The 72089-nt window shown below is 39.8% G+C and overlaps 1 long non-coding RNA gene across 1 annotated transcript; it reads left to right on the forward strand.

Moving 5' to 3' along the window:
- The first annotated feature begins 25001 nt into the window (after positions 1-25001).
- Positions 25002-57888, forward strand: LOC134731531 (uncharacterized). The gene is made up of 3 exons (XR_010113879.1): positions 25002-25101; positions 42138-42255; positions 57830-57888. It is a non-coding gene; the product is annotated as an uncharacterized lncRNA (long non-coding RNA).
- The last annotated feature ends 14201 nt before the right edge of the window (positions 57889-72089 follow it).

Consider the following 72089-nt stretch of genomic DNA (forward strand, 5'->3'; position numbering starts at 1 on the left):
CAATGTTTGGGAACATTCTGGTTTATATAGCGTTTTCAGGGGCTCTAAAAGTTGAGTCATGTTTTCTCTTTTGCTCAGGGCTCATTTGGGACTCTTGTTAATGGAATTACAATGAGTTTAAACAGAAAGGAAAACGTTTTGGCTTTCTGGCAGATTTTTAGTTCTTTGGTGGGGATCAGGAAACAAATGTCTGAGTCCTAATAATGGAAAACTAAGTGTGCTCCTAATGCAACATTAGGACACAGTTTGTGGGAAAATAACCTGTATTTTTATATGCTGTTTATCCACATACACATGCATATGTGAACATGCTGACAAATGCACAGATACATGCTCAAATAATGCCACAGTATTTTTAACAGAAACATATGGATATATATTCCTTCTCTTTTTTTTGAAATGTGAATTGCATCTGCAAAAGTTGCATAATCTTCTCCTAGAGAGAAGTGCTTGCATGGAGCACAGATTCTGGAGTAACTCTCTCTCCTCTCCTTGTTCAAAGCACAAGCTAGTGATTGTCATTAGCACTGAGCAGCGGCATCTGTGCCAAAGGGTGACAGAATAGAAAAGTAATCCCCCATGTCAGCTGCTGGGTGTGATACCACAGAGATGTACATCCTCTGTGTCTGCCAGGCCTGTCTCTCTCTGCTCTGGAAAGTGTAAGCCAATGATAAATGTCAATACACTTGTGTTGCCACATGGAAGTGAGCTGTAGCTGTCTGGATCACACACAGAAGCAGCAGATCTCAAGATGTGGGTGCCAGATGGCACTTAGGGGCTGGGCACGTGGAACGGCTGCTAGGGGAATTTTATTAGCTGAGACAAGTGGCCTGGCACTGCTGGGTGCCCTCACCCCCTCTGGGGGCTCCCTCTGGAGTGCATTATCCGATTTTGCTTTTAGAGACCCATTAGGCACACAGCCTTTCCCCATCCCCTTTTAATGGACTTACTGGGATGTGCTTGAGGTCTTGGCTCAGGGGTGCCACCAAAATCTGTAAAAGAAAAGAAGGTGAGATGGAAGCAAACTTTATTTGCAGAGAAGCCACTGTAAAGCAAAAAAGATTTTTTTAAAATGAGTGATGACATTTTTTTTCAAAGTGTAACCAGGCTTGAATAAAAAGTGAGATGGTACCTGAGTTAACATCCCACTTCACTGAAAGAAAATCTCTGGGAAAGTGTTTGTCAGTCCCACAGCAGTCAGCACAGAAAATAGTTTCACTTTCCATTTTCCATCAATGGGGGACAAAGAAATATCTTTACACCGTTAAACCTATACGTGCGTTTTTAGCTTTACAGTTTATAAAGCACTTTCATATACCTCATTTTTCGTCCCAACCACACTGCTGTCATTGCTTATTTCACTGATGCAGAAGCAGAGACTTAGAGAGGTAGTGACCCTGCTTCCAATCACATAGTTAGCCAGAAGCCACACTCCTAGCACCTGAAGAAGTCTAGCCCAGATCTGACCCTTCATTAAGTACCACTTAGAGGCCTACTGTGCACCATATGTTTTACACTTATTTTGACCTTTTCAGCAAGTCGGTAGACTAGGCATTCACAGATGACAAAACCAAGGCTTAGAGGGGTCAAATCCCCTGATCAGTCTTGTATAGTTGTTATGTGGTTAAGCTAAGATTCGAACCCATGTCTGTCTTGACCCTAAAACCTAACTCTAACAATTACAATAGCTAACAGCTGATGAAATAGCTTACTATTTTACAGACACCATTCTAGGTGCTTTATCTATATTAAGTCATTTAATTTTTATAACAAGACAATGAGGTAGATATTGTTAACATCCCCATTTTACAGATGGAGAAATTGAGGCATAAAGAAATTAAATGGCTTGCCAAACACAACACTGCTGGGGATGGGTGGAATCAGGATTTGAATCTGCTCAATTTACCCCCAGAAGTCACATTTCTTGATCACCACCATGTACTTCTCTAGCTATGCCAGCTTGCATACCTCAGGCCATAGGTACAGCTTAAGAAGGCTTTTAGGGGCCAGGCTTGGTGGCTCATGCCTGTAATTCCAACATTTTGAGAGGCCAAGGCAGGAGGATCACTTGAGCCCAGGAGTTCGAGACCAGCCTGGCCAACATGATTAAACCCTGTCTCTACCAAAAAATACAAAAATTTGGCCAGGTGTGGTGGCACGCACCTGTAGTCCCAGCTACTCCCAGCTACTTGGGAGGCTGGGGCATGAGAATCACTTGAACCTGGGAGGTGGAGGTTGAAGTGAGCCAAGATCACACCACTGCACTCCAGCCTGGGTGACAGAGTGAGACCCTGTCTCAAAATAAATAAATAAATAAATAAGCTGGGTGTGGTGGTTGCATAGTCCTAGCCACTCAGGAGGGTGAGGTGGCAGGATTGCTTGAGTCCAGGAGTTCTAGGCTGCAGTGAGCCTGATTGCACCATTGCACTCTAGCCTGAGCAACAGAGCAAGACCCTATCTCAAAAAAGCAAAAAACAAAATTAAAAAAACAAAAACAAAAACAAAAGAAGGCTTGTAGAAAAACTCATTTCTTCGTGAGTTTTGGAGCCATCCTAACTCTTTCTAGAGTCAATACCAACTCCTGTATTAGTTTTAAAACTACCCAAACCTTCAGGTCCTATTTTGGATAAGAAATTAGTAGAGTCTTGCTACTGAAAATGTAATTGCTGATTAGCAGCCTCAGCATCTGCCTGGGAGCTTCTTAGAAATGCAGAATCTCAGCACCAAAGCTGCTGAAGCAGAGTCCTTACCATTAGCAAGATCCCCAGGTGGCTCATATGCACGTGAAAGTTTTAGAAACATTGGTCTAAAGTGTGACCTAGAGCCTTTAAGGGTGTAGTTCTGAATCTCAACCACACGTTGGAATCTCCAGAAAACTTTAAGAAGCACTGATGCCTGGATCCCACACCGAGAGATTCTGATTTACTTGCAGCCTGGACATCAGAAATTTTAAGGGCTCCCCAGATTATAGTAAAGAGCAGTCAAAGTTGAGAACTATTAAACTGGGGATACTCTGCAGCCCTCAGCAATTTCTCAGGGTTCACCCACGTCCCCATACCCAGACATGTGAATCTGCCTCTGGGTTTGGGTGGGTAGAGAATCCTCAAAATGCTGTTCAAAAATGCTGGAACTAGCATTGTGCAGACTGGACCAGCCTGGGAATCTCTCCTTGATTTCACTCTAATGATTTCTCTTTCTTTGCTTAGGTCATACATGAAATAAGCCCTTGCTCACCCTGAATAAAGGAGAGGAGGCTTTTGATGTGATGCTAATTACCCTGACCCTGTGTGTTTGGAAGCCTCACCATCCAACTGTAAGGCCAAGTGTTGTCCCACTGCTCAGACAGGCGGGGCCTTACAGTTGTGTGGCAAAGTATTTGACAGTGAAGAGGGATGAAGTTTGAAGTAGATGCCCATCGTGTCCTTGATCAGCTATGTTCCCCATGCTGGGCAAGATCTTCTTATTGCCCATGAACCTAACCTTGCAGTAGAGCCATAAGTCGTAATAAAAAGGTAGCAAATAGTCATCTAGGGCAGGAAATTTGTGCATGACCTTATTTTTACACAAGAAAGTAAGTTCCAAGATGGCAGAGACTTTGTTACACTCTCCATGGAATCCCCTGTGCCTGAAACTGTACACAACACATAGTAGGTGCTTTGTAAGCATTTGCTGAAAGGATAATGGGAGGGAGCTGTCACATGTGATGACAATCATTGAGGTCATTTATTGAGTGCTCTCTGTGTGCCTGGCCCTTTATAAACATTATTTTGTTTAATCTTTATGACAACCTTAAGAGGTAGATTCTCGTTTACTTATTTGCTTTTAATTGTTCAGTGGAGTTAAATAATTCATCCAATGATGGTAACTTTCCAGTTAGTTCCACAGTCTGAATTCATTCATTCAACATGTACTTATTGAGTGCTGGACACTATTCTAGGTGTTTGGAATATATCAGTGAAAGAACAGAAAAGATTCCTTATTTTCATAAATTCAAGGAAGAATGATAAAGTAATTAACATAACACATAAGTAAATTATAGTATATGTTAGAAGATATTAAGTGCTGTGGCAAAAAGTAAATAAAGGTCAAGGTAGGGGAATAGGAGTGCCAGGGAGGGGTGGGGTGTTGGTCAGCAGTTGTAATGGTTAGTTTTGTGTCCATTTGGATACACTATAGCATCAGTTATTTAACCAAACACTAATTTAGGTATTCCTGTGAAGGCATTTTGTGGTTAAAATCTACTATGGTTGACTTTAAGTAAAGATTACCCTTGATAATGTAGGTGGACCTCACCCGATCAGTTCAAAGCCTTAAGAGCCTTCAAAACCAAGGTTTCCAGAAAAGAAGAAATTGTGCCTCAAGAACACAGACTTAATTCCTGCGTGAGTTTCTAGCCTGTGGGCTTGCTCTACAAATTTTGTACTTAAGACAAGACAGTAACATTAACTTCTGCATGAGCTTCCAGCTTACTAGCCTGCTCTATGGATTTTGGATATGCAAGCTTCCCAATTCCTTAAAACAAATCTCTGGAGAACCTTGACCAATACAGATTTTGGTACCAAGAGTGGGGTGCTGCTATAATAAATGCCTAAAAATGTGAAAGTGGCTTTGAAATTGGGTAATGATAGAGGTTGGAAGAATTTTGAGGTGCATGATGGAAAAAGCCTAGATTGCCTTGAAGATATTGTTGGCAGAAATACGAATGAAGGTAATTCTGGTGAGGACTCAAAAAGAAGTAAGGAGAATTGTAGAGAAAACTTCTATTATCTTACAGAAATTATACATATTCTAATTAACAGAATGCTGCTACAGATATTAAAGTTAAAAGTGCTTCAATTATGTCCAGATGGAAATGAGAAACATGTTACTGTACACTGAAGGAAAAGTGTTCCTTGTTATAAAGTGGCAGAAAACTTGACTCATTTGTGGTCAGCTTTTGAGTAGAAAGTAAAACTTGTAAGTGATGAACTTGGATATTTAGCTGAGGACATTCCCAAGCAAAGCATGGAAAGTACAGCCTGGCTTCTCTTTGCTACTTATAGTAAATTGTGAGAAGAAAAATATAAGTTGAGGAATAAACTGTTAGGCAAAAAAGAACCAGCACTTGATTATTTGAGAAATTCTACATCTATCTGGAAACAGGGCTAAGGGTGTGGTTGAACAACTGTTTGCTAAGGAGATTAGGTGTGTGACTCATGGATCCAATCAACCATCTCAGCAGAAACCAACAATAGAGATTGAGTTATCTAGAAAGGATTTGTAAAAAACCCTTGTGTCTAATGGCATAGATCCCCTTGACATCCAGGGAAGACTGATAATGAGTTTTGAGAGTAGAAGAAGCACTGCTGGTCTTGAATGAAATAGAGATGAGATGAAACGAAGAAAGAATGACTTTGAGGGCAGAGTCAGGTGCCCAAAGGGCAGGACTGCCACAAAGAACCCAAAGGGTGGGGCTGCCCCAGCAGGCCTAGAGGCAGAGCAATAAGCCGAAGAGAATTAGTCTCAGGCCTGGAAACCTAGTGGAATTTGCCCTGCTTGGTTGCAAATGTGCCTTAGATCACTAACCCCTTTATTTCTTCTATTTTGTCCCTTTTAGAAATGGGAATATCTATCCTATTTATGCCTCGCTATTGTGTTTTGTAAGCAAGTAACTTGTTTTTTAGGTTTTGCAGGCTCACAAATGGGGAGAATTTTTTTCCCAGGACGATCCATACACAGGGTCTCGCCCGTACGTGATTTAAATGATTTAGTAGATGAGATGTGGAACTTTTTGAATTGACTGTATCTAGATGAGATTTGGGGCTTATCCCTAATGCTACAATGGGTTAAGAATTTGGGAGATGTTGGATTTGGTGAATGCATTTTTCACATGAGATAGAGATGAATTTTTGGAAGCCAGAGGGAAGGCTTCATGTTCATCCCCAAATTCATGTTAACCCAGAACCTCAAAATTTGACCTTATTTGTAAATGAAGTCTGCAGATATAATGATTTAATTTAAAGTCATAATGGATTGGGACTCTAAGCCAATGAATGGTGTCCTTCTAGGAAGAGAAAATAGACAAACAGGGAGAATGGCACATGCAGACAGAGACAGAGATTGGAGTGATGTATCTACAAGCCAAGGAATGCCAAGGATTGACAGCAACCACCCAAATCTAGGAAGAGTCAAGTAAGGAGGGTCCCTTGGAGCCTTCAGAGAGAGCACGGTCCTGCTTCCATCTTGGTTTTAAACTTCCAGCCCTTAGAAGTGTAATAGAGTAAATTTCTGTTGTTTTAATCCACCAAGTTTGTGATACTTTGTTTCAGCAGCTCTAGGAAACTAATTCAGCTGTTTAGATTGAGCAGGAGAGATTTGAATAAAGACTTTAAAGAGGTGGGGAAATTGGCCAAGGAGGTATTAGTGGGGGAGGATTCTAGGCAGAGAAAACAGCTAAAGCAAGGCCTTTTCAATAGGATTCATTGTCTGCCACCAGAATCTGTGCCTTTAAACAGTTCTTCCTAAGTGGAAAGAGCTGGGATTTACTGATCTGTGACTACATGATGTTTTAGTCCATTCTTGCACTGCTATAAAGAAATACCTGAGACTGCATAATTTATAAAGAAAAGATGTTTAATTGGCTCACATTTCTGCAGGCTGTATAGGAAGCCTGGTGACTTCTGCTTCTGGAGAGGCCTCAAGAAATTTACAATCACGGTGGAAGGTGAAGGGGAAGCAGGTATGTCTTACATGGCTGGAGCAGGAACAAGAGAGAGGGAGGAGGTTCCACACACTTTTAAACAATCAGATCTCACAAGAATTCCCTATCATGATGACAGCACCAAGGGGGATAGTGTTAAACCATGAGAAACCATCCCCATGATCCAATCACCTTCCATCAGGCCCCACATCCAGCATTGGGAATTACAATTTGATATGAGATTTGGGCCGGGACACAGTTCCAAATCATATCACATGGGAAGCACTAGGCTAAATAAAAATTGGTGATCTATGCGTGTGTGTGTGTATGTGTGTGTGTGTGTGTGTGTTTAAGAGAGAGAAAAGAAAGAAAGAAAGAAAGAGAAAGAAAGAGAGAGAGAGAGAGAGATGGAAAGAGAGATAGAGAGAGAAACATAGTACTTGCCTTCCTCTGTCCATTCCCTTTTAGTCCCCAAATCATGTGGGTCCAGTCCAGGCCTTTCCTCTAAGCAGGAGCACCCCAGAGCTCCTTAAGCCTCAAAGAAATGTGATGTGATGACAAAGTCCTCGAGTATCCTTGAAACACCTAAAACTCTGCCTCAGGAACTGGGTCTTTATGTAACGCAACACTTGAGAGTCAACCCTGAATCTAATTCTCAAGGCTTTGTTTAAGAGTGTGCCAGCCAGTAAGTCTCACTTTCTGAGCACTCACCAGGCATGCAGACTACAGCTGGGGAATGTGAACTAAGAGAAGAGAAGGTGGCTTCAGGCACTGGATTTCACTGTCACTAATGCACCAGTAACAGACACAGTGATGTTTGAATATATCCAAAAGCCCTACAGATTTCTCAATTAAAATTCCAGACACCCCTAGGGATACTGGGCCAGAATATTGTTTTCATGTGAATTAGAATTGCCTGCAAGCTGAAGCCTATGAGTTCTGTATAACTGATGCGTTTGTTGCTATAATTAATAATTCATGAACAAAGTGGAGAAGGGAGGCAGACTGAGATAGTGGTTACGTACTGTGATGCTGAATTTTATGTATTAACTTGATTGGGCCACAGGTGGCCCTGATATTTGGTAATACATAATTGTGGGTGTTTCTGTGAGGCAGTTTTTGGATAAGGTTAACATTTAAATCAGTGGATAGAATAAAGCAGATTGCTCTCCCTCATGAGGGTGGGTCGCATTTGATCAGCTGAAGGCCTGAAGAGAACAAAAAGGCCGACCGTCTTCCAAGTAAGAGAGAATTCTTCCTGCTTGACTACCTTCAAACTGGGATAGCAACTTTTTTCCGACTTTCAGACTCAAATTGAAACATTAGCTCTTGGGCCTTGAGCCTGCTGGCCTTCAAACTAGAACTAACTCATTGGCTCTCCTGGGTCTCCAGTTTGCTAACTTATGCTCTTTACCTTAGGACTTGCTCTCCTCCATAATCACTAGAGCAAATTCCTTATAATAAATCTCTCAGCCAGGCACAGAGACTCATGCCTGTAATCCCAGCACTTTGGGAGGCCGAGGTGGGTGGATCACTTGAGGTCAGGAGTTCGAAACCAGCCTGGCCAACACAGTGAAACCCCATCTCTACAAAAATTAGCCAGGCGTGGTGGTGGGGCATGTAATCCCAGCTACTTGGGAGGCTGAGGCACAAGAATCACTTGAACCCAGGAGGCAGAGGTTGCAGTGAGCTGAGATCATGCCACTGCATTCCAACCTGGGCCACAGAACAAGATTCTGTTATAAAATAAATAAATAAATAAACCAACAAACTCTTAGATAGATAGATAGATAGATAGATAGATAGATAGATAGATAGATACATAGATAGATAGATACATAGATACATAGATAGACAGACGGACAGATAGATAGAGAGATAGATAGACAGACAAATATATGTCCTATTGGTCCTGTTTCTCTGGAGAACCCTGACTAATACAAGCATGTTTTCTTTAATTGTGGTTAAACTTGGGTTCAAATTTCATCTTCACCACCCAGTCATGGAAACTTGTGAAAGGTATTAACCTCTCTAAACCTCAGGTGTCTCAACTGTAAAATGAAGGCATTGACAGCATCAACTTCATAGGAATGGGGGTGACTACAAGACAATCCCTGTAAAACACTGTACCTGGCTCAAATCAAATGTTCAGTAAATGTTTAAAAGTTTCTTAGGATTAATATGGTCTGTTGGAAACAGTTTGGGAGATATAAGTCTCAATTCTCTCTCTCCTATGAACCAGATTTGTCACCTCAGGTATATTATTTGTCTAGGCTTCAGTTTACTCTGCTGATTGCCTGCAAAATGGCAATAACTTAGAGCAGCACTACTCAGTGTGATCTATAGTCTGCTGCCCATCTGTGACCTGATATTGGTCAATGATGAGGAATCTAGAGACATAGACTGCATGCATTAAAAGACTTCTATAGCAATTTGATAGCATAATTATGTGTTGTCTGAATCTACTAATAAAAAGTTTGACTTTGTATTTTGTAGATCTCTTTTTTCATTATTCTCGTAATTCATTTTTATTATATTTTCTAAGGTATCAGTGCATGACAGACTGGGGGTGGGGCAACCAAAAAAAAACAAAACAAAATGAAGAAAAAAAAAACAACAACAACAACTGCTTCTTCATCCCGGATAGTTTGAGAACTCTTTTAGACCAAGCAGGTCTGGGAGCAACTCAGAGTCTGCATTTCTGACAAGCTCCTGGGTATGCTGATGTTGCTGGTCTGTAGGCCACTTTGAGTGGCAAGGCCTTAGATAACTTCCATGACCACGTGTTGATTAATTTATACCCTACTTTTTTCCAAAGTGGAATTACTGGAGCATGAGGAAATTAAGGTGACCTTTGAGGACTTCTAAACCTATCATTTCTTTGGGACTTTTATATACTTTGTTCAATTTGATTTTTAAAGCTTTAGCATGGTCATCTAGGGATGGTCACTATGTTGTTTTCCACTTTAATGAGGCTAGATAACTTTACTGGGATTACTAAGTCTTCTGCATTGTGATTTTATGAATGCGTGCTTATATAGTTAGATGCAGGCCAATGGCTTTTTAGAAACACAAATTCTCTAGACCACATGAGCCATCACTCCAGTCAGGCATCTGTCCTTTGGGCTGCAGGGGTCTTGTTTAGCCATCAGAGAGGCCTTATGCTAGACTCTCAATACAGCTAGACGACTTGACCTTAAAGAGGACGATATAAGGATCTAGAGGGAAGTATAGATGAAAGGTGACCAAGAAAATGCCTTAAAGTGTATGAATGTTGTGGGTAGGAGTGGAAGGGGTTGGCCCTCCTTCTCGCAGTTTCCAGTTATGGAATTTGCAATATAAAAGACCGTGACCTATCTTGAAGAAACAAGAGACAGGAATAGCACCACTGGAGCTTGAGTAGTGGAAGAGAGGTTGCCTGACAGGAGCTCAATCCACAGCATCTGGCCACTGCCAGGGTCAGAGCAGGGGCGGGGTTGGGTGTGGGAGAGCATAAATACCCTGGTTCCTCTCTGATCTTCCAGTCTTTATACGGGTGCCTCCCATTGCCTGAACCCACTTGCAGCCAGAAGGTAAGGAATTCTGGTTTTACCATCGATGGAAGTCAGCCTCCTGGGGCACAGAACAAGGCAGGGAATGATGGAGAACAGATTTAGAGAGAAACCCAGAGGGTAACTAGCCCAGAACCCATATTCTCCCACCTCACCCCTCTCCCGCACCTCAATCTCAGGCTTCCCAAAACGTTTTATACACACATTCACATTTGAAACCACCACCAGGCATTTACATACCACATTGTGTTGGGACCAAATAATATAGGACATACTGTACAACAGAGGAGTTTGTTAGGGCTGAGTTGGTTTAATCTAAGATGCCTTTCTGCAGAGTGGCTTTGAGGTGGGCTCTTAAGGAGCTGAGAGACAGGGATTGGGGGAAAAGAGAAAGTTCCTTGAGATAGAGAGTGGTATGAGTAACTTTGTACGTGGGAAAAGGGATGGTAGGAGCTGAATGCAAACAAGCCTCAGGTCTGAGTTGAACAAAATAGAGGGATCAATGGCTCTTGAATATGGGAATGACATGATGGAGACACAGAAGGTTAATAATGATAATAATAGCTCTGCATTGGGTAAATTGGGGATAAAGCCATAATGAATTACATCTTCTATAGTAATTTTTTATATACACCATGTCTTTTGCCTAATGTGGGAGACTGTGTTATTGTGGACAAATGTTTTCTGTCACTCCCTGTGGAACTTCTTTTTATCAGCTTCTCTCTACCAGACAACTTTCTGATTATCCTTGTTCATTTGACATCAAGCTTGGCTATATGACTTGCCTTGGCCAATAAAATTTGAGTAAAATCATGTTTGCCACATTTCCAAGCAGAAGCCTTAAGATCCATTGCATGATTCCTCCATTGATCTTTTCCTTTTAGATGGAGGCAATAAAATGTGAGTAAAATCATGTTTGCCACATTTCCAAGCAGAAGCTCTAAGATTCATTGCGTGATTCCTCCGTTGATCTTTTCCTTCTAGATGGAGGCTATCCTTTCTGCCTGGATCTTAGAGTGAGAAGGACCTGAACAGATCAGTAGCCAATAATCCATAGTGGACGCATAATGAGAGCAAGAAATAAGCCTCTGATATCACGAGCTGTTGGTATGTGGGGTCATTTGTTAACACAACATAATCTATTTATCTCAACTGGTAAACCAAAGATACTCATTTCTTCCCCGTTGTTGAATTCAGAATACTTTTTAGTTTTTATTGTAGTTGACTTTCCTTTCATGTTTAATACTGGATCAGTCCTTTCTTCATGAGATATTTTCCTTTGTAGCTCCTGGTTTTCCTTCTGCTCTGTGCCTCTTGCTTCTTGCATCTTCTGTGGGTGCCTAAACCACTGTTCCTTTCTTCAGTGTTAGTGTTCACAAAGTTCTGTCCTTGGACCATTTTACCTAACACATGTGCTCGGGCAATTACATTCATGCCACTGGCTTCATCAGTTAATGAAGTGAGTCCTATAGAGATTGTAGTGGGATGTGGGAGCATCTCTTTCTTATAGCTCTAATACCAGAGCCAGAGGGGAATATCAGATCACGTGTAAAGGAAACAGTGAGAACAAGCTCAAGGGCATTTGAATGGGTCATCAGAAGAAAGAAGCTTATGGTGAACCGAGCTGAGCTGTGGAACCAAGTTAGGTTGGAGGATTGAAAAAGCTGAGATTGAACCTGCCCTTGATACGTCTCCTCAGCATGTCAGATGTAATGGTGGACCACAGCTCTTCTTAGCCCTGGACAACTTCTGGAATGTTGGTATTGTCAGAATGTGGAGAAGGAAGTAGTAAGAAGGAAAATTGTAATTGCTTAAAAAATATGTTTTGATGGGAGAAGGTGAGTTCTGTGGTGGCTGGGCAGGTGGGCCAATCATGTGGTCTGTAGGTGAGGGCAGTACCAGTGTCCCTAGAGTAGGAAGTTGACATCTCCACTTGCCTATGTCTGGCTGGTAATAAGTAGGGAAAGGTGATGGTACATACTGGATGCTCCACAGATATGGAAGGCTTTGATTAGAACTGCAAATTCAACATGCCCTAAACTGGTTTAATTTCTCCTCCCCAAATCCAATCCATTCTTCCTTCTGTATTCTGGCTCTCAAGAGGTATTTGGAAATGTGCGTGTTGGGGGTGTGGGGGTATAGGAGGGGACTTTTTTGTTGTTGCAACGACCAGGCAATACTATTGGCATTTAAGTGGATTGTAGCCAAGGATGTCAAACATTAAAAAATGCACAAGAGAGTCCCATACACCAAGAATTGTCCTGTCAAAAATGCTACTGGCACTTCTGTTAAGAAACACTGTACGGATGTCATCACTGGATACCTAATTGCCCAAATTAGACACCTGGATGTCATCCAAGATCTCTGCCTGTCCCTTCTCCCCTTACCCAGCTAAGCTGTCACTGAGTCCTATTAATTCTGCCTTCGAAATATTTCTCAAATCAATATTCTTCTCTTCATTCACACTGCCTTATATTGGCCTCCAAGTCTTCCTCTTGTCTCTAAACTTGACTGCACGCTCTGGTTGGCAGAAACCCTGCCTGCCAAATGTGTGCCAGGCACACAGAAGATGCCACTAAATATTTGTTAAATGAATGCATTTTAACTCCCTTTACTGCTTTCTGTTCCTTAGAGTGAGCATTCTAAAATACATAACTGATCAGGCTACTTCTGTTTTTAAATCTTTCATTTGCTCCCCACGATCTGTGGGGTAAAAATCAAACGCCCTGTTGTAGAACACAGGCTGCTTACCTCGCATTCCAACATCATCTCCGACCATTCTTCCATATGAACTCTTTGCGCCAGATTTTTCAAACCGACACTGAGCCCCCTGACATTTCTTGACTTTGCATATTTTGTGCTGTGTGCCAGATAATTCCTTTCTCCTCTTCTCCAAATGGCTAATTCATAACCCTAGACCTAGCTGTTGTGTCATTTCCTCTGGAAAGCCTTCCCTGACTGCTGCCCCTTCCACCAACAGCTGGACTCAGACCCTTCACTGTGCATCCATGACATCTCTATCACATGCCTCCACCACACTATACAGCAATTGTTGTTTCTGTGCGTTCTCCACTAGGCTGTGGGATCTTTGCAGCTTGTGGGAAGGCAGTTTGTCTTTCATTTCTCCATCTCCGGTGTCTCGCACAGTCCTTGACCTGTAACCACTCAATTAGTGCTTGCTCACACGTGTAAGGAAGCTGGCCCCAGACCACATAATCAAGAAGTGGCAAAGCTGATCTTGATCAGACCTTCAGGCTCCAGTGCACCCCATTGTCTCTCATGAAGCTTGGCAATAAGAAAAACAGTTGATGGATTGATGCACAAATTCTAGAATGAGGGAATATCAGTGAAACTGGAAAAGAATGGATAGAGTTCGTTCAACTTTCGAATCTATCTATTGAGCATATACTATGTCCAGGAACAGAGATAAATGTTTTGGTGGAAAGTGCAGCAGGTCTAAAGAATGGATTTTGGTTGGCTATGGCAGATAAAGGGGCATGACCAGGGGAATCCTGGAGTCACGTAGTTACCATCCTAAGACTGGGTGCTCAGGGAGGAGGTGGCCTGGCCTCAGAAACTTTCTAAGTTGGGTAACATTAGAGTAACTGTTGGCCACTATCAGAAATAGCCCCAGGGACTCCTGCACAACCAGTTTCTGTCACTCTGTGGGGGTTGGAGATGAGCTACCAAAGGAAAAATGTCTCGAAGCCACAGCCAAGTTTCCTCCCATGTCGATCAGCAGCCAGAATAAATGGGGTCTGAATTCCCAGGAGGAAATCTGGTATTAGAACTTGTTGTTTATCAACAGCACCACCTGGCACATCTTTAACCACTGGTTTCTTTTAAAAGTGGGAAAGGGAGCTATAAATAAACAGCAGCTTGTCATTTCAAACACAAGGCTAGCAGGGGTGGAGGTGGGGAGTCGGCAAGTGAGGGACCCAGAGGTCATCAAAAATCCAAGAACTGGAGTCTTCGTAGTGTGTGAGTTGTGGAAACGGCATCCTCCAGCCCATGGTCCCACCAGGACGCCTTCAAGGGCAGGCAGGCAGGAAGCAGGAGTACAGAAGCCAAGGTGCAGAGGATACTCTAATCTGAAAGCATCATGGGGCCTTCCTGCCTTCCTGGATCACCACAAGTGACCTTCGTGCTTTACAAGCCCATCGCAGGGTTTTGACAGGTGCTGGGAAATAGCAGTATGATGACAAACCGGTGTGAGTGTGAAGCTGCGTCCTGGCTATAAACGGGTTTTAGAAAAAGGGATGAATGGTTTTGCAGGCAGTGGCCAATATTGGCTAACAGAACCCTGTGGAAATGTGCAAATCAAGAGTTAATAAGAGCCAGCTAGATCACAAAATGTCATATCCCTATTTTAACATTCATGTTGATTTCCTCACTAAAGTTTTACTAGGACAATGGGACACACAATAAAACGAATTTCAGTAGTGGAAATAAACTTCGTTCATTACTAAATATGTTGCTTTTGGAAAGTTTGTGTTTATATGATCTTTTTTTCCTAAAAGTTTAATGATCTTAGCTCAGCTTGGTTTCTCAAATATGGACATATAAACAGTATTTCAATTTTTTTGTGCAAGACAAGCTTAGAAAAAACAGCTAACTTTCCTAGGCTTTTAAAGTCATGAAAAATATTTTAAAATTAATTTATGGCTTCTCATTTGTCCTGGATGTTTAAAAACATTTTTTCCCCTATGGAATTAGTTGGAACTTACAACTGATGCCTAGGTTTGGCTTAGCATGACCATTGGACTTTGACTTCCACAGACTTTATGTCTGTGCATTCCTCTTAGAAAGGGCTAAACTCCTCTGGGAGTCAAAACTAAGTCCTAAGCAAATCATTGTAAAGACCTTTTCTAGGGTCTGAAAAAATCCTTAATAGAAAAGTACAAGAGGAAGGAGTGGTTACTAAAGTGAGCCTTGAGTTGGTTCTTCAAAAATCAGAAAAAAAAAGAGGATCCCGCACCATTTTATGGCCAAGTTTCATGGTGTTGTCTGTAGTAAACAAATAGAGTCTTAAGTATCCTTAAGTGGAAGCTCAATTAAAAAGACAAACCTTGGAAAAGGCTTTGTGGAAGGCCAAGAGATTTCGATTCTGCAGTTGCCAGTCCAGGAAGGAAGAGGATTCTAAAGATAAAGAGCATCCATAGAAAACATCTTGTTTGCAACTCCTAGGAGTTGGCCGCCAGGAAATGAACAGGAATTGCTGCTTCACTTCTGTGAATCAAAAAGAGAGAGAGAATCTCAAAGGTAGCCCAACCCCCTAGCTTGTTGGTTATGCCCATTCCTTACCATCCAAGTGTTTTGGTTACCAACACCTCCAGAGAAACTCCCTGTTCTCCGAATGGTAAATACATTAAAGGGTTGAGTAGCTAATACTGTATTTCCGTTGCACTTTGTTTCGCAATTCTCTCTCCCCAATTTCAATTTAAGGCTAAACTTAACTGAATTATTTGTTTCAGACTCTGCCATACATGACTATTCCTGCTGTATATGCCAGAAAATTTAATTGCTAGGGAAATGCAGATTCTTAGGTTAAGGGTTATGCGATACGAAGCTGTCTGTTTCTTGGTACAACAATTATATTTGAGCAGGTTTGATGAGGTGCTCTGAGGAGCGCCTGGCAGTTAGCATGACTAAGTCCTGGCTATTGCAGGACTAACCTTCACCCTGAGGGGAGACAAACAGACTCCTGTGTCTGGACTTGCCTTGAGGGTAACTGTGTGTGGTACCCGGGAGGTGGGAAGTTGGGTTGCTTGAATGATTGAAATGGTTTATTCAAGAGCCACATAACCATGCAGTAGCAGCAATGATGATGATGGTGGTGGTAGAAAGCCTTCACTGGAGAGCCAGTAACAGGGGAAATATGTCTGCAACAAACCATAGCACGAACAGAGGTGGATGTCTCTCCTGTACAGCCTGTTGGGTACAGGTGCCTGCTCTGCACCCTGAGAGACTGGGTATATTAATTGTGTGGTAATGGGCAAGTTACTTAGCTTTTTTACTCTTGGTTCTTTTTAACTCTAAAATGGAAAGAATTAACAGTGCCTACCTTGTTGGGCTAACTAAAAATTACTAAGTTCATCTGCAGATAGCCATGAACACCTAATATTATACCTTCACCATGCTGTATTATCACCCCTGCTCCTCCTGGAATTGTTGTGCCACTTTCTAGTTGTGCGATCTCAGGCAAGTTGTTTAACTTTCCTGTGCCTAGTTTTGTTCTTCTGTAAAATGTTATAGGTTTGTTGTGAGGATGAAATGAGTTAGTATTTGTGAAATGCTTAGAAAAAAAGTAGCTGGTACCTAGAAGGCACTGTCTGAGTGCTTGTTAAATGAACAAAACTCTGCCTGGAACATCTGAGAGTTTAATACATGTTAGTTCTGATTATAAGTGTGTCCACCTTCAGGGAGAACTTAGCTCTGTTCTGAGCTCTGGACTAGAATGAGAACTTATGAAGCTGGCCAGGGAACAGTGGTAAGAGAAAGTGCCTGTGTGGGTATGGTGGAGAGGGGGTGGGGGAATGCTAAAACATCGCTTTGAAGATTATCCATTACTATGCATAATAATCCCCTTCTCAGTATGGTAGAAGAATTAAATGTAGGCCCAAGGCAAATTAATTAATATTACTTATAGCCATGTCTTCATCATGATTAAACAATTACTTTTTCTAGAACTATTGTAAAGAATCGAGGACTCACAATGTAGAACTACTGGACCTTTGAATATGATGGTGGCATTTCTGTAATGTTTCATCTTCTTTGATCCTTAAAATGAGTTTCTTTTTATTTGGTTTTAATGGAGTTCCTGCTGCTGATCAGGAAGCATTTAATATGAAGTTTGCCTTGGACAAAATTGAGTCACTGAAGCATGTCTTTTGAAACACAAAGCTTTTTTTTTAAGTGATGAAGAAACCATTGGCCTATATACCAAAGGTAGAATGGCAGTAGAAATGGCTTTCTTTTCTTTGACTTCGCGCCAAGATCTGGAAGGCTGTGAGTCAGGGAAATGAATTTAGAAGGAGAAGAGGGGCCAGCACTAGGATTTTTCCCCCATCAGTCGGTAGCCTGAGACTTTAATTCCTGGTTTCCATTACTGGGTTTTAGTGCTTCCGATTTCGTGTTCTAAAAGTGTCCCAGGATTCGGTTTTCCTGCTCCAGTGTGGCCAAACATGTCTGTCTCATGGAGTCGGAAGCAGCTCTTACCAACCACAGCACAGTCTCCAAGAGGATTATGAAGCCTGTCCAGACTCTGGAGGGCAGAATGCTGTGATCAATTAGCAATGCCTTTCACCAGCAGAGGTGATGATGCGAGAGGTGTGGTCTTTACATTTTATTTTGACATCCCTGCTCTAATTTCTCTGTTTAACTGGGAGAGAGGCTTGCAGAGAGCTCCCAGCTGTGAGAGTTTAAGTTATATTACTCAAACTCTCAAAGTCTCAATCCTCATTTTTAAAATGGAGAAACAACAATAACAACAGTAATTAATCCTTGCCAAGCCTGTTTCTAAGGGCTTTACATATATTAACTTCTTTAATCCTCACAACAACTTTTGAGGTAGGGCTATTGTTATCCCTTTCCCCAAAGGAAACTGAGGCTCAGAACAATTAATCGTCCCAGCTAGGAAGCACCTCAGCTCTTCTCCTTTCGGAATGTAACCTCTTCCATGTGCATGTGGAAACCACTCAGTATATGTTCACAATTTACTTTTATTTCCAGATTACAAGAACTTCTGGGAAGAACAGGAATCTGTAGAAGCAGCAAACAGGAAATGGGTTAGTGGATTCTGCTACAGTCTTCAGCTGTCATGTGCTGTTGAATTCTCATGCCACTCTGAAAAAAGGATATTAACACTTAGATGGAGTCTATAGGCAAAACTCTTCAAGCCACATTTCCTGTCTACATAGCCCCAGACAGTTTGCAAAGCACCTATGCGTTGTTATCACTGTCCATCCTCACAACTGTGTGATATTGGCAGGGACCTTAGTTTTTATTAGAGATCTTTGTTTTGTTAGAAAACTTTGGGTTTTTTTTTTTTTTTTTTGGAAGATGGCACAGCCGGCATGACAACCCACGCCTTTCAACTTCTCACTGAAGACTCTTTCTACCATCCTATGCATCTCAAGCCCAGTGGTTTTCAAAGAATGGTCCCTGGATCCCAGCATGAGCAGTGCATGGGAACTTGTTTGATATGAAAATTCTTCAGTCCTGCCACAGATCTCCTGAATCAGAAACTCTGAGGATGGGGTCCGGGAATCCATGCTGTAACAAGCCCTCTGGATGATTCCGATGCATGCTCGAATTTAAGGGCCATTGCACTATTTTAACCTTGTATAAGAGGAAAAGTGGAAGGAAATTGAGATAATTGACTGAGAAATATGTGATGTCTGTCATGAAAGGTTTGAAAGATGTGTATGTAGAAGATGGAACAGTTTTGTTCTGTGCTGTTACAGAAGCTTTTTAATAAACTTAAGAACATTCTAAGAAACAGCCATTGTGATTTGAACATTTTAGGAGGCATTTCCAATCACTAGAGAGAGTCAAACAGAGACCTAGGGCCCATCCATACGCACAGAGTGGGGCGGGAGAAATTCTTATACTGGGCAATTACAGTTGGAGTTTTAGGGAGCCACAAAATAGATTTCTTTCTTTCCTGAGTTTGTAACCAATTGAGAAATAAGAAAGGGAATTTAAAAGGAGGTCCATCTTCATTACTAGTAAAGCCTAGGGTGTAGAGCATGTATGTTCCAGATGTTTTTCTTTCTTTCTCCTTCTTCTTGCCGTGTAATAAGCCACCCAAAACAGTGACATGAAGTAATCATTTATTTCCTTGTGATATGAAAGTTGGCCAGGCTTATCAGGGTAAGTTTCACTCAGGTCTCTCTTGTGTTTGTACTTAAATAGTGGCTGGAAACGGGAGTATGCATGCATACGTCTAGAAACTGAGCTGGAAAGACTCCATCAGCTGGGGCTGGAATGACATTACTCCCCTACGCCCATCCATACGGTGACCTCAGGGCACCTGGACTTCTTTCACAGAGACTGAAGGGTCCCAAAGTGAGAGTCCCAAGAGAAACCAACAGAAGCTGCATGGTTTTCTAACAGCCCCAGGAATCAAGCTGAACCACGACCACAGCATTCTGTTTATTAAGACAGTCACAAAGTCCCACCCAGGTTCAAGGGGAGGGATCATAGAATACACATCTTGATGGGAAGAATGTCAAGGAATTTGCAGACATGTTTTAAAACCACGATGTCAGTCTTTAAAACCTTCTCTCCTTGGACTGAACTTAGCCTCAAGCAGTAAACTTACCTCTTCTATGCCAAAGATTGATATAAGAAGCTTACTAACTGCCCTCTCTGCAGGCAGGCAGGGCTCCAGGACAAAAAATGCTTCGTTTCTTTTTCAAATTCACCAATCAGATAAGTTGTTCCTGAGTTGGGGACAGCGGCCTATGACAGGCCAGGAAGGTTACACTGGAAGCAGTATTCACATGGAAACTTGAGCCCCAGAGAATGTGGATTACCTCATCACATGCAGTTAGATTGGCTGGAACTCCGTTTATTTTTAAGCTTTCAAGAAATTATGAATTTTAATTCCTAAATATTATTTGTCTATTTAGTTCCAGAATAACTTAATATCTCTGGCAATTCTTGTCCTCAAAGAGAATATGGACATTTTATCATAAATATGTGTCAATTGTATTTATTTGTTTATTCATTTATTTCCGTTCCTATCAAACTGCCTTAATTTTTTTTTAAACATCTTTTTCTGAGAGATAAATCATATAGCACACGTTTCATCCATTTAAAGTACCCAACTCAATTGTTTGGGGTATATTCACGGTTATAAGCAACTATCACAACACCCAATTTTTGTCGCTTTTTGTCACTTTTTGAAAAAACCCTGTGCCCTTTAGCTATCATCTCCCTGTCCTTGCATTCCCCCCCAGCCCTAAGCAACAACTACTTTTTTTTTTGTCTTTATAGATTTGGACATTTAATCTAGATAGAATCATGTATATGTGGTCTTTTGTGTTAGGCTTCTTTCACTTAGTGCACTGTTTTCAAGGTTAATTCATGTTGTAGCATATATCAATACCTCATCCATTTTCATTGTCAAATAATATTCCACTGTTTAGATATACTACATTTTGTTTATGCACTTATCAAGTGATGGACATTTGGGTTGTTCCCACCTTTTGGTTTTAAACATCTGTGTACAAGTTTATGTGTGGACATGTTTTCATTTCTCTTGTGTATATATCTAACAGTGCAATTGCTGGGTCATAGGGAATATTTGAAGACATGTCAAAATATTTTCCAAAGTGGCTACACCTTTATATTGCCACTAGCCATGGATGAAGGTTCTTGTTTTTCCAGTTCTTCAACACTTGTTATCATCTGACTTTTTAATTCTAGCCATCCTAGTGGATGTAAAGTAATATTTCATTGTAGATTTGATTTGCAGTTCCCTGATGACTAATGAGGTTGAGCATCTTATGTGCTTATTGGCCATTTGTATATTGTCTTTGGAAGAATGTTAATTCAGATCATTTTCTAATTTTTAAATTGTGTTGTCTTTTAATTACTGAGTTGTACACATTCTTTATGTATTCTAGATACATCAGTTATTAGATATTTGATTTGCAAATTTATTCTCTCATTCTGTGTCTTTTCACTTTCTTGGTAGTGATCCTTGAATCACAAAAGTTTTTAATTTTAATGAAGTGCAATTTATCTATTTTTCTTTTGTTGCTCATGCTTTTGATATCGTATCTAAGAACTTATTGACAAATCTGAAGTCATGCTTTACACCAATATTCTAAGAGTTTTAAAATTTAGCTCTTGTGTTTAGGTCTTTGATCCATTTTGAATTAATTTCTGTTAATGATGTGAAATAAGAGTCCAACTTCATTTTGTAATGTGGATATCCAGTAGTCCCAGCACCATTTGTTGAAAATATTATTCTTTCTCTAGTTGATGGTCTTGGGACCATTGTCAAAACTCAGTTGGCCATAGACACATGGTTTATTTTGGGGCTTACAATTCTATACCACTGATCTACATGCCAGTACCACACTGTCTTGATCACCATTGTAGTAAGTTTTGAAATCAGCAAGTTTGAGACCCCTGTCTTTGTTTTTTTTCATAATTGTTTTGGTTATTTTGGTATCTTGCAATTCCATATGAATTTTAAAATCAGCTTGTTGATTTCCACAAATAAATCAGCTGGGATTCAGATAGGGATTGCACTGAATATGTAGATAAGTTTGGAAATATTACCATTTTAACAATCTTACATTTTTAAATCCATGAACATGGCTTGTTTTTGCATTTATTTAGATCTTTAACTTCTTTCAACAACATTTTGTGGTTTTTAGAGTGTAAGTTTTACACTTATTTTGTTAAACCAACCTTGCCTGCCTGTAATATATCTCACTTGTTTATGGTGTATAATTCTATATATTTCTGGATTCAGTTTGCTAGTATTTTGTTGAGGATATCTGCTTCCACATTTAAAAGAGATATTGGTCTATAGTTTCTTTTCTTCTGATGGTTTTGTCTGGTTTTGATTTCAGAGTCATACTGATCTTATAGTGGTGTAGTTTGTCTCTTTTCTATTTCTTGGTAGAGTTTGTGAAAAAGTTGGTACTAATTCTTCTTTAAATGTTTGGTAGAATTCAGCAGTGAAGACATCTGGACCTATAATTTTCTTTGGGGGCAGATTACTAATTCAATTTCTTTACTTGTCACAGGTCTATTCATATTGTCTACTTTTTTTGGAGTCAGCTTCAGTAGTTTGGATCTTTCTAATAATTTGTCCATTTCATTCATCTAATTTACTGTCAGGCAATTGTCCATATTATTAATTTATGATCCTTTATATCCTGTAAGGTTGATAGTAATGTCTCCTTTTTCATTTCTGACTCTAGTGACTTGAGTCTTCTCTCTTTTTTTCTTGGTCAATCTAGCTAATGGTTTGCCAGTTTTCTTTACCTTTTCAAAGAATCAGCTTTTGGTTATACTGATTTTTCTCTATTGTTTTTCTATTGTCTAGTTCATTAACTTTCACTGTAATATTTATTATTTCCTTCCTTCTGCTTGATTTGAATGTAGTTTACTCTTCTTTATCCAGTATCAGAAAGTGAAATGGTAGGTTATTAGTTTAAGATCTTTCTTCATTTTTAAGAGAGGTATTTCTATCTATGAATTTTATTTTGAGTACTGCTTTAGTTATATTGCATAAGTTTGGCATGCTGTGCCTTCATTTTCATTCATCTCAAAGTATTTTCTAATTTCATTTTTGATCCACATGTTATTTAGAACTGTCTGCATATTTGTATATTTCCCAAATTTCTTTCGATATTAATTTCTAATTTCATTTCTTCACAGTAGGATGACATACTTCATATTATTTTCATTCATTAAAATTTATTGAGTTTGTTTTATGGCCTAGCTTGTAGTCTATCCTGGAGAATATTCCATGTGCATTTGAGAAAAGCATGTTCTGCTGTTGTTGGGTGGAATGTTCTAAAGGTGCCTGTAAGGTCTAGTTGGTTTGTCAATTTTACTTTACAGTTAATTTTCCTGACATCCCAGTGAGATTTATAATTATTATTTCCACTTAAAAAAATAAGACTTAGTGTTATGGTGAGTCTAGTGGACATCCATTGTTTATGTGGCCTGGGCTCTGTTCCCCCATTCTCCTAGTAACATTGCCCTGGTCAATCACTCTTACTTTCAGGCATGTGCTTCAGATGAAGTTGACTCCATTCTTTGCTTCAGGAGTAGACATGTGACCAGTCCTGCGCCATTAGAGCATGGTATTCTCCAGGACAGTCATTGGATCAGCAAAGGGCACGTGACACAAGTCTAGCCAATCAGGTCCAATCTAGTTAATTTTGCCCTGTTTTGTGAGCGACAGAGAAAGGAGTGTTTTCTCTTCCTAAAGGATTGGCACTGTGAGGACATAAGCCTGATGTTCTCAGCAGCCATCAGGAGAATGGAATCCAGCCAAAGGGAAATTGAAACTAGAGATAAAAAAGGTTGGGGCCTAATGACATCCTTTGAAACCCCGAACCAAGCTGGATCTGAAAACAACATTATTTCTAGACCTTTAAATTATGTAAGCCACGAAATCTTATTTTTGCTTATGCTTATGCTATTGAGTTAGTTTTCTATCCCTTGTAACCAGAGCTCTAAGTAACAAAGCATGACTATGTTGAAAGAATAGGTGAGTGGTCAAATATGAAAGTAAATTAGGATTGAGAGGAGAGTTTTAAATACGTATTTTAAAATAATTAAGTAACTCTTTTTCTGGCTCTTATTGCCATCTTTCCAAAGGAACACTGGTAATCCACATTCATACTGAAGTCGCAAGAAAATAATTTTTATCACAATATTATCTTTCCTCCACTCCTGTTTACCCTCCTATACTATTCATTTTGTTATGGCATCACAATTACTCAAGCTAGAAACTCAAGCCTTTTTAAATTCTTTACTCTTCTTATGCCTCACATTCAATTGATCATTAAATCCTACCAAGCTACTTCAGAATTTTCTCTCAAACCCATATACTCCTTTCTGCTTCCACCATTTTCCCACTACCAGGCATTTCCCACACTGTTACCTGATAATGTACATCTCAGTCCTACTCCTAACATTTGTGGGGCCCAAAGAAGAGTTAAAATGGAGGTTTCTAGTCCATTGCCCAACTCCTTCTTTTCCCACCCAATCACTGTCCTACTGCAAAGGGCTTCACATAGGGGGACAGTTCAGCCTACATATCCAAGCTCTTTCCCAAATCCCACCAAAAAACAGCCACCTCTTGGCATAAAGGACGGACCTGTGGAGGAATGCACAATTTACAAACCCTAAAAGCAGGCTTATGATTTTCTCACCAGAAAATGTCAGTTCTTAAGAAAGCAGACTGTGATCTAGAGTATAGGCTCTGGATAGGAATATCTTGTTGGCCCTATAGACTCCTCACCTTGTGGAAATTGATGTGGTATAAGAGAGTCAGAGCTGGGTCTCCTAAAGGCTATGTTCCAGTGAAGATCGCTCTTGTCTCAGTCTAAAGACAATAGTATGCCACTATGCCACTCAGTCTGTGTAAAGTTCTGAAGTCTCACTCTGTAGCCCACTGAATGGTATCTAAACTTCTCACCTCTGTACCCAAGGACTAGCACAACTCAATTTCAGCATATTTCCCATCTTTTCTCATTTTCTCATAAACTTTACAACTCAAAAATTACCTCCTCTTTATAGTTTTACTGAAACTTTTAGGCTGAATTAATTTATTTCTCATATTTTTATAACCCTCAGCCTAACTCTTGAATGTACTTCCATTGAAGCATGTATAACATTGCATTATTATTACTTTTTTGCATATCTGTTTTCCCTATAAAAGTGTAAGTTACTAGAGGTAGATTTGTGGTTTTTTCTCTGCCCAGCAGCCATTCTTTATTCAGGGAGTAGCACCCCACCTCTTCTTTTTAGGAAAGTTCCTCCTTCTCTCACTCCTTGCCAAAACTCTTTGTTCCAATATGAGATTTGAACAATAGCTGTCTCTGCCTCTTCAGCCATAGTGATTGTTAGCAGGTGACCCATGTTGGGGCAATCAAGTTCTTCCCCACTAGTTTTTAGCCTGCAAATATGTAGAGGAGACTTTTCCTGTTGGGTGGTGAATCTGGAAAGGTGGAACCTGGAGTTCCTGGTGTCAACTAGGTGGTTATGATGTCACCTTCAAGGGGAGGATTGCCAGAACAGAGAGCAAGCTGAGATAACAGATGGGAAGAAAACATCTGGAAAATACTCGAGGCTCCAGTTCATGTCACCACTTCTGCAGTTGAACTTGTTAGTCAATACTTTTTTTTTGCCTCAGCTAATTTAAGTTTTGCTTTTATAATTTGCAACTTAAGAATCCTGTAAGGTTCTCCTCCAGTGAAGAGGTCAGGAATTTTTCATTTTTGTATCACAAAGACTACTATAGATCTTCACACAGAGTAGGGACTCAAGGTATTTATTGCTTTGAAGAAAAATATAAATTAGTAGAATTAAATTTATTGAGGACTGTGCTTGAAATTAAAAATGAAAAAAAATCCAGTGTTACTTAGGTGTATTGAGAGAACAAGAACTTGATGGTTTGTACAATTCAATGTGAGACAAAATAGTGAAAAGCAAAACAGTTCTGGAAAAAGAATTAATCTGTTGCCAACTTGGCAAAGTGAACTATAGAAAGCTAGAAATATTCCTTTTCTTTCCTTCTTATCCAATTGCCATTACCTACCTTTAACAAAATGATATAATTGTGATTTTGATTATTAAGTATGAAAACTGGGGAGTTTAACTCCCTTCCCTGAGCCTTGTTGTAGTTCACCATCCTAGTTTGGGCTTTGGAAGGCAGGGGAAGAAGATAAAATGAGGTGGAGAATGTAATGGTCTGCACCAACTCACAAGCAGGATGACTCATTCCTAAACAAGAGGGAAAGCTTTGTACCAATGCTCAGCCATTCAGTAAAATGAGAGCTGGTTATAATAATATTTGAAAAATGCAACCACATCTTCACCAAACTGGTCTGGCTGGTTTAGAGCTGCGTGTTTTGCCAACTGTAGTGATTGTACCAATAATAAGATCATGAAGAGTCCATCAGTTGTGAAAACCAAGTGTCATTTAGTCCCAGAACTGGATGGAACCTTAGAGGTAGCCTGGTTCAACTACTACCTGCTGCCTGATCATCTCCATAACTGCCCTTAAATTCATTTGCAGGTCCTTCCTGAACCCATCCATGAAGAGAGGTCTAGGTCTCCAGACACCCCATTCCCCCTAGGGACTGTTAGACAAATTTTTTTATACTAGGGCGAAAGCTGTTTTAGGAAACTTCCTGTCAGTGATTCAAATGCCCTCACTTAAATTCTTGTAAAATAGATTTAATCCTTCTTCCAAGTAAATCTAATCCCTTTTCCAAGTCAATCTAATCCCTTTTCCAAGTCCTTCAGATACTTGAAGCAGCTATGGCATATTTCCAGGCAAAGCACCTCAAGGTTCTTCAGCAGTCCTTCATGGGACATTAGTGTTTAATCCCCATTAGGGCAAAGACTGGGTCAGGTAGTTACTTAGTGCAAAGGACATGCAGCCAGATAGAGCCAAGCCCCAGTCCCTGCTCCTCAGTGCACCCGAAGGCAGCCGTGCTTCATTTACATCACCTAACCATACTCAATTTCAGGCTTATCATGGCTAAAAGAAAAATATAATCTCTCTGAACTTCAGTTATTTTATTTGGAAAATGGAGACAAGAATAGCCACACTGGCCGGGCGCGGTGGCTCACGCTTGTAATCCCAGCACTTTGGGAGGCCGAGGCGGGCGGATCACGAGGTCAGGAGATCGAGACCACGGTGAAACCCAGTCTCTACTAAAAATACAAAAAATTAGCCGGGCGTGGTGGCGGGTGCCTGTAGTCCCAGCTACTCGGAGAGGCTGAGGCAGGAGAATGGCGTGAACCCGGGAGGCGGAGCTTGCAGTGAGCCGAGATTGCGCCACTGCACTCCAGCCTGGGCAACAGAGCGAGACTCCGTCTCGAAAAAAAAAAAAAAAAAGAATAGCCACATTAAAGGCTGTCTTGAAGATGAAGTAAGGTAATCCATATAAAATGGCTATCACAGTGCCTGGAACACACAAAGTGGATTATTATTATAGTTATATTTTATCTTAATATTATGTATAATATCTTAGTCAGTTTGGGCTGCTATAACAAAATAGCATAGATTGAGTGGTTTAAACAACAGAATATATTTCTTATAGTTCTGGAGGCTAAAAGTTCAAAATCAAGGTGCCAGCAATGTAGGTTTCATTTTCAGGACTCCTGCCTTGGTTTGTGGGCAGCCACCATCTCACTATGTGCTCAAGGATCTGTGTATATGTGACAAAAGAGAGAGGTGGGGTGGGGAGAGAGACGGTGTGTGTGCTGGTTGGGCTCTCTGGTATCTCTTTTAATAAGGACGGTAATCCTGTTGAATGAGGGCCCCACCCTTATGGCCACTCCTAAAGTCCCTGTCTCCAAATATAGCCACACTGGGGGGTTAGGGTTTTAGCATACACTTTTTTGGAGAGAGACACAATTTAATTCACAGCATGTACTATCTCAAGAATTTAAAAGAAGAACACATATCCAGCAAAGAAGTCAGCATCTACCATGGCTCCCAGGTGAGCACTAAATAGACCCCAGTGTGGTGGAAGCAGACAGCACAGGGGATGGATTACGCTTGAGAAATGAGCAGGATAGGACTGCAATGGGACAGGCAGTTCATATTAAGGAGTCTGCATTTTTCTCTCAGAAGCGTAATGGGAAGACTTTGAAGAATTGGAAGTAGCAGAAGGACCTGATATGACTTGTGTGTTACTAGATTCATTCTATCTGTAGTGCAGAGAATGGGTCGGAGGGGATTTAATTGCATGAGAAAGCTTACCATGCAAATATTAAAAGGCTGTCCTAAGAGTAACGGGAAGAGGATAAAGGTGTTCAGAATCCAGGCACAAACCCCAAAGGATGGAATTTGAACTCAAACCTTAATGGTTATTATTGAGCCTTTCTAGTAACTAGTAGCACCCCACCACCTCCCTCTTCCCACAGCCTTTCTATAATCTCCGATTTTCTCTGATTATTGTGGAAGAGTGAATTTTGGGTGCTGTTACTAATTAGCATAGTGTAAGATAAGCAGCAATTTGGTTGGAACATTTTAATAATAGTTATTTTCTCTTTTGCCTGTATTTAAAAGTTCTAATTTAATGAATAAATTATCTTTAGAGATCTTAGTTATTTCTAGTTTTGTTTTTCCATCTGATATGTTAATTTCGTCAACAGATTTATTTCAATAATGGAAAAAAAAGTTAAAAAAAAACCCTTTCCACCTTGAAGTCTAAACCAACTTGTATGTTAATACCTTAAGGAAGTCTGGTGAATTAAAGAAATTTTTGCACAGAAGGGCATGGATGATGAACTTTCACAGAACTTTTTTCATACCTAAAGATGGGGCATTCCTGAATCAGTCACCTGAACTTATTTTAAACAATTTAAAAAAACTACTCAAAATAAGATTAATTTTCATTTAAATGAACAGCAAGAAGGTGTAGCAGAAATAGCAGTGGTCTAGAAACTACAGGACCATGCCCTCACTTTGGCTCCATTCTTAACTGGCTATGTGTGTTGCATCACAAACCAATAGCTTCTCTGGATCTCAATTATTCTTGGAAAACAAGGGAGCAGGAATAGATAATTCCTAAGGCCTTCCAAGCACGTGCTTATTATGTTCAGGCTGTGCTCTAGGGGTGAGGGAATGAATAAAACACATTGATCATTCACTCTTATGAGGGAACATGATTTATAAAACTGCCACTGACAAACAAATAGGATACATTCAGACAGGGTAAGAGTATAAAGAAAATGAAATGGAAGAAAGGCATATAAAGAGACGTGAGTTTGTTGGGAGTAAACATTTATATTTGCAAATAAAATATTTATATACAGTGATAGGAAAACTCTGATGAGTTTCCTTCTTTGCTGAGATTGAGTGATGAGAAATAGTTATCCATACAAAATTTAGGCTAGGAGTGTTTACCTAGAGCAAGGTCCCAAATACTGAAGGAGGTTGGCGTTTTCCAGGAATAAGAAGCTCAGCATGGCCGAAGCGTAGTGAGAGAGAAAGTGACATGAAGTGAGGGCTAACAGGTGGGCAGTGGCTAGATCCTGTGAGTCTGGTTGGCTATGGAGAGGGGTTTGGATTTTATTCTCATATTCATGAGCAATTTTGGACCATTGGACAGTTTTAGGCAAGCAGGGATGGGGTCTCTTTTTGTCTTATTTTATTTTTTAAGGTTACTCTTGGAGACGGGCTGTTGTAGTAGGGGTGAAAATGAAGCAGGCACTAGGTAAGAGCCTGCTGCAGTAATCCAGGTGAGAGATGATAGTAGCCATGGAGGTGGTGGGAAAAAGAGTTGGGATGTGTTACAGAGCTGTTGTTGTGGGTGCTTGCTGAGGAGTGGATGTTTATGAGACTGAGCTATTGGCCTCTAAGATTCCATTGTTCTATGCTTCTATCTGAATTTGCCTCTCTCCCTTCCCACATCTAAGCAGTGGCTGATTGGGGTGAGAAAGGTGGTTTGTGGTTAATAAGACTAATGCAAGCTAGCCTACAGGGAGATCAGAGAGAGACCTTGCATCTGTTAGCTTGTTGCCTCATCTCAATGAGCCAATGGAATGTTCAATGTGAGAGATAATCTCTGGAGAGAAAATAAAAGTGGGGAGTAGTGGTGGCATTTAGGCAAACCTGAACCCTCTGACAAAGCAAATTTCTGCTTCCTTTCCCTTTCAAATTTGTTTCCAAGAACTTGGTACATTCAGTTTGGCTGTAGTGGAGACAGCTGTTTCAAACAGAATTGAATCCAATTTCCATGACATTTTGCACACATGCAGATCTTGGCATTCAAATGATTCGTGAGTGCAATTAATAAATGGCAGCATTATTTTGGAACACTTAGTGCATTATGTTTTCAGGAAATGCAGTCTACCTAACCTTTAACAATTTATACTCTGCTTTCATTTTTATTTAGTCATTTCACTGTAGTTTTTGGACACTTGTTCCTAAAACATAATTATCTTCCTATTGAGATAAACAGTAGAATATAATTTTCTCTTGCCATGACTCAAATTATGTGGTGTGTCCATTTTAAAGGACTAACATGATGAAACTGACATTCTAAAAATGCCATGTTCATTCTAAACCTATGAAGAATATTCTTTGTGTCTTTGGGATCTTGGCTTTATCTGGTTTGGTCAACAATTTTGTTGCATCAACAGCTCTGCCTAGGACAGCTGGGAGGTCTAGATCCTGGATGTACTCATTCAGCAGAGATTTGAGCCTCTTACCCCACGCAAGGCTCTGTGCTGGACATTTGGGAGGATCTCAAAACACAAGACTACCTCTGCCTTCCATCTAGATAACTATCCACTTGGGAAGGTTGCACAGAAAAGGCTAAAGAATGCAAGAATTTTAGAAATGTATAATAATATCAGAGATCTTACAACAGAAGGACGTGATTAGGTGATGAGCAATGGTTTATAACTGTGCTTCTCAAACTGTCAAATACACATGAATCTCTTAGGCAGCTTGTTAAACTGCACATTCTGATTCAGCAAGTCTATGGGAGTGGAAACAAGCTGAGAGTCAGTTCCCCATTGATGCCAATGTCGTTGGCCCATGAGTAGCAAGGGATTAGATTTGAGATCCCTAAATTGTATGCTGAGGTATCCCAGGTGCTGTACTAAATTCACAAGGGCACCACATGATATTTTAAAATTTAAAATAAAACAAAACACAGTGATGCTCATCCTCTGCCATGTAAACTACTAGTTTGAGGTAATGTATAGTTTTACCGTTAGATCAAACTACGTTCCTTTCAATCTTATCACATCCTTGCAATGTTGGATTCTTGGCAGTTGCTGTGATAAAAATGCAAGTAATATGCAAAAATCAATATGGAACAGGCAATGAGGGCTGTGGTGTCCAATCTGAGCTCAAAGTCTGAGAAGCTGTGCTGTGGCCTGACAGGCACACACATCCCATAGTAAGCAAATGTGGTTATATAAGAATAACAATTTTCTTTATTTTTATAAATTTTAGGAGCACAAGTGCAGTTTTGTTACATGGATATATTGCATAGCGGTGAAGTCTAAGATTTTAGTGTAACCATCATTCAAATAGTGTACGTTGTACCCATCAAGTTATTTTTTCATCCCTCACCTCACTCTCACCCTTCCATCCTTTGGAGACACCAGTATCTATTATTTCACACTCTATGTCTATGTGTGCCAATTATTGGGCTCCCATTTATGAGTAAGAACATGCAGTATTTGACTTTCTATTTCTGAGTTGTTTCAGTTAAGATAATGTCCTCTAGTTCCACCCACATTGCTGCAAAATACATAATTTCATTCTTTTTAATAGATGAATAGTATTTCATTGTGTATATATACACATGCGTGCGTGCGCACACACACACACACACACACACACACACACATATATACAGCTATATCCCATTTTCTTTATCCAATCATCCATCGATGGACACTTACATTGATTCCATATCTTTGCTCTTATGAATAGTGCTGTGCTAAACATATGAGGGTAAGTATCTTTTTAATATAATGATTTTTTTTCCATTTGGGTAGATATCCAACAGTGGGGTTGCTGGATGCAGTAGAAGTTTCTATTTTTAGTTCTTTGAAAAATCTCCATACTGTTTTCCATAGAGATGATATTAATTTACATTCCCACCAACAGTGTACAAGCATTCTCTTTTCTCTACATCCTTGCCAACATCCGTAATTTGTTTGAGTTTTTAAATAGTTGCCATTTTGACTGATGTGAGATGATATCTCACTGTGGTTTTAATTTGCATTTCTCTGATGAGTACTGTCAGTGAGCATTCTTTCATATTTTTGTTGGCCATTTGTAAGTCTTCTTTTGAAAAATGTCTATTCATGTCCTTTGCCCACTTTTAAATGGGGTTATTTGTATTTTTTATTGTTGAGTTGTTAGAGTTTCTTGTAAATTCTGAATATTAGTCCCCCATTGGAAGCATACTTGTTAAATATTTTCTCCCATTCTGTAGGCTGTTCACTCTGTTGATGTATACATTTTGCTGTGCAGAAGTTTTTAGTTTAATTAAGTCCTGTTTGTCTATTTTTGGTTTTGTTGCTTGTTCTTTTGAGGTCTTAGTCAGGAATTATTTGCCTAGACCAATGTCCAGAAGAGTTTTCCCTTGGTTTTCTTTTAGTATTTTTATAGTTTCAGGTCCTACATTTAAGTCTTTAATCAATTTTGAGTGATTTTTGTATTCGGTATAAGAAAGGGGCCCAATTTCATTATTCCGCATATGGCAATCTGATTTTCCCAGCACCATTTATTGAAAAGAGCTTCTTTCCCCAGTGCATATTTTTGTTGACTTTGTCAAAGATCAGTTGGCTGTAGACATGTGACTTTATTTCTGGGTTCTCTATTCTGTTCCATGGACTTACGTGTCTATTTTTAGTACCATGCTGCTTTGGTTACTATACCCTCGCAGTATCATTTGAAGTAAGCTAACGTAATGCCTCCAGCTTCGTCTTTTTGCTTAGAATTGCTTTGGCTGTTTGGGCTCTTTTTTGGTTTCATGTGAATTTTAGAATTGTAATCCCAGCACTTTGGGAGGCCAAGGTGGATGGATCACCTGAGGTCAGGAATTTGAGACCAGCCTGGCCAACATGGCAAAACCCCGTCTCTACTAAAAAATACAAAAATTAGCTGGATGTGGTGGCAGGCGCCTATAATCCCAGCTACTCAGGAGGCTGAAGCATGAGAATCGCTTGAACCCGGGAGGCAGAGGTTGCAGTGAGCTGAGATTGCAGCATTGCACTTCAGCCTAGGAGACAGAGCAAGACTCTGGCTCAAAAAAAAAAAAAAAAAAAAAAAAGATTTCTTCTAATTCTGTGAAAAAATATGTTTGTATCTTGATAGGGATTGCACTGACTCTGTAGATTGCTTTGGGCAATAGAATCACTTTAATGTTATCGATTTTTCTGATCTATGAGCAGTGGATGTTTTTCCATTTATTTGTGTCATCTTTAACTTCTTTAAACAGTATTTTATAGTTTTCCTTGTAGACATCTTTCATCTCCTTAGTTAATATAATATATCCTTAGGTATTTTATTCTTTTGATAGGTATTGTAAATGGGAATGCCTTCTTGATCTGGTTCTCAGCTTGATCATTAGTGGTATAGAGAAATGCTCCTGATTTTTGTATGCTGATTTTGTATGCTGAAACTTACTGAATTCATTTATCAAATCTAAGAGTTTTTTTGGTGGAGTCTTTAGGGTTTTCCAGCTATAAGATCATATACTTTCTTTCCATTTACATGCACTTTTTTTTTTTAAACAGCTGCTAAGTTTTTAGAACATGATTACCTATTAAGTTGTTTGGGCATAACTACTTAGTAATGAAACTATTAGGTATTTCTTTTGGTCCATAGACCCCATGGAGGAAAGGGAGAGATACTTAGGACCCTGTGAATAGAGGAAGTTTGGGAAAACTCTGGGTTATGTAATAAGTACTATGAATTCAGAGAGGCCTGGAGAGGTCAGTTAAGGTCATGTGAAGGACGTGGAACCTGAGACAGGTCCGCAGGGAAACGATGTGGCTGCACACCCAAGATTTTCTAAAATGCATGAAGAATATATGTTTAGATTGACATGTCTTTTCAAAACTTCCACTTCTCTGTTCTCTTTGGTTGTTCTTTGAATTCGCACAGCTTCTGCTGAGGACTGCTTTTGTGCCAGGCAGGACCCACATTGTGGAGCCAGCAGCCACAGAGCAGAGTAGCCTCCAGAATCTCAAAACACATGCTCTAATCTGGAGAGTGGTTTGGTGCACTGGTGTATGCCTTTGGTGTCAGTGTTGTCCTTCCTTGGTGAATATTACCAATGCCAGCTGGCATTCATCATGGCAAACCACAAAATGCTTCTGTCATTTAAATTTCTCCAAAACCCTAAATTCTGTTTTCATTGTCTGAGTGACATTAGTTGTTGTTAAGCAAACTGATTTTTAAATTGTCTCAGCCGGGCACGGTGTCTCACGCCTGTAATCCTAGCACTTTGGGAGGCCGAGGCAGGTGGATCACGAGGTCAGGAGATCGAGAGCATCCTGGCTAACACGGTGAAACCCCGTCTCTACTAAAAATATAAAAAAAAGTTAGCCGGGCGGGGTGGAGGGCCCCTGTAGTCCCAGCTACCGGGGAGGCTGAGGCGGGAGAATGGGGTGAATCCGGGAAGCGGAGCTGAGATCGCGCCACTGCACTCTAGCCTGGGCGACAGAGCAAGACTCCGTCTGAAAATAAAAAATTGTCCTTCTCTCATATTTTTTGGGAGAACAAGGCTATATCTTCTCCACAGAACACACATCAATTTCCAGAGAGTGCTTGAACATGAACATGTTAATAAAGTTTCTGGTCAATTTTGTTAATCATTTTCCTCCCCAACCCAATTGGTAATAGTATTGAGTTTGGAGGAATGGGCAATGGAAAAGGAACTGGGGTTCAAGCGGCAGGCAGTGGGGTTCAAGCGGCAGGCAGTGGGGAACTTCTTGGTACAGAGCAGTGGTGAGGTAGGAAAGCAAGTGGCATTTTAGGAAGATTATTTTTATAGTGTTATTCAGGATGGATTGGAGGGAAGCTATTAGAAGAAGTTCTAGTGTGTGGTGACAGTGGCAGCGGAAACGAGAATGAAAGGAAAGAGATCCAGCAAAAGATACACGGGACTGTAGCCAAGAAGAGATGCCGCAAAAGATACAAGGGACTCCAGCCACTGTTTGCTTATGACATGAGGCAGTCGGAGGAGGCAGAAAACATGCTGAGGATCGCAGAGGGCTGGGATGCAGGGGCAATGATGGGGAAACAAAGGAAAGCCAAGAGGGAAGGCCCCATTTTGCAAGTCTTCAAGAGGTAAGTTTGGTTTTTGATGCATTGAATTTCAGTCATGGTGGAAATATGCCCTTGCAGTGAGAACTAGAGGTAAAAAGACCAGGGGCAGAGGTATGGTCCGTGCTGAGGTAAGAGGTGAAGGACTGGTGATGAGGACATACTCTGAGGGAAAGCATGGGTGTGAAAGTCCAGCTACACGGTGAACCGTGGGGAGCACCTAATCTGGTGGGGCAGCAGGATAAGGCAAATCCAATGAATTAAATAAAGAAGGAACAGTCAGAAAGCTTGGAAGAGGACAGTATATTATAAGGTGGACTGAAGGAGGCTGGAGAATTTCATTGATCTAGTGCCTCATAGGGGTAGAGTATGGTCTTAGGTATTTTTTACATGTCAGTACATGGATTATCCACAACACACTTTGAGCAAGATAGCTTCTTCCTTGTTTTACAGGTGAGGAAATTGATGGTCAGAGATACTAAGTAACTTGGCCAAGGTCATTCAGATATCAAGTGGAAGAATTTGAACCCAGGTGCTAAGTTTTAATCCAAAGTGTTTGCTCTTCCCCTAAACCTTTCAAGAGTGGAAATGAAGATGGTTAAAAGATTCTTGTGGCCATTTAGAGCAAAGGGTCTTAACTTTGGTTCTTAAGGGCTCTCTGGATAAACTTCAGGAAGCTTTTTAATCCCTACAATTATGTGCAAAATTTTGTATGCAAAAAAAGTTTACATCCTCCTGCCCACCCACAGTGAGATGATCTATAACATCCACCAGATTCCCAAAGGGATTTTGAATCCTCCCCAGAATTTAGGAACAGCTATTCCAGATGGCTGTTTTAGTGGAGCAGTGAAGGTTAGGGAGTTATGGATTAAATAGGTAGTGAGGAAGACAAAAGTAGTCTGTGACATAATCAAGAAATTCAGCTCTGAAAGAAAAAAAGAATAGTATGGTAGCTCTTAAAGAAAAAAAGAATAATATGCTAGACAAGTGAAGCTTTTATTTGTTTTTTTTTTTAAGGCAAGGAGATGTGGTCAGGCACAGTGACTCATGCCTGTAATTCCAGCTCTTTGGAAGGCCTGGCTTGAGCCCAGGAGTTCAAGATCAGCCTGGGCAACATAGTGAGACCCCATATCTACACAAAGTACACAAATTAGCTGTGCATAGTGGCCTGCTCCTGTAGTCCCAGCTACTTAAGAGGTTGAGGCAGGAGGATCACCTGAGCCTAGGAGGCAGAGGTTGCAGTGAGTCAAGATCACATCACTGTACTCCAGCCTGAGTGACAGAGTGAAACCCTGTCTCAAAAGAAAAAAAAAAAAACAAAGATAGACAGATATAAGATATGAGACTGCTTGGCAGCAGAGAGGAAGGATCTAGTGAAGAAAGAGGTATTGATGACCTAAGGGTAGGAGGGGGAGTGGGTGCTGTCTAAGGAAGTTCACCAGAGACAGGAGAAAGGTTGGCAGTCTCTCCTGGGGATGTCAGTCTCCACTAATCATTGCTGGTGTTCTGTTAGCTGGCTCAGTGAGATTCTAGGAAATTTCTTTCTCAGAAATATAGTCCAAAATATATATAAAAAAGATAGGAAGGAAGAGAGAGAGGGAAGGAGGGAAGAGAGAGAGGGAAGGAGGGAGGAAAGGAGAGAGGAAGAAAGAAAGAAAGAAAGGGAGGGAGGGAGGGAGAGAGGGAGGGAGGGAGGGATGGAAAACAAGCCCCATAATGTTTCTCTAAGAGAGAGGCAAGGAGAAGGAAGGTGAGAGAAACCAAACCTCCTAAGTGGTCAAAGCCAATTCTGTGACAACCTCTTTCTTCTTAGGAGTCAAAGCTAATTCTGTGACAACATCTACTTTGTGCATTAAGAGGAGGTAGAGGCTCTCAGAGTCAAAATCCGCACTCAGAGCCTTCAGGGATACGCTAAAAGAAAAGCTCCTTCTGTCTTCTAAATACCAGCATTTTAAAAGTTAGAGGGAGAGGGAGGGGATCTGGCTAGGCCATTTTTATTACAAAACTCTTCATCTGTTTTTATCTCCTGAGTTTCAGATGCATTTAATTATTCTTTCTAAATGCCATATTCTGCTTTTAATGAATTTTTTTAAAAGAAAACCTCTTCTTCATGCAGATGCAAATTAAATTTGGTGTTTTGTTTACATGAAGGAAAATACAAGGATTACCTTGTTTGCTTCTCCGTGGACTGTGGACATTGTATTTTGGAGCTTGTTTTTAAACAAAAATAGAATTTTATTATTATTATTAAAAGATGCCCATGGAATATCAAAAAAGAAATTCAGTTCAAGTGTATAACCTCTGGGCATGATTAGCTCACAATTCACTAAGGTATGCATAAGTACAGAAGTTTTTAATTAAAAAATACATATATACATACACACACGTATTTTACCTAAATTAAAATTTTGATTAGCATGAAATGTATGTTCAGATTCTACTTTGTGCCGGGCATTGTGCTGTCCTTAAGTTCAAGGAGCTCAGAATCAAATCAGCAAACAGAAAGATAAGTAAATTAAGAATTTTAATAAAAATAATGACTGACATTTATTGAGCACTAAGTCTGTGCCAGGCACTGTTCTAAGTGCTTTACAACTATTAATTCACTGAATCCTCATGATAAAGCTATGTCACAGGCACTAGTATTATCCTCTTTTTGTAAAATTTTATTTATTTATTTATTTTTTTGAGACAGAGTCTTGCTCTGTGGCCCAGGCTGGAGTGCAGTGGAGCAATCTCCGATCACTCCAAGCTCCGCCTCCCGGGTTCACACCATTCTCCCGCATCAGCCTCCCGAGTAGCCGGGACTACAGGTGCCCGCCACCAAGCCTGGCTAATTTTTTGTATTTTTAGTAGAGACAGGGTTTCACCATGTTAGCCAGGATGGTCTCGATCTCCTGACCTCGTGATCCGCCCTCCTCGGCCTCCCAAAGTGCTGAGATTACAGGCAGGAGCCACCGTGCCCGGTATTATCCTCATTTTGTAAGCAAGGAGTTGAAGGATAGAATAGTTAAGTAACTTGCCCAAGGTCACACAGCCAGTAAGTGGTGGCTCTAAACATCCCGCATTCTGACCCATAAGTGCAGTTATGGAAACAGAAAACCCAGGACGGCAGGGGCTAGGAGAAAGGATTGATGGAGGTAGAGGATGCTTCCCCATGCAGGTGACCTTGGAGTTGAGTTCCTGAGGATGAAGTGGGTGGTAAATTATAGGAAGAGAAGTCTGAAACAGCAGGGTGAGTTCTGGAACTCTAGCAGTTTGGTGTTGCTGGAGTGTGTTGTAGGAGGAGTAAGTATTGGGTGGGAAATGAGATTGGAGAGATACCCAGATCATACAGGCCTTGAATGCTGTACCCAGCAGCTTAGACTTTGTCCTAAGTCTTGTGAAAGAGTTAAATGAAGGAGAGATACAGCCGCATCTCAGAACAAAACAGCGAACGTGATTATATAAGTGTCTTATTCTCTGAACTCTTCTAGATTCTTAGTTTTTTAAAAATATATATACTAAAAAAAAGAAAAAAAGAATCCAAGAAACTACAAAGGTTTATTAAAATGACATAAGTTATGGAAAATTTTAACTTACTGCTGACTTAGTTCCTTGATTAGTAAATAACACATCTGATTTGTATCTCATTAGTAAGAGATTAATAAGATTAATTGTAATTCATACTATTAATAATTAATAATAATAAATAAAAGAGGATGTAGTAAAAACCTGATTGTCTTCCATGCTTTGGGAAAGACCACATTTCTTGAGTGTTAATAGAATAATTTGCTTTATGCCTGCAGTTTAGATTCTGTCCCCAGACTCAATTCTAAGCTTTATTCCGGGGCTAAATTGCAGTCCTGTATGCACTGTGTAATCCATGTATGTCCTGCCCATATGTTCCAGGCTCTTCACCTTTCTAGAGACAGGCTTTTTTTTCACATACACATTAAATAGCATGAGGCCCCCTCTCCTGTGTCATGAAAAGGTCACACCTTCCCAAGATTGCCAATACTTCTCAGGGGCGACACATTATCAGGGTCACCTCCTGCTTTGAATTCCAGCTCCCATTAAAATTTTCTTCTCTTTCATAATCATATCTGCTTAGTCTCCCTCCGTCCTTGAACAAAACAGCTGCTTTCTTCGTAATAATTTTTGCTTTTCTTCTGAGTCAACTAGTGTAAACTGCAAACAGCTTTTAAAGTAACAATGTTTTCTTTACTATTACAATAATACCTTACATTGCTACATGTATTATAATTGCCCAGTACATTACAGTTTTCAAAACATTTTCACAATAGAGCAGGTATTATTGTTCTCATTTGAGAGGGGAATGGAGGGAAAACTAACATTTGTAGACTGCATTTTATGAGCCAGCCATGGTGCTCCCTTCTTCATATATTTGAGTTCATTAGTATATGGAATCTAATTAAACCCAGTTTCCCTATCATTCTTCACAAAACTTTTGCAAAAGCATATGTATTAGTTATCTATTGCCATATAACAAATTACACAAATTTAGCAGCTTAAAACAACAAATATTCATTACCTCACAATTTTTGTGGGTCAGGGATCTGGTTGTGGCTTAGCTCGGTACCTCTGGGTCAAGGTCTCTCAGGAGGTTGCAGTCCTGCTGTTGGTCTGTGCTGTGGTCTCATCTAAAGGCTTGACTAGGGGAAAATTATCTTCAAAGCTCATAACATAGCTGTGAGAAGACCACAGATCTTAACCTAGCTGAGGTCTCCCTCAGTTTATTCCCACGTGGGTTCCTCTGTAAGGCAGCTCACAGTATGGTAGCTGGCTTCCCTCATAGTGAGTGAGCAAGAAAGTGAAGTGAGCTCTTAAGTTGGGAGGCACAGTCTCTTTGTACTCTAATCTTAGAAGTGATATCTCATTACTTTCACCATATTGTATTTGGTAGAAATGAATCACTGGATCCAACCCCCAGTCCAGGGAGTGGATTATACCTGAATAACAGAAAGAAGGACTTTTGGGGGCCAGTTTAGGACTTGCCTACCATAGCATTATCATCCCCACTTTATAGTGGAAGACAAAGGGAGGTTAAAGAGAGTAAGCAAATTGATCAAGACCTCAAAACTAGCAAATTAAAAAACTGGCAGTAAACTCTGATTTGATGTTCTAAGGAGAAAATGCTCCAAAAAGATCTCTTTTTAATCAATAAAAAGAGCTAAATCAAGGATATTAGCAATTTTTATTAAAAACAAAGCAAAACAGAAGGCCCTTCTAGTGACTTCCTTGGATTCAGTACAGATTCAGCCACATCCCTTATCCAGTGGTTCCCAAATGCTGTTCAATGCCTAGGAAATAGTTTTGGCCAGTCTGCAGCAAACTAAGACATATAAGAACTATGTGGAAGTTTTTCATAATGATAACATTCAATGAAAATGTCTTTTCTTTATTCTTACTTTTATTCTTTTCATTTTGAGTTGTTAAAACAGTCTTTTATAATGTGTTAGCAATAATAGAATGGTAGTCTTTCTAAGAAAGTATTAGTCTTATTTGACACAATGAATAATGTGAAACACTCTGATAGATTCCTAGTTTTTTTCTGAACTTTCACTGATTTTTGAAATTTGAGAGTTTAGAGGCCCCTGCTTCATATCACAGTTACACAATCCTGTAAAGTATCCCTTAATAGAACGTTGTTTCTGAGCTTTAGATAAGATCCTCAAATGTTAAAGAAAGCCTCAAGAATGTTTAAAACATTTAGTAAGGCAGGAGAGTGGGGTTTTATTTAAAGGAAGTAAATAAAATCATTTTTCCTCAAACTTTTTAAAAATAAACATTTATATTTTATAATAGTTTTAGATTTACAGAATGCAAAGATAGAGAGTTCTTGTATTCCCTCTTCTAGTTTCCTCTACTGTTAACATCTTACTTTACTATGAGACATTTGTCACAGCTAAGGAACCAACATTGACACATTATTATTAACTATGCTCTACAATGTATTCAGATTTCACTAGTTTTCCCCTGATGTCCTTTTCCTGTTCCAAGATCTTACTCAAAATACCACATTACTTTAGCAGTTATGTCTTCTCAGCCTCGTAGAGTCTCTAACAGTTTTCTCTGCCTTTTCTTGTTTCTGATGACCTTGATGGTTTTGAGGGGTATTTGTCAGGCATTTCGTTGAATATCTCTCAATTTGGGTTTTTCTGCTGTTTTTCTATAAAGATTCAGAACTCTAAGAAGACAAAATAATCTACACTGAAACCAAACACAATTTATGAAAGATATAAGAAACCTGAGTTCTAGGCCAGGCGTGGTGGGTCATGCCTGTAATCCCAGCACTTTGGGAGGCTGAGGCTGGCGGATCACAAAGTCAGGAGTTTGAGACCAGCCTGGCCAACATGGTGAAACCCCATCTCTACTGAAAATAGAAAAATTAGCCAGGCGTGGTGGTGGGCACCTGTAGTCCCAGCTACTTGGGAGGCTGAGGCAGGAGAATCGCTTGAACCTGGGAGGTAGAGGTTGCAGTGAGCCGAGATCGCACCACCGCACTCCAGCCTGGGTGACAGAGTGAGACTCTGTCTCAAAAAAAAAAAAAAAATCTGAGTATCTGAGTTCTAGATCCTTGGGATATAGCTCTACAAATTCCAGAGTTCTGCAACAGTGATCTTTCTAAAGCACAAAACTTGTTGTGCCTTCATTCTCACAACCTAATATGTCAGTAGCTCCCAAAGATTGTAAGATTAACACCATTTATTCAACAATTACCTGCCAAGATCCAGGTACTATGCTATTACTGGTGAGTCAAAAAGATATACAACATTGTGGTGAATATCAAGAGGCTTTCAGATCCCACTTTCATCCTCCCTTTGACCTCTGAATATATTATTTTCCTCTATAGTGGTTAATTCCATTGCTAATGTAAATCAATTTAGCACCTACCTTAGATTTTGTCTGTTTTTCAGCTCTACCTGTTATCCTGATCTGCACATAAAGGATCACAACACAAACACAGATACCTTTCGAGGTGGCTGGAGTCGGATAAGGAGCAGGGGAAAGAGGAAGAGGAAAGCTCCTGTTGCTGACACTTGAATGTTTTTTGATGCTTGAATATTTTTTTTTTTTTTTTTTTTTTGAGACGGAGTCTCGCTCTGTCGCCCAGGCTGGAGTGCAGTGGCGCAATCTCGGCTCACTGCAAGCTCCGCCTCCCGGGTTCACGCCATTCTCCTGCCTCAGGCTCTCCAAGTAGCTGGGACTACAGGCGCCCGCCACCACGCCCGGCTAATTTTTTGTCTTTTTTAGTAGAGACGGGGTTTCACCGTGGTCTCGATCTCTGACCTCGTGATCCGCCCGCCTCGGCCTCCCAAAGTGCTGGGATTACAAGCGTGAGCCACCGCGCCCGGCCGATGCTTGAATATTTTGACAGGGACAAAGAGAGTTATAGGATACAGGCAACAGAAAGTTGAACAGAGGCTCAGAAAAAGCATAAAAAAGGAGTGAAGAATTCTACCTGGGAGGACAGAATCAGATGCATCGTCTCGAAGGTACCATTAAACTGAAGTTTAAAAGCAATCCAGATGGATGGTGGTTTGAGTTATATTGGGCCTCCTCAAAATATATATTCCTCTTAACCCCCCTGTGAATGTGACCTTAGTTGGAAATAGAGTCTTCAGATTAAATCAAGTTAAGATGAAGTCACACTGGATTAGGGTAGGCCCCAACCCAATGACTGGTATCTTTAAAAGAAGAGAGAGATTTGGACACAGAGACACGTGGGGAGAACACCACATGGTGGCAGAGGCAGAGATTGGGGTGATGCATCTACAAGTCAAAAAAATGCCAAGGATTGTCAGCAAACACTGGAAACTAGGAGTGAGGCATGCAACATATTCTTCCTCTAGACCCCAGAAAGAATCAAACCTGCTGGCACCTTGACATTGGACTTTTAACCTCTAGAACTGCAAGATAATACATTTCTGCTGTTTTAAACCATCCAAGTTTGTGGTAATTTGTTATGGCAGCTCTAGGAAACTAATATAGATGGCACATGGAAGTAAATAGTAGACAGAAGACTCAGCACAGTGAAGGCCTGGGCTGTGAAGTAGCCTAGGCATCTGCTTATAAGATCCTCAGGAACAATTTGTAGGTGGGGTTTTAGAACCCTGACCCTACTATTAATAGGCTATTACCACTGTATGTTAGTCTCAGGCAAATGACAGCTTAGACTTTCTAAAATATTACCTGCTTATCTACAATAAGGGAGAACATTTAAAATCTGTAAACACACTATTACACATACTTGTTTGTTTTATGCATTTCTTTAAAATTTAAAAAGAATCTGTTATTTTCTATTCCAAATATGGTAAAAGAAAGTTGTAATTGCATATCTGTTCCATGAAACATGAGAAAAGAAACCCTTTTCCCTGCTCCCCTTGCTGGAACATTATGCTTACTTGGCTGTAGGCTGGTGGTAAATTCCTCTGTGTCTCTCCCTTGCCAAGGAACTCTCATAGCCCTGAGACGGAGGGTAATTGAGTTGAGTGAGAGAGGTTTACAATCTTCTTCCCAGGGAGAAGTTCAAGTAATGCTGGAGGATGATAAGCTACCTTCTGAGAAGAGTGGGCTGATCAGTGGCTGAGCATTTGCTTTGATGAGTGAGATGTATACAGGAGGGAAGCACCCAGCTAACTCACAGCCCACGCAGGGCTCAACACTCTTCAAAATGAATATTGAACATTTAAAGACTATTGGTTTTGAAGTGGCATCAGGTTGTTCAGCTTTACTGGGGAAAAGTTGGGGGCAGGCAGGCACTTATATGTCTCCTTTGGTCCTCTGTGGAGCCCTACCTGGTATAGTTATAATAGCTGACATAAAATGAACTCTATGTGCGAGGCACTGGGCTAGTTTATGAACAAGATCAGCATTGATCATCAAACCAATCCTATAAGGAAGGTAGTGTTATGACTCCATATTACAGATACAGAAGCTGAGGCTTCAAGGGGCGAAGAAATGTACCCAAAGTCACATGACTAGGTAAGTGATGCAGCTGAAATTGATAGCCATGTCTAACTTCAAAGCACCAGTAGCATTTGAAAGGTAACTTAGGGGAATGAGGGTGAAGGACAATGCAGGAATGGAGGCTGATATCAGATCTTAGACATCCTTGGCTGCCTCACTAAAGACTTTGGACTTTGTAAATATGCAACAAGCACCACTGAACGATTTTAAGCAAGGAAGTCAGAGCATCCTGTTTTTGCTAGGTCTTCAGTCAATATCTGTTGAATGGACATCAACAACCTGTGGTTTATAAGCTACAAAAAATGCACTGGAGGAGGGCAGGGCCAGAGGAAAGGAGACCAGTTAGGAAGTTGGAGAATAGACCAAGAAAAAGAGTTGAAATGTCTTAGCATGCCACACAGGGTTCTGCTACACTCTCTCTGTTCTTCTATTTAAGAACATCGGGCAAATTTAATCAAAGGTGTCCATGAAATAACCCTATCCCTCTTGAATTTCACCCAACTTGTCCTACAACACTTCAAATCCATCTTTCCAGCATCAGTGACATGAAATCTGAAGGGAACCAATTAATTATGCAAAATTTAGAGTCCACCTTGGAGCCAATCGGAGACTTGAGATCAGAAAAGTCTTTGCCTGATCTGATGTGATTCCTTCTTTTCACCCTATATGCAGCCCCTTCTGTTGGGAAACTGGCTGAACTCACACCTGAGTATTATGCCTTGTCTTTGCCAGGCATATTGAGCCCTGCATGGACTATGAGATACCTGAATGCTACCCTCCTGTGTGCAACTCACTCATCAAATAGAGTAGTAAGCTCACTTTACTTCAAACTGGTATTTGGTATTCTTTATTTCCTTCCAACTCTTTCAAGCTTGAACTCCAACTGTCTGCATTGGTAAACCCTTTATTCTAGCCCTGGCATTTCCTGGAATGTGATAGGCTTGCCCCAGATTTGTCTCTTTCCTCATGCTTTTTCTTCTGCCTGGAAGGTCATCTCTTCTCTTGTTTATCTCATGTATTTCCCACTAATTCTTAAAGATTTCATTCAAGTGTTACTCTCTTTGAAGACTTCTTTTGTCCTGCTCCCTCATCTTCCAAAACTGTGCTCATATCAGCATCTCTTTAATTACACTGGTGCGTATACAGCCTTTCCATCATGTCAAATTATTTCACTAGGTTTTGTACATGTCTGTTCATGAATTCAATACGTGTTGATTGAAAACCTGCTATGTGTTAGGCGCTGGGTGCCTAGTAATGCAGGAATTTCATGCTGGTTTATGAGAGCTCTCACCCCTACAAATCCACACTGTTTCTATGTGTGTTTGTTTTACTGTTGTAAATGTTTTCACAAATGCTAACAACCTCCTTACATATCCTGTTTTGGGTTTGTAGACAGTGGTGCCAAAGAAACATCAGGATCCCAGAAGTAAAATATTCATTCAGTGTAACTTTGGGTTAAAATGGCTCTGTCATTTAGCCATTTAGCCAAGTAGCTAATATACTATTTTTTTGTATTATAGCTAAATACAAATTTCCCTTACAGCATTTTTATTTTTAAATAATATTTATAACTTATAAAACTACCATAGTTATCTGTAAATGTATATTTATAGATAATATGTATATTATAACTTTTTTGTTTGCTTACCCAAATTTTAATTCATAGCTTTTGTTGCATTATATATTGGAGCTAAGAAAGTTTAGCCATGTAAACCGTTTCCGGTTTCACCAAAGAATAGTGTGGATCCAGCCATCTTTCATAAAGTGGTGAGTGTATATATATATATATATATATATATATATATATGAATGAGACTTACTAGTTCGATGAAAACAGCTAAATCTTCTGAGCTATCAACAAAATGCCCATATGTGTTCTTAAACACTTAATAAGCACAGGCTTTAATAATGGTTAGTAGGGAAATAACTTTAAGTTCTGTAATATCTCCATTTTCAGAAGTAATCTAAATAAACTGCTAAAAATGGGAAAATTGGGTACATATAAATGAGATAAATGCTTGTAAGTAAACTTTGTATAATTTAAAATCGTTCTTTTATTTTTCTTTTTTTAAATTTTATTATTATTATACTTTAAGTTTTAGGGTACATGTGCACAATGTGCAGGTTTGTTACCTATGTATACATGTGCCATGTTGGTGTGCTGCACCCATTAACTCGTCATTTGGCATTAGGTATATCTCTTAATGCTATCCCTCCCCCGTCCCCCCACCCCACAACAGTCCCCAGAGTGTGATGTTCCCCTTCCTGTGTCCCTGTGTTCTCATTGTTCAATTCCCACCTATGAGTGAGAACATGCGGTGTTTGGTTTTTTGTCCTTGCGATAGTTTGCTGAGATTGATGGTTTCCAGCTTCATCCATGTCCCTACAGAGGACATGAACTCATCATTTTTTTATGGCTGCATAGTATTCCATGGTGTGTATGTGCCACATTTTCTTAATCCAGTCTATTGTTGTTGGACATTTGGGTTGGTTCCAAGTCTTTGCTATTGTGAATAGTGCCGCAATAAACATACTTGTGCATGTGTCTTTATAGCAGCATGATTTATAGTCCTTTGGGTATATAGCCAGTAATGGGATTGCTGGGTCAAATGGTATTTCTAGTTCTAGATCCCTGAGGAATCGCCACACTGACTTCCACAATGGTTGAACTAGTTTACAGTCCCACCAACAGTGTAAGAGTGTTCCTATTTCTCCACATCCTCTCCAGCACCTATTGCTTCCTGACTTTTTAATGATGGCCATTCTAACTGGTGTGAGATGGTATCTCATTGTGATTTTGATTTGCATTTCTCTGATGGCCAGTGATGATGAGCATTTTTTCAAGTGTTTTTTGGCTGCATAAATGTCTTCTTTTGAGAAGTGTCTGTTCATGTCCTTCGCCCACTTTTTGATGGGGTCATTTGTTTTTTTCTTGTAAATTTGTTTGAGTTCATTGTAGATTCTGAATATTAGCCCTTTGTCAGATGAGTAGGTTGCAAAAATTTTCTCCCATTTTGTAGGTTGCCTGTTCACTTTGATGGTAGTTTCTTTTGCTGTGCAGAAGCTCTTTAGTTTCATTAGATCCCATTTGTCAATTTTGGCTTTTGTTGCCATTGCTTTTGGTGTTTTAGACATGAAGTCCTTGCCCATGCCTATGTCCTGAATGGTAATGCCTAGGTTTTCTTCTAGGGTTTTTATGGTTTTAGATCTAACATTTAAATCTTTAATCCATCTTGAATTAATTTTTGTATAAGGTGTAAGGAAGGGATCCAGTTTCAGCTTTCTACATATGGCTAGCCAGTTTTCCCAGCACCATTTATTAAATAAGGAATCCTTTCTCCATTGATTGTTTTTGTCAGGTTTGTCAAAGATCAGATGGTTGTAGATATGCGGCGTTATATCTGAGGGCTCTGTTCTGTTCCATTGATCTATGTCTCTGTTTTGGTACCAGTACCATACTGTTTTGGTTACTGTAGCCTTGAAGTATAGTTTGAAGTCAGGTTGTGTGATGCCTCCAGCTTTGTTCTTTTGGCTTAGGATTGACTTGGTGATGCGGGCTCTTTTTTGGTTCCATATGAACTTTAAAATAGTTTTTTCCAATTCTGTGAAAAAAGTCATTGGTAGCTTGATGGGGATGGCATTGAATCTATAAATTACCTTGGGCAGTATGGCCATTTTCACGATATTGATTCTTCCAACCCATAAGCATGGAATGTTCTTCCATTTGTTTGTATCCTCTTTTATTTCATTGAGCAGTGGTTTGTAGTTCTCCTTGAAGAGGTCCTTCACGTCCCTTGTGAGTTGAATTCCTAGGTATTTTATTCTCTTTGAAGCAATTGTAAATGAGAGTTCACTCATGATTTGCCTCTCTGTTTGTCTGTGATTGCTGTATAAGAATGCTTGTGATTTTTGTACATTGATTTTGTATCCTGAGACTTTGCTGAAGTTGCTTATCAGCTTAAGGAGATTTTGGGCTGAGACAATGGGGTTTTCTAGATATACAATCATGTCATCTGCAAACAGGGACAATTTGACTTCCTCTTTTCCTAATTGAATACCCTTTATTTCCTTCTCCTGCCTGATTACCCTGGCCAGAACTTCTAACACTATGTTGAATAGGAGTGGTGAGAGAGGGCATCCCCGTCTTGTGCCCATTTTCAAAGGGAATGCTTCCAGTTTTTGCCCATTCAGTATAATATTGGCTGTGGGTTTGTCATAGATAGCTCTTATTATTTTGAGATATGTCCCATCAATACTTAATTTATTGAGCGCTTTTAACATGAAGGGTTGTTGAATTTTGTCAAACGCCTTTTCTGCATCTATTGAGATAATCATGTGGTTTTTGTCTTTGGTTCTGTTTACATGCTGGATTACATTTATTGATTTGCATATGTTGAACCAGCCTTGCATCCCGGGGATGAAGCCCACTTGATCATGGTGTATAAGCTTTTTGATGTGCTGCTGGATTCGGTTTGCCAGTATTTCATTGAGGATTTTTGCATCAATGTTCATCAAGGATATTGGTCTCAAATTCTCTTTTTTGGTTGTGTCTCTGCCTGGCTTTGGTATCAGGATGATGCTGGCCTCATAAAGTGAGTTAGGGAGGATTCCCTCTTTTTCTATTGATTCGAATAGTTTCAGAAGGAATGGTACCAGTTCCTCCTTGTACCTCTGGTAGAATTTGGCTGTGAATCCATCTGGTCCTGGACTCTTTTTGGTTGGTAAGCTATTGATTATTGCCACAATTTCAGAGCCTGTTATTGGTCTATTCAGAGATTCAACTTCTTCCTGGTTTAGTCTTGGGAGGGTGTATGTGTCGAGGAATTTACCCATTTCTTCTAGATTTTCTAGTTTATTTGCATAGAGGTGTTTGTAGTATTCTCTGATGGTAGTTTGTATTTCTGTGGGATTGGTGGTGATATCCACTTTATCATTTTTTATTGCATCTATTTGATTCTTCTCTCTTTTCTTCTTTATTAGTCTTGCTAGCGGTCTATCAATTTTGTTGATCTTTTCAAAAAACCAGCTCCTGGATTCATTAATTTTTTGAAGGGTTTTTTGTGTCTCTATTTCCTTCAGTTCTGCTCTGATTTTAGTTATTTCTTGCCTTCTGCTAGCTTTTGAATGTGTTTGCTCTTGCTTTTCTAGTTCTTTTAATTGTGATGTTAGGGTGTCAATTTTGGATCTTTTCTGCTTTCTCTTGTGGGCATTTAGTGCTATAAATTTCCCTCTACACACTACTTTGAATGTGTCCCAGAGATTCTGGTATGTTGTGTCTTTTTTCTCGTTGGTTTCAAAGAACATCTTTATTTCTGCCTTCATTTCGTTATGTACCCAGTAGTCATTCAGGAGCAGGTTGTTCAGTTTCCATGTAGTTGAGCGGTTTTGAGTGAGTTTCTTAATCCTGAGTTCTAGTTTGATTGCACTGTGGTCTGAGAGACAGTTTGTTATAATTTCTGTTCTTTTACATTTGCTGAGGAGAGCTTTACTTCCAACTATGTGGTCGATTTTGGGATAGGTGTGGTGTGGTGCTGAAAAAAATGTATATTCTGTTGATTTGGGGTGGAGAGTTCTGTAGATGTCTATTAGATCTGCTTGGTGCAGAGCTGAGTTCAATTCCTGGATATCCTTGTTAACTTTCTGTCTCATTGATCTGTCTAATGTTGACAGTGGGGTGTTAAAGTCTCCTATTATTATTGTGTGGGAGTCTAAGTCTCTTTGTAGGTCACTCAGGACTTGCTTTATGAATCTGGGTGCTCCTGTATTAGGTGCATCTATATTTAGGATAGTTAGCTCTTCTTGTTGAATTGATCCCTTTACCATTATGTAATGGCCTTCTTTGTCTCTTTTGATCTTTTTTGGTTTAAAGTCTATTTTATCAGAGACTAGGATTGCAACCCCTGCCTTTTTTTGTTTTCCATTTGCTTGGTAGATCTTTCTCCATCCTTTTATTTTGAGCCTATGTGTGTCTCTGCACGTGAGATCGGTTTCCTGAATACACCACACTGATGGGTCTTGACTCTTTATCCAATTTGCCAGTCTGTGTCTTTTAGTTGGAGCATTTAGTCCATTTACATTTAAAGTTAATATTGTTATGTGTGAATTTGATCCTGTCATCATGATGTTAGTTGGTTATTTTGCTCGTTAGTTGATGCAGTTTCTTCCTAGCCTTGATGGTCTTTACAATTTGGCATGATTTTGCAGTGGCTGGTACCAGTTCCTTTCCATATTTAGTGCTCCCTTCAGGAGCTCTTTTAGGGCAGGCCTGGTGGTGACAAAATCTCTCAGCATTTGCTTGTCTGTAAAGGATTTTATTTCTCCTTCACTTATGAAGCTTAGTTGGGCTGGATATGAAATTCTGGGTTGAAAATTCTTTTCTTTAAGAATGTTGAATATCAGCCCCCACTCTCTTCTGGCTTGTAGAGTTTCTGCCGAGAGATCAGCTGTTAGTCTGATGGACTTCCCTTTGTGGGTAACCCAACCTTTCTCTCTGGCTGCTCTGAACATTTTTTCCTTCATTTCAACTTTGGTGAATCTGACAATTGTGTGTCTTGGAGTTGCTCTTCTCGAGGAGTATCTTTGTGGCGTTCTCTGTATTTCCTGAATCTGAATGCTGGCCTGCCTTGCTAGATTGGGGAAGTTCTCCTGGATAATATCCTGCAGAGTGTTTTCCAACTTGGTTCCATTCTCCCCGTCACTTTCAGGTACACCAATCAGACGTAGATTTTGTCTTTCCCATAGTCCCATATTTCTTGGAGGCTTTGATTGTTTCTTTTTATTCTTTTTTCTCTAAACTTCCCTTCTCGCTTCATTTCATTCATTTCATCTTCCGTCACTGATACCCTTTCTTCCAGTTGATCGCATTGGTTACTGAGGCTTCTGCATTCTTCACATAGTTCTCGAGCCTTGGCTTTCAGCTCCACCAGCTCCTTTAAGCACTTCTCTGCATTCATTATTCTAGTTATCCACTCATTTAATTTTTTTTCAAAGTTTTTAACTTCTTTGCCATTGGTTTGAATTTCCTCCTGAAGCTCGGAGTAGTTCGATCATCTGAAGCCTTCTTCTCTCAACTTGTCAAAGTCATTCTCCGTCCAGCTTTGTTCCATTGCTGGTGAGGAACTGCGTTCGTTTGGAGGAGGAGAGGTGCTCTGCTTTTTAGAGTTTCCAGTTTTTCTGCTCCATTTTTTCCCCATTTTTGTTGTTTTATCTACTTTTGGTCTTTGATGATGGTGATGTACAGATGGGTTTTTGTAGATGTCCTTTCTGTTTGTTAGTTTTTCTTCTAACAGACAGGACCCTCAGCTGCAGGTCTGTTGGAGTTTGCTAGAGGTCCACTCCAGACCCTCTTTGCCTGGGTATCAGGAGCGCTGGCTGCAGAACAGTGGATTTTCGTGAACTGTGAATGCTGCTGTCTGATCGTTCCTCTGGAAGTTTTGTCTCAGAGGAGTACCCAGCCATGTGAGGTGTCAGTCTGCCCCTACTGGGGGGTGCCTCCCAGTTAGGCTGCTCAGGGGTCAGGGGTCAGGGACCCACTAGAGGAGGCAGTCTGCCCGTTCTCAGATCTCCAGCTGCGTGCTGGGAGAACCACTACTCTCTTCAAAGCTGTCAGACAGGGACAGGCACCCCTCCCCCAGCCTCGCTGCCACCTTGCAGTTTGATCTCAGACTGCTGTGCTAGCAATCAGCGAGACTCTGTGGGCATAGGACCCTCTGCGCCAGGGGTAGGATATAATCTCCTGGTGTGCCATTTTTTAAGCCCGTCGGAAAAGCGCAGTATTAGGGTGGGAGTGACCCGATTTTCCAGGTGCTATCCGTCCTCCCCTTTCTTTGACTAGGAAAGGGAACTCCCTGACCCCTTGCACTTCCCAAGTGAGGCAATGCCTTGCCCTGCTTCGGCTTGTGCACAGTGTGCTGCACCCACTGTCCTGCACCCACTGTCTGGCACTCCCTAGTGAGATGAACCTGGTACCTCAGATGGAAATGCAGAAATCACCCGTCTTCTGTGTTGCTCACACTGGTTGCTGTAGACTGGAGCTGTTCCTATTCGGCCATCTTGGCTCCACCCCATAACTTCTTACAATAATATTCTGATTGGGAATAGCTGAGAAAATACAAAGAAATATAAAGAATAAAACTAAAGCCACCAGTAACCAAACCATTTAAGAAAAGTCTCATTAATATTTTGGTGAGTTTTCATTCACATTTATATAAAATATATATTCATATATGCATAAGCATATATTTAACGGAGTTGAGAATAATATTGCAAAAAAAGTTGCATTCTACTTTTTGCCTTTAACCTTCTATTATAAATATTTTGTGTCCCTTGAAAAATTCTTAGTAAACAGAATTTTAAATGATTTCATACTTTCGAATTATTATATTAAGATTGGCTTAACCAATCCCTTATTGTTGGATATTTAAGTCATTTCTGGGTGTTAAATAATATTGTAAATGTACGTTTTTACAAGAATATTTATAATGGCTTTATTAACAATAGTCAAAAACTAAAAATAGCCCAAATGTTTATGCACAGAAGAATGAACAAATTATTGTATATTCATAAATGGAAGACTACTCAGCAATATGAAGAAAAAAAGTACTGATACACAAAACAACAGAGATGCATCCCAAAAACATGCTGCGTGAAAGATATTAGACACAAAAGAGTCCATACTGTGTGGTTTCTTTTACACACACTTCTAGGATGAGATAAACAGAAAGAATAGTAAAGATTAGAACAGTGGTTGCCTGTAGGGGAGGCAACTGACTGGAATGGGCAAGGCGGAACTTTCTGGAGAGATGAGACACGCTATGTTTTGATTGGAATGGCAGTTGCATAGGTATATACATTTGTCAAAGCTCATAGAACTATACATCGGAAATTCATGAACTTTATCATATGTAAATTGTTCCTTAATTTGTTGAAGTTTTAAAAATGTTAATAAAAAAAGGAACTGTAAATAAAGAGAATTAAAAGACATATCAAGTTAAACAAAGGAATGGACAAGGCTATAATGTTTAGGGATGAGGACTTGAGTGATGAAATTATAGAGAAATGTGAGGAAGCAATTATAACAGTTACTTTAGTGGTGTGAGAGAGGACTGTGTTGGGTACAGGGCCAGTGAAAAGGATTCTGGGAGGCTGTCAATGGTCTATTTCTTCAGCTGGTTTGTGGTTGCGATGGTGTTCACTATATAGTGATTCATTAAGTAATTTTTTTATGCAGGTTTGTGTTGTTTTTATTTGACAACGACAAGTAAGAACTTTTTTTAAAATTAAAAAACAAACCCAGTGAATCGCTATAGACAATTAATGTTCAAAGAAGGTCTCTCTGAGAATGTGACTTTGTGATGAAACTTGAAGGAAAAGACTATGAAAAGAATCTAGCTATGTGAGGAGAAGGGGGAAGACCCAAGAAGGGAATGCTATTGACAAATGTACCTGGGAAAACCAGAAGAAGACCAGAGAGCTTGAGGGAGGACAGCACTGGGGACATATGAGATTTAGTGGGAGAGGAAAGCATGTGCTGAGAACATACACGAGTGTGTGAAGAACAATTACAGAGCTTGGATTTTACTCTATGCAAAAGGAGAAAACATTGAAGGGTACTACATAGGAAAGAAACAGACTGCAATTTATGTTTTTAAATAATTATTGTGGCTACTCTGTGAAGGATGGATGCAAGAGAAACAAAATGGAAACAGGATGTTAGCAAAGTAGTTGAGTTAGAGAGATGCAGTACGTGGAGTTTGGGTGGTGACAGTGAAGATGGATAAACGTGAATCTTTCTAATTTGACTATAGAGTGATGAGAAGTGAAGAATTTAGGAGTCCTTCATAATAACATAAATAACAGAATAGACAATGATGTCATTACTAAAATAGATACGTGATGGGAAGAAAATTTTGAGAAGGAAAACTAAGAGTTAACTTTAAGAGGTGGGAAATCAACAATCCAACCAGAAATGTGGAAGTTTATTTCCACTTCATACTAACTCTGGCATCCCATATAATTTTTTATCCAGCTTACCTCTGAGCCTCTGCTTCCGGCAACTAACTCTTGTTCCAGCCATAGTGTCCTTGTTTGTTCCATCCCGCTCGCTCCTAGCCCTTATCCATGTCTGTGCCCTTTAAATATATTTTTCTGTCAACGAATACCCTTTCCTATTATATTTCTGTCACTAACTTACCATCTGTTCACCAAGACTCACTTTATATCCTATTGCCTTTGGTCCCTGTCCAGCCCATCTCCTATTTTTGTGTGACCCATGAGCTAAGAATAGTTTTTACATTTGTAAATGGTTATACAGTTTAAGTGCTTATGTAATAGTCTAGGTTTTGCCTCTTGGACTGGAAGTCTACAAAAAATGTACTATCTGGCCCATTTAAATTTGCTGACCCTTGTTCTAGATGGCGCAGGAAAGAAGTTAATTCATTATATTCAATGGATTCCTTAGGGTGTTAGGCCTTAATTCTCTCTTGGAACTCTGCTGAGGAGGCTAAGAGAGAAAGTACTTACCCCTAAGCCATGTGCTTTTTGATGTCTCAGCTGAATGCCCAGGTTGTTAGAGAGGTGTTAACAAAACAAGATCTCTTCTCTGCAGCTGAGCTACTATTCCCATCCTCCAGGACTGCTTGATCTCTATGATCTCTTTTCCTCTATCAATCCTTTAGTAACCACTCTCTGGAAAGTCTTCCCCTTGCCTGTATATACTAGACCTCAGTCAAAAACTCATGGATGAAATCCACAGAACCACAGAACTCCTGGGCTCTTCCTCTGCACAGGTCCTTCTTCTCTGCTGTGCTCTTGTTATGGGCTGAATGTTTGTGTCCCTCTAAAATTAATAGATTGAATTCCTAACCCCCATTGTGATGTTATTTGGAGTTGAGGCCTTTGGGAAGTAATTAGATTTACATGAGGTCATGAGGGTGGGGTGCCTCATAATGCGATTAGTGTCCTTAGAAGAAGAGGAAGAAAGATTAGCAATCTCCATCTCTCTATGCCATGTGAGGACACAGCAAGAAGGCGACCATTTGCAAACCAAGAAGAGAGCCCTCACTGGGGAACAGACTCAGTGGGCACCTTGATCTTGGACTTCCCAGCCTCCAGAACTGTGAGAGATAAATTTCTGTTTGAACCACCCAGTTGATAGTATTTTGTTATAATAGCTCATGCTAAGATACCTCTTCTGCAGATTGTACCCATTTAAATTGCCCCAAATTCTGATCTCTGCCTCCTCAGCTCTGAAAGACCACTGTACTCTGCTTGGCTGCTTAGGGAGGGCTCTAATTTCCCTAAGTGTCTCTTCTCTGTCCTGGCTCTAGCCTGTCCAGCTCCTGGCTGAAGTACAACTCCCATCTGAATCCTAGAATCCTAAAACCACCACTTGTATTTATCTCACCTCCTGAAGTAATGAGATAATCTAGGAAGATGTTCTCAAATGGACAAGTTAGATAACAGTTAAGCTCAAATAAAAAGAAAAACAGTCACTTGTGGCACCGCTAATACTTGGGAGCCATATATAAGCAAGAGCTTACTCCAAATCTTGTTGTATATCATAGTCACCTAAAGAGCATTAAAAAAAATAGATTCCTGGTGATTTTTGCCTCATTATGTACTTTTAAAGGTACTTTAGGGGAATCCTCATACAACTAGCCTAACCCTGAATCTCAAACATTTACATTTAGGAATTCCAATGGTTATTTGTCATTTATCTCCACCCACTAGATTCATTCTTTACCCTTTACTGCTGGCGCCCTGCACCCTGGGGGCTGACTCATGCAGAAAGCATACTCTCATGGATGCAGTGTTCTCTCAGCTCCTTGGTTAGAGATTAGAGGGCCTGGTATCTCTTTCCCAGGATCCTTCTTGGAATTCTGGTTTGGATAGTGGTTATTCCCTCTATGGCCACAGCCAGTGGTTTGCTGTTGCTGTGGCTTGTTAAATTTCCAGTAATTTTGTGGGCCAGTTGCTAAACATAGTCAGTATTAAAAAATAAAGTGCATATATATGTACAATTAAATATATTATGTTAAAAATAACAAATATTCAAAACCCATGACTTCCTAATTATTTCACTGCATTTTAATATTATCTATGCTTTTGAAGTTCCTTACCTCTACCTGTGTGATCAAAATACATAATGATGTGCTACTCTGCATCTCTTCCAAACTCCACGTTCACTGACCACATTGGTAGCTTGAAATTGTCCACAGTGGGAGGATTTACTGCATAAAAATCAGTATTACAAGTAGGTTTTTTTTTCTCCTGAAGAGCAGGCTGTTAAACATTTCCCAAGAGGCATACCACTGGCTCCAGCTACTATGAACGGCTCCTCTTCCACTATCTCAGCTCTCTTCAGGCCCCAGGAATGCTATGCCCTACCTTTGGGTCTTCAGGCCTATGGATGATAACAGTTTCCCCTCACTGTTAACACTGGATTCTTGTTGGTTCTCTTACCTCTAGCCATACCTTCAGAATAGTCCCTTTGTTAGACTCACATCAGTCAAACCCTTTTGAGTTGACATCTGTTTCCTACTGGATCCCTGACTGATACAGGCACCATCTCCAGAGACCAGTACTTTCAGAAGTGCAATTGGTAGAAGACAAATACTGTAAAATGTAGATAATTTTCACATTGAAGAAGGTTCATTGGTCAAATGTTTAAGAAAAACTAAATCTAACAAAAATAGGGATGTTTCTTTATTATAGGACATCTCAAAACCTTTTATATAGGTAATATATTTTGTGATATACCTTAAACTTTCATGGCCTTTTTTTTTCTATAAAACTTCTATTGCAACCACTTTTCCAAGAAACACTACTATGGAGTTATTTTAGAAATACAATATTAGGGGCCAGGCACAGTGGCTCGTGCCTGTAATCCCAGCACTTTGGGAGACTAAGGGGGAATGATTGCTTGAGGTCAGGAGTTTGAAACCAGCCTGACCAACATTGCAAAACCCCATCCCTACTAAAAACACAAAAATTAACTGGGCATGGTGGTGCATGCCTATAATCCCAGCTACACGGGAGGCTGAGGCAGGAGAATTGCTTGAACCCAGGAGGCGGAGGTTTCAGTGAACCAAGATCACACCACTGCACTCCAGCATGGGCGACAGAGTGAGACTCCATCTCAAAAAAAAAAAAAAAGAAAGATAAAAAGAAATACAGTATCAGTGTTAGGCTCTATATTGGAAATTGACCTAAAAGAGAAATGCTTTAGTAATTCTCACAATGTGTTTATATTTTTCAAACTAATGAAACTGATAGATGCTGCCATACTTATAAATATATACTAACATCTTTTTTATCCATTGACATTGAAGAATAAGTGTTGTACACATAAGTAAACATTTTAAATGTCTGAATATTACCCCCAGGAACAGTGGAAATCAATTTAAATCATTTTGAATGGAGAGCATTTTTAAATGTATGATGACTTTATGATGTATGTATGACGACTACTTGAAACATTGCTCAGTATGCTTTGGAGGCCAGTAGCTGTTGATTTAGCCCTACATGTAATGACTCCAAACTTTAGGTTTTGTGTTTTCATGGATGTGCTTATTTCCCTCTGTGTCAGGTTGTCAGCTAACATTGCTTACAGTTGTCAATGCATCTAATTCTAGCTTCCCTCTTGCTTCTAATCTTCTCTAACATGGGAAACCAGATATCCAAGCTGGTTAGAATTGTGTATACAGTGATGGGGGATGTTTATCCCCTAAATTCTAGGTTGATATGGCTATCAGATAAATGGCCTCCAGAGAAGAGACATAATGTATCAAACTCATTCCAAATTTAAGCCAAACCAGAACTAAATTGAGTCTGTTTAATTGTCATAAATATGTAAAATGTAAAATAACAAACACCAATAAATAGAATATATTTTGTGGAAATTAATCTTTCAGCCTAAAGTTATCATTTTCACAAGATACCTTTTAAAATACAGACAACTTTTCAGTTTTTGGTGAAGCTAAGCCTATTTTCTTGACATCCATTTTGTGAGTTTTATGTCAGACAAATTAATTCCAAAGGGAAAAATAAATATTCACTTTCTTTTTTTTTTTTTCTTTCTTGACTGGCTCTTCAATCCAGGATTGAAATCATCTCTGTGGGATGAGAACTCAGGGAACCCAAACATCTGAAGGAGGGAGAACACAAAAATCACAAGAGAAAGCCCAAGGAGATCTGAAAAGGTGCCTGCCTGAGGCAACCCACACTCACATAAGCTTCCATTATGCATGAAGTTGCTGAGAATCTTTGCAATGGCTCATGGGAGATCTATTTACATGGATTTTGTTACAGAAGCTAACCACATTCTGAGTCAGACAGAGTGGTGTCTCATGTTAAATAAATAAATAAAAATTTCCCTTGTAAAAAATTATCTCTTCTAGTTGGGGGCAGTCACTGGTGTGACTCATGACCTTGAAGCTGCATTTGGACTTGATGGAAGATGGTGATTAGTCCACCTAAAGACCTGATCATGGTTTTTGACTTCTAGAGCATGGTTATTTATTTGTTAATGCTGGGAATTTGCAGTGAGACATTCACACACACACACGCACACACACACACATTTTTCTTTTCTTTTGTCTTCTTTTATACACTATGTTTGGAAGGAATTTCAAGAGGGCTTCAATTTGTTGAAAGAGATTGCCTCCTTATGGGGTAGGAGGTGGGACTCAACTCAAGAGGCAGGGCTCGGCTCTGGACCACATTGAAGACTGGCTCTATAAGACAGGCCTTCCAATATCATTACAGTTTACTCATTTTCTGGAAACAACCCTACCCGGAAGTTACCACTCCTTTTTCTAGAAATTTCTGAATAGCCTGCCTCCTAATTTGCACATAATTAAAAGTGAGTATAAATGTGGCTGTAGAACTGCCCTGAGCTGCTACTCTTGACACACTGCCTATGGGGTAGCCCTGCTCTGCAGCAGCAGTCATGAAGCTCTAATACTACTCCCTCAATAAAGCTGATTCCTTTCACCACTGGCTCGCCTTTGAAGTCCTTCCTAGGCAAAACCAAGAACCTCCTGGAGGGGAGTCCCAAAATTGGGGTTGCAACACTTAAAGGTTGATGTTCAACTTCTGGGTGAAAGGAATCTAACTTAGACTAGACACAAAGAAAACTGAGGTAATAATTATTGCAATGACTACTACCATTTATCAGCTTGCTATTATGAGCAGTGTACTTGCTCCTTTATATTCACTGATATTCATAACCCTTATCACAACTCTATGTTAGCTCCACTTTACAAAGAAGAAAACTAATGCTTGGAAATGTTAGTTTCCCCTAGTTTTTTTTTTTTCTGGAGACAGAGTCTTGCTCTGTCCCTGAGGCTGGAGTGCAGTGGCACAATCTCGGCTCACTGCAAGCTCTGCCTCCTGGGTTCACGCCATTCTCCTGCCTCAGCCTCCCGAGTAGCTGGGACTACAGGTGCCTGCCACCATGCCCGGCTAATTTTTGGTATTTTTAGTAGAGATGGGGTTTCACCTTGGTCTCGATCTCCTGACCTGGTGATCTGCCTGCCTCAGCCTCCCAAAGAGCTGGGGTTATAGGCATGAGCCACCACACCCAGCCAGTTTCCCCTAGTTTTACAAATAAGTAAAGTGGTAGAGCTGGGATTGAGACATCAGATCCATTTGACTCACTTGCTCCTTCGAAGTGCATACTCAGCACCTTTCTCTGTCACACTTGTGGGTACATGAATCCAAGCACTTAACACCTCAGGTCTGGATTGTAGCCAGTCTCTTACCTGGCTTTCCATAGCTGGCTCTTGCCACCTAAAATCTGATGGCCATATTGTGGCTATTTTTATCTTCCTAAAGCTCACTTCTCCTTCATTAAAACTCCACCCTCTTCAGGATGGAGCCTGACTCTTAGCCTAACCGTAAGAGACTTCCAGGACTGGATTTTGTTTTCATTTCCCATCACTACCCGCCATCTTCCTGTGCTTCAGCCACCCTAAAGCATTTGACCTTCTACTCTCCCCATTCACCTTATACTCACCCTATGGGTACCATTTTCTCTACCTGCAAAGTCTTCTACCATGTCCACATATATAAATTTCACCTGTCCTTCATGGCCCACCTGCTGTGTCACCTCTTCCATGAAACCTCTCCTGATGACCCAGCCAAAACTGATCGTGCCCTCCCTTGAACCCTTGCAACAGTTTGCACTTCCATTTCTTATGGGCTTTATCACTTACTTCCTAGGGCAATAATTTTTAGTGACCAATACTCATCTTGACACACTATAGGGGACCATGATGGTCTTGGTCATCATAGAAACCTTGTCCTCATATTAAGCATATAGAAAGCACTTAATAAATAATTGTTACATGGATATTGATTTTTTTACTGCTACAAGTCCTTTTTATTGAAATATACAGAAAAGAGAGAATAGTGTACAACACAATGAATTATTACAAAATGAATATTCTCATTAAACCATCACTCAGATCAAGGAATTGAACATTAAGGCCAGAAGCGGTGGCTCACGCCTGTAATCCCAGCACTTTGGGAGGCTGAGGCAATTGGATCACTTGAGGTCAGGAGTTCGAGACCAGCCTGGCCAACATGGAGAAACTCTGTCTCTACTAAAAACACAAAAATTAGCCAGGTGTGGTGGTACACACCTGTAATCCCACCTACTCCAGAGGCTGAGGCAACAGAATCACTTGAAAGTGGGAGGTGGAGGTTGCAGTGAGCCAAGTACACGCCACTGCACTCCAGGCTGGGTGGCAGAGTGAGACTCTGTCTCAAAAAAAAAAAAAAAAATTGAACATTAAACACACCCATAGAATCTCTCCTTCATTTATTTTCCTAATTGCTACCTCATTCTTCTTTCCCCAAAGTAGCTACTATGATTAAATACCACAGATTAATTTGACTCAACATTTTATAAAATGTAATCATACATATGTTTTCTTTGGTATCTGGTTCTTTTGGTCAGTATTATATTTGTGAGACTTATCTAAGTTATTGAATGTGGCTGTACTTTGCTTATTTTCTTTTTTTGTTTTGTTTTGTTTTGTTTTTTGTTTTTTTTTGAGACGGAGTTTCCCTCTTGTTGCTCAGGCTGGAGTGCAATGGTGCAGTCTCAGCTCACTGCAACCTGTGTCTCCTGGGTTCAAGCAATTCTCCTGCTTCAGCCTCCTGAATAGCTGGGACTACAGGCATGCACCATCACGCCCAGCTAATTTTGTATTTTTAGTAGAGACGGTTTCTCTATGTTGGTCAGCTGGTCTTGAACTCCTGACCTCAAGTGATCTGCCCACCTCAGCCTCCCAAAGCGCTGGGATTACAGGCGTGAACCACCACGTCTGGCCCTGCTTATTTTCATCACTGAACAGTATTCCACTCTATACATATTTCTTGGTTTATTTATTCATTCTACTCTTGATGGACATTTTGCTTGAGACGTTGGTTCTTCATGGACATTCCAGTTTGGGACTCTTACAAATAATGCTGCTATAAACGTCCTTCTATGGTATTTGCATCTAGTACTGATTATGATATTGAGTTTAACATAGTCCAAATTGATTTCAGGATAAATTATAATACATATGAACAGTTAAAATATTTCTAACTTTGTGTTAGACAGTGAACACTATTAGTATAAGTGAAAGAATTACTGAGATGAAAATCCAATGTCCATTCAAAAGGTTTTAAATACCAAGGCATCTGGGAGTTAGCATAAGCCCATGCCTGAATGTAGGAGGTAATGATGGTAATAAAGGGAATCTCAAAGCTTTCTGAAATCCATGTTCTGTGCGACAAACTTGCACCTGTATGCCATTTAGTACACTCATCAAACTAAAATCCCACTCAAAGCCAAATCACATGTTTTAATGGCTTCCCATTCACTTCATTGGGATTCCTGCTCTGGGGTTGTACACAAAACATCCAGCACTGGACAGATGAGATCTACAGGAGTGCATTCTACTCCATGTCCATAAAATCAAACCCTGGGAGAGGAGGGCTGCGCACACCCTGAAGGGCCACACGGGGATCACACTCAAGAGCATAATGAGCCATCAGGGGCTGTGAGGCAGGCTTTGTAGTATCAAAAGGATGGGTGATCCCTGGTTTTCATGGGAGGAGTGATTGGCTTGTTTGAATAATTCTCTAGGCTGGAAGGGAAACAAAACCCACTACTCAGGGATAAGCAGGAATTGCACCTGGTCCCTTTGATGAGGCAGGCTGTTTGGCTAAGGGACCTTATTCACAGAAGCAGACTGTGGAGGGGAACTTGCAGTTAGGCCATTCAAAGTCCTTTCAATGTCACCTGAAGGCAGCACATAATATTGGGCCTTAATATTAGAACTTATACCACACATATAAACGAAGAACAGGGGTTCCACCAAAATTGAGAGTAAGATCCAAGATATGACCAAATTCAGCAGTAATGGACAATAGGAAATACTTACTATGGATATTCCAGAGAACAGGTTTTCAGGGATAATTTCAATCAAAAAATTTCCAGTGCTTTATATTCCTGCCCTTCAAGATCTACCTTCAGAATTTATTACTTTTCCCCTGCCCGCTGTGTAAAGGTAAATGCTGTAAGCATTTACCCAGAATATAACTAACTTTAAGATCTAAGAATGGTGAGTATGAGAGAGAGAAAAAAGAAAGAGAAGAGAGAATTTAATTTACAGGTATATTTTAAGTTGCTTACCATGGATTTGGCAATAAGTCCTATGCCCTTACTACAGGGCCTTTTCACGTTATAATCATAGTGCTATTTTATGTCCTTGGCTTTGAGCTTAGATATGGTCAGGAAACTCATTGCAGGGAGAAATCAAATATTCATCTTTGTACCTTCCCCAGGACCTAGGAGACTGTTCTGGTTTGAAAATAAATGTCAATTCAACATCTAGGTCAGAGCCTAGTGCAGGTAGATACTCAGCAAATGCTGTGTCCTATGATGACAATGATGAGACCTCACTACTTCAAGTGTGGCCCGGGGACCATCAGCATTGGCATCACCTGGGTGCTTTTTAGACATGCAGATCATCCTGTGCCAACCCAGACCTACTGACTCAGAAGATGCTCGGGCGATTCACATTCTCATTAAAGTTTGAGAAGCACTGCTCTAGAAGACCATCTTCTCAGCATGTGAAATTCCCTGTGGCCAAGACTGCCTCCAGCATGACTCAGGAAGTTTACTGAAAACAAGAAAGAGCTGAGGGAGTTGATATGTCTCCCCTTCACCGCATCCTCCCTACTCCAGTGTAATTGAAAACGAATTGACCAGGACCCAAAGATTTCATCAGAGTATGCATTTAATTTCTCCCTTTAAACAAATAACAAAGGGAAAATGTATTGGGAAAGGGAAACAGGAAAAAGAGGAGACATGAAGAAACACTCTTGGTCCTTGCAAGCTGGGATGAAATTCTGCCTTACGATGTCCCCATGTGTGGGATTTGATCCTCATAAAGTGAGGAAATCTCAACGAACTTGCTGCTCATTTCTGTTTGCTTCCTTCTTCATGCCTCACTTTTATTGTTCTGTTTTGATATGCATAGTGCCTGATGCCAAGATGTTTGGTGAAAGTTTCTAACTAGAAACTTGCGGGTAGAACATAATAAGATGAGGGGAGAAGTAAGAAAACAAGAGCTTGGAGCCTTTCCTTTTGGGTTAGGGAGGAGGCTGGGTTTTTTTTTTTTTTTTTTTTTGCCTCAAACTTGGTCATCCATAGCAGAAGTATATCTGGGACTTATTTTGCTCCTGATAAGTTTGTTCCTTATAAAATAGCACCAGATCCTAGCATGAAGGTCCTAGAAAAATCCTCAAAGATCTCTCAACTTTAGCCATTTGAGAAATAAAGTTTTATGTAAAACTTATTACATATGTAATATTTTATATATATTATATATAACTTTATTTCTCAAATGGACCAGGGCCATCAGAAGCTATGGTCTGCCTACCCACGGTCTACCCAAGGAACTACTATTATTAAATCTGTCTGCCTTCACTAAAAGAGAACAAACATATTAATTTTTGCTGATGTTAACAATCTAATTTGGGGGATTTCTATATTGCCATAGAGGCACTTATTAATCCATGGTTCCTCTTTAACTTAGATCACAGTACAAGTTTGCTTTCTGCCCTCTTAGACCTGTAACCCTTGGCCTAGACCATGCAAGATTAGAAATGAAGAGACCAATTGGGAGTTTATTGCAATAGTCTAGATGAGGAATGCTGAGATACTGAACTAGGGTAGAGGTAGGATGGAAAGGAGAGGTGGAGCGCAAATAAGGTGTAAACTTGGCAGGACTTGATGAGTATTTGGACCTGAAGGGTGAGAGACAACTTACATTTTTCTAGTGTGAGCGCTAACAGTGGTGGTACCACTCCAAGAAACAGAAAATATAGGAAGAAAATAAAATCTTAGGGGAAGATTTAGTGTTGAATTTTGAACATGCTCTTTGAGGTCTGTGTGCATGCATGTGGAGATTCCAGTAGGCAATTAGATATTCTGATTCTCAATACTCCGAATCCCAACAGGCAATTATGAGTTGGTATCTAATCAGAGGTCATAACTTTACATACAATGATGGAATCTGGTAGTTCATAGGAAGTAGTTAAAATTATGAGATTACCTGTGGGTAATAGGCAAAGTGAAAATAGCCAGAGAATGAGGGGTGAGCCCTAGTGAACCAAAATGCTTATGGAGAACACAAAGGGTGAAGTACTTGTAAGATTGAAGAATGATCAGGAAATGAGAAAGAGGCCCAGGATAATTTGTATAAAAATCAGATAGTGTATAAGAGTATTCCTTTTAACTCACAAAATTGATATTCATAAAATGGAAAAGTGGTTTGTAATCTGTAAAAAATTCTAAAGATGTAGAATAATATTATGAAATTGTAATTGGCTTTTATGCATGCACTGTTTTATATGTGTGTATTTGCCTATATATTTATGTGACATAATGATTTGAAGGCACTGGAGATTGAACAAAAGTGGGCAGAATTTCTAAGGGATTCAACCTTTGGAAGAAGGGAACAACAGTGGGTGAGGTCTGCATTTATCTGACTGTTCCTCTGAGGGCACTCTGCATTCTACAAAGTATAGAGTGGCTGGAATTCAAGCAGAAAAAGCTACCATCTTATTGACTTGAGGTATCTGAAGATGCAATGTGGGCCTGCAAGAGTGGCTGGAAATTGAGGAGGGAAATCCTGAAAAGGAGGCACTTGTAAAAGAAGAAACCTGCAGATCTGATGACAAACTCTCTTCAAATCCATGGATGAACTAGAGGCAAGAGGAAGATTCCAATTTGCTGAGCAGAACTCAATAGCTAGAAGTCTGAAAAAGCTGGGCAGAATTTTAGCTGTTATTCAATACAGAGGAAACAGACTCTGAAGTTGGAAGGGCTTGGCAAAAATCTCAGGCTTTTCTTTGTTTCTTCTAAGCCTTTTATTTAGAATTAATAAGTAGTAAAGTCACAGGAAGTTACAAAGATAGGTCTCGTGTACCCGTCACTCAGTTTCTCCCATGGTTATCTTACATAACTAGAATACAATAACAAAACCAGTCTATAAACTTAGCACAATACACATGTACAGCTCTATGCCATTTCATCTCATGAGTAAATTCATGTAACCTCTACTGCAATCAAGATATAGAACTATGCCAGGTATGGTAGCTCACTCCTGTAATCCTAGCTCTTAGGGAGGCCAAGGCAGAAAGATATCTAAACTTTTTTACAAATTACCAGGCCTCCTACTCATTTTCTGATCATTCTTCAGTCTTTTGCAAGTGCTTCACCCTCTGTGTTCTCCATAAGCATAAGGCCATAATGTCAGGAGGTTGACATCAGCCTGGGCTACATAGTGAGACCCCATCTCTACCAAAAAAAAAAAAAAAAATTAAAAATTAGCCAGGCATGGTGGGGTGCACTTGTAGTCCCAGCTACTCAAGAGGCTGAGGTGTGACTATCACTTAAGCCTAGGAGTTTGAGGCTGCAATGAGCAGTGATTGTGCCACTGCACTCCAGCCTGGGTGAAAGGGGAGATTCTGTCCCTAAAAAGAAAAAAAAAAAAAAAGATACAAAACGACTCCATCACCACGAAGAAACCCCTCATGTGAATCCTTTATAGTCATGCCCAATCTCTTCTCCACAACTCTTTCTAACCCTGGCAGTGACCTAAAATGTCCTCAATCTCTCTAATGTTGTCATTTGGTAAATGTTATATATATGCAGTCATGCAGTATGTGACTTTTTGAGGTTGGCTTTTTTGTCTTTTAACTCAGTGTAGTGCTCTTGAGATCCACCCAAATTGTTACATATATCAATAGTTTTGCTTTGTTGCTGAGCAGCATTTCATGGTATGGCTATAATGCAATGTGGTTAGCCACTCACCTAATGAGGGATGTCTTTGTTGTTTCTAGTTTTTAGTTATCACAAGTAAAGTTTCTATAATCATTAGTGTATGGGTTTTTCTGCAACATAAGTTTTTATTTCTCTGAACTAAATGTCCAGGAGAGCAATTGCTGGGTAAGGCTTTCCTTTCGAAACTCCATGAAGACCATAATTTTGTAGTAAAATCTATGTCCCTCAAGGCTGAGTAAAAGCTTTAAAATAGGGAAAAACTGAAGCAGGTTACTAATAAAGCTTAAAAACAAGTGATTACATATTCATAGGGAATGATTAGTAATTACACTGTTGAAAGAAAAAAAATTCCGTTTCAGGGAAGACAACAGAATCTGGAGTTTCTACAGTATATTATCCACAATGTCCAGTATACAATTAGAACTTACTAGACATGAAAAGAAACAGGAAAACAAGTCAACACAAACAGCTCCTGAAATTTCTCCTACATTTGAATTTGCTGAAAAAGGCTTTAAAGCAGCTATTATAAACATTCTCAGAGATTTCAGTAAAAGCATGGTCATAAAAAGTGACTAGATGTGGAAACTCAGTAGAAAAATCAAAAAGAAGACATTCTAGAATTAATATGTGTAACATATGAAATGAAAAAGTGAGTAGTTAGGCTTAAGAACAGACTGCAGACAGCAGAAATGCTGGTGAACTTGAAGACAAATCAATATAAATAATCAAAGTAACAGAGAAAAAAAGTTTGAAAAAAATAGACAGGGACTCAGTGACCTGTGAGACAATACCAAAAAGCCTAACACACATTTAATTGATTTCCCAGGTAGAGAAGAGAGAGAGAGAAAAAATATTTGAAAAAAATAATGGTGAAAATCTTTCTAAATTTGGTGAAAATAACAACACACAGAGCCAAGAAGCTCAATGAAGCACAAGCAGAATTAATACAAAGAAAATCACAAATAGATTCATCATCATCAAACAGATGAATATCAGATGAAGAGAAAAAATTTGAAAGCAGCCAGAGTGAAAAAAGACACACAACACATAGGAAAATAACAATATGTGTGATAGTGGACCTCTCCTTAGAAAAAATGAGCCCAGAAAAAATTGGAATGATGTCTTTAAAGTGCTAGAAGAAAAAAAAAATTGTTAATCATGAGTTTTGTACTCAGCAAAAATATAACTTTTGAAACTGAAGATGGGGAGTGTGTGTGTGCACATGCATGTGTAACCTCATTAAAAATATAGAAGATTTGAGCAACACTGTTAGCCATCTTGATTTCTTTGACCTATTTGAACACAACATCTCAAAATAGCAGAATACATCTTCTTTTCAAGTGTACATCAAGTGCTCACTAAGACCATATTCAGGGCTACAAAATGTCTCAATAAATTTCAAAAGATTAAAATTTTACATAACATATTTTCTTATTTCAAGAGAATTAACTTGGAAGTCAGTAAAAAATCTAAAAGAAAGAAGCCAAAATATTAAGAAATTAAACAATATACCTTTAAATAACCCAAGTGTTAAAGAAGGAATTTCAAGTGAAATTATAAAATATCTGAACCACATATCAAAATTTGCAAGATGTATCTAAAGCAGTGCAAGACTTCTGGACTAAAAATAGCAAACTTCTTGAGAGAATTTTTAAAATACCTAAATATATGAAGAGATACACTATTCTCCTGAATTGGAAGACTTGATATTGGTAAGATGCCAATTCTTCCCAAACTGACCTATAGACTCAACACAATCTCTATCAAAATGTCAATAGACATTTATTTAAAAGAAATTGCCATGTTAATTACTAGTAAAATGTATATTTAAACAAAGGATGTAGAATGTCAAAATAACTTTGGGCCGAGCATGGTGGCTCATTCCTGTAATCCCAGCACTTCAGGAGGCTGAGGCAGGTGGATTGCTTGAGCTCAGGAGTTTGAGACCAACCTGGGCAATATGGTAAAATCTCATCTCCACCCAAAATACAAGAATTAGCCAGGTATGGTGGTGTGCACTACTTGGGAGGCTGAGGTGGGAGGATTGCTTGAGCCTGGGAGGTTGAGGCTGCAGTGAGCAGAGATCACACTACTATACTCCAGCCTGGGCAACAGAGCCAGACCCTGTCTCGAAAAAATAAACTAACAATCAAAATGGGAAAAAAAAGAACAAAGGAGGCCCACATTATTTGATTTTAAGAGTTACTATGAAGCTACAGAAATCTAGACATTATTTTTCCCCATAAAAATAGACAAATAGATCAATAGAACAGAGTAGAGAATCTAATAATAAATACATTATATATATGGCTAATTGATTTTCAACAAGATCACCAAAGCAATTCAGTAGAGAAAGGAAAATATTTTCAACAAATACTATGCGACTATCATAGGTTAAATGCATGTTAGGTGCAATTATAGGTGATTTTAAGTTGCTTCTTTGTACCTCTTTGTATTTTTCATATTTCTTACAAAACAATTACTTTTTTATATCAAAAAATAAAATACTTTAAACATTGTTTTCATTAATCAACAGTTTGGTCTTGTGTGCTTCAAATACTCAGCCTACTTTGTCCTCCCCGTCTAGTAGGATAGCTAAACAAGAATCAGAAGGTCTAATGCTAAATGACGAGTTAATGGGTGCAGGAAATCAACATGGCACATGGATACATATGTAACAAACCTGCACATTGTGCACATGTACCCTAAAACCTAAAGTATAATAAAAACAAAAAAACTATGAAAAAAAAAAAAGAATCAGAAGGTCAACCTTAGTTGGTCAGCCTTTGCACACCCTGATGGGCCCTCTCAGTTTATCCAGCCTTGCACCAGGATCCCCCCCCTACCACATAAACAACCTCAGCCTACATAAAATAATGTATGTCAATTTAAAAAGTAGACGAAGTTGGGGATTCATGCTTCTGCTCTTAATTCAATCAGTGATGGTTAAAGAAATGGCTGGTTAATGGGGAAGCAGGGGAAGGCAGGAAGAGATTGAAGTGGAAAAACAGCTGGAGACATTACTTTTAAAAGGTAATTGTGAGGGTCATAAAATATAGTAGTTAGAGTGTGGGCTGTCTTGAATTTTATTCCATTTCTAGTGCTTCTTACTTTTTGTGACTTAGGGCAAGTTACTCAAATTCCCTATGTTTTCTCTGTAAGGCAAGGATCTCTAAAATAGGGATGTTATTAGTACTAACTTCTGGGTTGTTACGAAGATTAAATGAAATATACATGTATCTAAAGTGCTGGGAAAGTGCCTGGTACTAGTAATCACTTAGTAAACTAGTTGGCTATTAGTATGTATTACTTGGCAGGTATTAGAGGCTTCAGAACCCCTCTCTTTGATCCATCTTTATGATAAATAAAGAAGAATGTCAGAGAACTCAGCTGAGTTGACTACTTAGTGACTATGAAGAGAGGAGGCTCAGAAATATGTATCTATCTGTCTTAGTCTGTTTTCTGTTGCTACACCAGAATATCTTTGACTAGGTAATTTATAAAGGAAAGGAATTTATTTCTTACAGTTCTGGAGGCTGTAAAGTCCAAGATTGAGGAAATGTATCTGGTGAACGCCGTCTTGCTTGTGGGGACTCTATGTAGGGTCCCAAAAGGGGCTCACGAGAGAGATAGCAAAGCTGACTTTTATTAAAAAAAAAAAAACCACTGTCATAACACTTATCCCACTCCCTCAATAACCAATTAATCCACGAATGAATTAATTCACTCCACTGGATGACTCAGTCACCTACTAAAAGCCCTACCTTTCAATATTGCTGTATTGGGGACTACGTTTCCAACACATGAGCTTTTAGAGGACACATTCACACCATATCATCCTTTGATATGCTTTTCATGATTTTAACTTATCATCAGAGACCAGGCTCTAGTGTAAAGTATTCATAATTCTATTTCATTAAGATTTGCTGTTAGACACCCATGCTAGGTGCTAGCCTGTTTGAGCGTGGGGAAGATAAGTGGAGTATAATACACACAGCTATGCCTCCTATATCAATCAGGAAGCGTCAGTTATGCCTTGGTGAAAAATGAACCCCCAAAACCTAGTAGCTTAACACAACAAAGGTTTATTTTTGCTCACACTATTTGTCCATCATGGGTGAGTGAGGAGCTCTGCTCGGCAGAGTCATTCAGGTTCCCCAGGTTGGCAGATGCTACTCCATTTATAGCTGTACCATCCAAAATATGCAGACAACTCCCTGGTCATTTCAGCAAGGAAACGAAAGCCTGGAGAATCATGTCTGGGCCTCTCACTAACTAGGCCTGGAAGTGACTTATTTTACTTCTGCTCCTAGTCAAATGGCTGCGAGAACTAGTCAAATGGCTCCACTTGACTGTAGGAGAGTTGAGAAGTACAACTTTAAGGCTCCCAGAAAGAGGGGAGAACAGGATGTGAGTGGACTTCAGTAAATACCTACTATATCTCACAGCTTTCCCCTTTCTCCCAGGTGACTCTCTGTCAGTATCATTTGAAAAGTAAGATTCACAGAGGCACACAGGACAGCACAGTCATCTCATAACCAAAGAGGCATCCCATGTTCTTGATGGCACACTTCAGAGGGGAACTTTGACTCAACTTTTTTTTTTTTTTTTTTTTCTTGAGATGGAGTCTCGCTCCGTCTTCGCCCAGGCTGGAGTGCAGTGGCGCGATCTCTTCTCACTGCAACCTCCACCTCTCGGGTTCAAGCGATTCTCCTGCCTCAGCCTCCTGAGTGGCTGGGATTACAGGCACGTGTCACCACGCCTGGCTAATTTTTGTTTTTGTATTTTTAGCAGAGACGGGGTTTCACCATGTTATCCAGGATGGTCTCAATCTCCTGACCTCCTGATCCGCCCGCCTTGGCCTCCCAAAGTGCTGGGATTACAGGCGTGAGCCACTGAGTCCAGCCTGACTCAACATTTTTAAAACATCTTCCAAGTTCCCCATTTCTCCCCTTCTTTAAGTCATTAAGCACAAATCCCAATCTAATGCCAACAGTCAATGACAATGTAATATGCAAATCCTCAAGTTCACAGGGCTCTGCTTATGTGGACTGCTGTTGTTTAGGAATTTGGGACTTGGGAGGCACTTGGGATATTGTATCTCACACTGAATTCAATTCTATTCAACTCTTCTCTCACTTCCCAGGTCGTTTTAATGGCCCTTCCCTGTGTGTCAAGATAGTGAAAGAATCTATACCATGTCTCCTTTACTAAGAGGCACAGTAGTCCCAGAACTCAAGATTCTGGCTTCTTTCTAGTTGCACTAAGCAAATAGAAACTGCAGAAGCTCAAAGAAACTCAAAGAAAGTGCAGATCTATGGTCTGGAGCAGGCCATCTGGCTACTCAAATAGTGGCAAAATCCCACAAAATAACATTTGTCTGATTCTGTGCCGGCCAAAGTATGTTCCACTGAGCATTTGTTCCCCAAGATGCCACTAGAGAAGGTAGTTGCAGAGTTTAATTTGTGTAAGAAACTCTGCACCCTCTATCGTCTTCTTAGAGGCTGATGGTATAACAGCCAATTAAATGTTCCAAAAAACATGTAGCATAAAGAAGAATCACGTTTCTTAATTTAATGATTTGAGAATTTACTTGACCAAAGAACTGTATACTTTTGGCACAAAAACCTATTAACACACTGTGGAAAAATATTCTTTGGGATTCATTTTGGAAAAGGTAAAACTAGGAAAATTCACTATGATAATCCAGTCTTTCTTGCCAACACAGCTGGAGTAGATTGGCCTTTTAGGGCAGACAGTCTCTAACAAAGTCATCTATAAGCCCCAGATGAAATTATTTATGTTTGGGATTTTGGTGGATAAGTGGTGGGTGGGGGTGGGGGCATAAATAAAGCAAGAGTCACTATTATTAGTTGATGACTTGACTTAGTTCGATAATGGGTACATGGGGGCTTCTTTATACTATTCTCTGCTTTTCTGATTCCTTGAGGTTTTCCCTCAAAAACTTTTTTTTTTCGAAAGGAAAAATTTAAACCAGAATTCCAAATG

Source organism: Symphalangus syndactylus, chromosome 10 (genome assembly GCF_028878055.3).
Source record: "Symphalangus syndactylus isolate Jambi chromosome 10, NHGRI_mSymSyn1-v2.1_pri, whole genome shotgun sequence".
In the NCBI taxonomy this organism is placed as follows: Eukaryota; Metazoa; Chordata; class Mammalia; order Primates; family Hylobatidae; genus Symphalangus; species Symphalangus syndactylus.